The 72,089-nt window shown below is 31.5% G+C and overlaps 3 protein-coding genes and 1 pseudogene across 3 annotated transcripts; 3 read left to right on the top strand and 1 right to left on the bottom strand.

Moving 5' to 3' along the window:
- Positions 1-18,457: 18,457 nt before the first annotated feature.
- Positions 18,458-27,573, top strand: LOC130963219 (DEAD-box ATP-dependent RNA helicase 10-like; annotated as a pseudogene).
- Positions 19,721-23,389, top strand: LOC130961304 (uncharacterized). The gene is made up of 2 exons (XM_057887087.1): positions 19,721-19,940; positions 21,553-23,389. The coding sequence occupies exon 2, from the start codon at positions 21,803-21,805 to the stop codon at positions 23,162-23,164; it is 1,362 nt and encodes a 453-aa protein (XP_057743070.1). The 5' UTR covers positions 19,721-19,940; positions 21,553-21,802; the 3' UTR covers positions 23,165-23,389.
- A 47-nt stretch (positions 27,574-27,620) lies between the features above and the next one.
- Positions 27,621-29,482, top strand: LOC130963220 (uncharacterized). The gene is made up of 2 exons (XM_057889355.1): positions 27,621-27,632; positions 29,135-29,482. The coding sequence occupies exons 1-2, from the start codon at positions 27,621-27,623 to the stop codon at positions 29,480-29,482; spliced, it is 360 nt and encodes a 119-aa protein (XP_057745338.1).
- Positions 29,483-52,254: 22,772 nt separating this feature from the next.
- LOC130961742 (protein NRT1/ PTR FAMILY 5.6-like) lies at positions 52,255-59,509 on the bottom strand. Its single transcript, XM_057887738.1, has 4 exons — positions 59,279-59,509; positions 55,506-55,723; positions 54,078-54,631; positions 52,255-53,293 (listed from the first exon to the last, which is right to left on the bottom strand). Exons 1-4 carry the CDS (start codon positions 59,487-59,489, stop codon positions 52,417-52,419), a joined length of 1,860 nt encoding a protein of 619 aa, XP_057743721.1. The 5' UTR covers positions 59,490-59,509; the 3' UTR covers positions 52,255-52,416.
- Positions 59,510-72,089: the final 12,580 nt, after the last annotated feature.

A 72,089-nucleotide genomic window follows, 5' to 3' on the forward strand; every position in this document is an offset into this window, starting at 1 on the left:
TCTTTATCATGTATTGTGTCAGCAATTTGTAAGAACTGTGCCAGAAACTCAGTAGGTTCTTCCTCTGGAAGACCGGAATACTGGCAATTTTGCTGCACTATGATAATGAGTTGAGGGTTTAGCTCAAAGCTGCTTGCTTTGATGGGAGGTACACAGATGCTACTCCCATATGCAGCTGTACTGGGGTTGGCATAGGACCCCAGAGTCCTTCTGGACTGATTAATTCCACTTAAGTCCATAATAGACAAAAGGGAAATGAGAATAATTGCAAAGAGATGAATTTTGTTTATTTTTTTATTATTTTTTTTTTTTGAAATAACCGAAAAATTAAAATAAAATAAAATAAAACAAAAGGAAAATAAATAAAATTCGAAAATTAAGAATAGAATAAGATCAAAGCAATTGGGAACTGAATCAATTAGTAAAGAAAAAGATTTTGAAAACAGCAATTAAGAAGATATGATTGAAAAATTTTTTGAAAAAGATTTGATTCTTAAAAAGAGGAAAGAGAAAAACACAAAAAGACACCAAACTTAAAATTTTAGAAAATCAAACACTAATTTTTTCGAAAATTTTAAAGGAAAACACAAAGAGGACACCAAACTTAGAACTTTTATGAATCAAAAAGGGCTAAGAACATGCAAGAACGAAAATTTTAAAAGAAAAACAAACGCATGCAATTGACACCAAACTTAGAATATGAACTAGACTCAACTAAAAAGACTCTAAACCAACAAAAATAAAAAAAAATCCTAATCTAAGCAACAAAATAAACCGTCAGTTGTCCAAACTCGAACAATCCCCGGCAACGGCGCCAAAAACTTGGTGCACGAAATTGCAATAACACTTTTGCAATCCCGCACAACTAACCAGCAAGTGCACTGGGTCGTCCAAGTAATACCTTGCGTGAGCAAGGGTCGATCCCACGGAGATTGTCGGCTTGAAGCAAGCTATGGTTATTTTGTAAATCTTAGTCAGGATATCAGAAATTATCAGGATTGATTGTAAAAAGCAAAAGAACATGTAATGGTTACTTGTACTGCAGTAATGGAGAATGGGTTGAGGTTTGGAGATGCTCCATCTTCCGAATCTCTGCTTTCCTACTGTCCTCTTCATCAAACACGCATGTCTCCTTCCATGGCAAGCTCGTGTAGGGTCTCACTGTTGTCAGCAGCTACCTCCCATCCGCGCAGTGAAAGCTAATGCAAAGCACTCTGTCACAGTGCCGCCAATCACCGGTTTGGTTCCCTCCCCTACTGGAATAGAATCACTCTTTTGCGTCTGTCACTAACGCCCAGTAGGTTACAGGTTTGAAGCACATCACAGTCATTCAATCATTGAATCCTACTCAGAATACCACAGACAAGGTTTAGACCTTCCGGATTCTCTTGAATGCTGCCATCAGGTCCTGCCTATACCACGAAGATTCCGATTAAAGAACCCAAGAGATAACTACTCAATCTAAGATAGAACAGAGGTGCTTGTCAGGCACGTGTTCATGGTTGAGAATGATGATGATTGTCACGGATCATCACATTCATCCGGATTAAGAACAAGTGTTATCTTAGAACGGAAGCAAGCATGATTGAATAAGAAACAGTAGTAATTGCATTAATCCATCAGACACAGCAGAGCTCCTCACCCCCAACCATGGGGTTTAGAGGCTCATACTGTGGAAAGAACGTGTATGAAATGTTATGAGGTCATAAGGTTCTGATTACAATGTCAAAAGGTCCTATAAGTAGTAAACTAGTATCCTAAGGTTTACAGAAATGAGTAAATGACAGAAAAATCCACTTCCGGGCCCACTTGGTGTGTGCTTGGGCTGAGCATTGAAGCTTTTATGTGTAGAGACGTTTTCTGGAGTTAAACGCCAGTTCTCATGCCAGTTTGGGCGTTTAACTCCAACTTTTAATCCAGTTCCGGCGTTTAACGCTGGAATTTCTGAGGCCGGATTGCTACGCGGGTTTGGGCCATCAAATCTTGGACAAAGTATGGACTATTATATATTGCTGGAAAGCCCAGGATGTCTACTTTCCAACGCCGTTGAGAGCGCGCCAATTGGGCTTCTGTAGCTCCAGAAAATCCACTTCGAGTGCAGGGAGGTCAGAATCCAACAGCATCTGCAGTCCTTTTCAGTCTCTGGATCAGATTTTTGCTCAGGACCCTCAATTTCAGTCAGAAAATACCTGAAATCACAGAAAAACACACAAACTCATAGTAAAGTCCAGAAAAGTGAATTTTAATTAAAAACTAATAAAAATATACTAAAAACTAACTAAAAGATACTAAAAACATACTAAAAACAATGCCAAAAAGCATACAAATTATCCGCTCATCACACGTGTTGCATTAATGAGGTCATGTGCTGTCATCGACGCGTGCGCGTACGGTACGCGTGCGCGTCCCTGGCTTGTTTCGCAATGTGCGCGCGAGCGCCTTGTGCGCATGCGCGTGCATGGCCTAGATCAATTCTTTGGCTTTTTGTGCTTCTCTCCACTTGCATGCTTTCTTCCTTGCTCCCTTGATCCATGCCTAACCTATTTCATCCTGAGATTACTAGCAAACACATCAAGGCATCTTATGGAATCAAAGAGGAACTAGAATTCATCAAAATAAGGCTTAAAAAGCTTGTTTTTACAATTAAGCACAAATACGGGAGAGATTACAAAACCATGCCAATTCATAGGTTAAATGCGAGAAAAGGTTATCAAAATACTCTAAATTCAATACAAGATGAACCCTAAAAATGGGGTTTATCAACCTCCCCACACTTAAACCTTAGCATGTCCTCATGCTAAAATAAGAAGGAACTAAGGGGTATGACATTTATTGAATGCAACTAAACTATATGAATCCTATCTAAATGCAATTATCTAAGCAAATGGAAATGCTTAGTTCAAACAAGTCAATTCCCAAGAGAGCATGTGTAAGCACAAGAGCTAGGCAATAGGAATTAAGTCCAAACCACAATTGTATTGAATTATCAAAAAGAGTTCAAGCTTGCAAGAATATAGATAATATGGGTGAACACATGTGATTGAACTTTCGAACCCTCACCGGATGTGTATCCGCTCTATTCACTCAAGTGTTTAAGGGTTAATCCACTCAATTCTCTTCTAATCATACTTTCCAAAATTTGATTTTCTTCTAACAATCAACACTTATTTAATGCATGCATACATTCATCATGAGGTCTTTCATTTAGGTTGTAATGAGGTTAGGGTCAAGGTAAGATCATTTATGGTTAAGTGGCTAGGATTTGAATCTTTGATTAGCATAGACTCTCCCACCTAACTATATAATGACCTATACAAGTTCAAACTATTCTAACTACCCATTCTTCACTTTTGTTCTTACATATTCATGCATTCTATTTTTTTAGTTCATAACACTTATGCATTGATTCCTTTTTATTGAACTTCACCTTGGGGAATTTTGTTCCCTTTTTAATATTTTTCTTCCTCTTTCTTTCTTTTTCTATTATTATATTTTTTTCTTTTTCTATTCTTTGTTTTTCTCATTTTTCACTTTTATTTCTTTTTTCCTTTTCATTTTTTTTTCTTTCAAACTATATATAAGAACATCAATGCATAAGGTCTATACATTTAATCAATACATGAGTATGTACCCAATTCCTAAACATGAAAGTGTACTACCCTTTTTATCCCATCCAATGTTCCCAAGCCTCACCAACTTTGAATAATAAACACTCTCACTAGCCTAGGCTAATCAAAGATCCAAACAAGAACTTTTCATTGGTTTTCCGCCTTGGGCTTGTAATGTGCTAAAATGAGAATAAGTTGGTTAATCGTAGGCTCAAATTGGCTAACAAAGGAATATAAAAGGGTTGGCTATTTGGATAAGTGAGCTAATAAAATGATGGCCTCAATCATATAAATGCATAAATACAAGAAATAAATGGACATATAGAATCAAGCAAATCAAGGATCATAATCATAGAAAGAGAACAATTTCACACAAGAATGGAAGATAAGTGGTTATAAAATGTAACCACATCAATGGGCTCAAGTCTCACAAGCTTGTGCTCTTAGTTCAATACATGCTTCACAAAGTATGAAATTCAAGCAAGTTTCACCAAAAATTTTCTTTCAATCAATTGGGTTAATGCCTTATATTTAAACTTCTTGAAAAATCTCAATGTTTGACTAAGCATTGTTGTGATTGAAAAATCCAAAAATTTCCTTAGTTTACCCTTTCCTTTTGCTTAAAACCAATTTCTTATGCAAAAAGGGTGACTAAGTTTTTGCAATTCAAAGTATGATTTCTAAAGAAAGATATGCAAAAATGTATAAAGAAAAATCCAACTAAAAGTATGAAATCTAAAGATATCCACAAGCATCAAAAGCATCAAAATATCTAAAATCCAAAATAAGCAGTAAAGGTGTCCAAAATAAACTCAAAATGCATCAAAATATATACAATAGGTATGCAAAATAAGATAACTAGGAGAGTAGCCAAAAAGTTCACCGGTCCCCAAATAATGCTACCGGTGCCCTCCCCACACTTAAGATCAAGCATCGTCCTCGATGCTAAACCGGAAGATCAGTGGGTGGTACAACGGTAGGCTCTGGCTCTGGCTGTGGCTGTGGGACCGGCTCCGCATGAGTCTGAGCTATCTCTGTGGTGTCTGGGGCATCTGGAGGAGCAGCCTGCTAAGTCGGTGCCTCCGCATCCTCCTCCTGATGATCCTGCTCATCGGAGGCTGGAGAATCGGGAAGCGGAGGTAACTCAGCACCCAAAGAAATAAGCGTCTGGTCCATCCAATCCAATCGGCGTCTGACATGGAGTCTCTCTCGCTCTAAAAACCGGAATAGATGCTGGACCAGTAAGTAGGTGGGCTCAGGTGCTGCAGGTGGAACTGTCGATGAGGAGGGGGCTGCTGTAGTAGAGGAAGATGGTGCTGCTGTAGGGGCTGACTGTCCGGCTATCCCCACTACCGCTCTAGCCCTGGAACGGCGTCTAGCTGACGGCCTCTCGTGTACCCAACCACCCCAAAGAATAGTAATCTCTCTGTCATCTGCATCAGGCGATGGTGGTAACACATCGTCATCTGACCAAGGGACCTCGGCTAGGGCAACCATACTCGTGACCAAAGTAGGAAATGGAAGTAGGCCACGAATATGCACCCGCCACATGCACTACCGGATAAACCGAGGAAAATAGACATCCTTCCCCTCCATGACACACCCAATCAGCAGAAGCATCTCCATGGGGATCTCAGAGAAGTGAGTGGTAGGCAAGACGTAGTGGGCAAAGATCATCTGCCAAGTCCTGGCCTCTCTAGTCAAGTGAGCAAATAGCATCCCCTTAGGCTTGGTATTGTTTGCATCCATAACCCATGTAGCCTCCGGTAGACCAATCACGCTCCTCAGTGCCTCGTAATCAAAAGTCATGCTGTGTATGGCCAACTCGGCCTGCTGATGGGCACAAGTGCCATTAGGAATATGTCGGCACTGCAAAGCCTCTTCTATGGCCGTCTCAGTGATCATGATCTCTCTACCCCTCAACTGAACCGAATCCAAAGTCGGACGGAAGAAGTTGCAGTAAAATTCTTTCACCCAAGATATGTTGATATCCCCCAAATCTCGGTCAACAAAGTCTATGCCCAACTCAAGGATCCGACTGGTAATGGACCGTCGGACATCATTGGGGAGAACAAGCTTCTTCTCGGTATTCAGTTTTGTTGTCCGGTACTTGGAAAGTCGAAGCTCACAGTAGAGATTGGGGAACTTAGTCGGGTCAGTAGAAGGTAACAGCTGATTTTCCTTTTCTTCGTCATTTAGAGGATTCTTAGCATAATTCTTGTAGATGGGGGGAATAGAGGGTGTAGAGTGCTTTCTTTTCTTGGAAGAGGTGGCTATAGCCTTTCCTTTATCCGACATCCTGAAAAAGAAATATAATGGAATATGAGCAATAAAGCATGTAGCACAAAGCAAAGAAAGCATATGCAAGATGTAGAATGGATGACAAGCAAACATGATGTGAATGGGACTTGAAATATGGCCAACAAATAAGAACAGAGAACACAGCCATATTCCAAGAATTCAATGTTCACTAATGACCACAATTCATAAAGAATAAGCATGTTCATCATCAATACTCAAAGAATGGTTAAAAGAGTTAAAATGCAGGTTGGGAAGGAAATGGAAGTAGTGAGTTAGAGAAAAAGAAAAGAAATGGGGTTAAAAAAAAAATTGGGAGCATGATGAGAAATGAACATTTCAAGCATACAAATCATGGTCACAACATATCATGCAAATCCCGGAAGCAAAAATAACGGAAGGTAGCCCAAATTCGTAATAGAGAGCGAAATGAAATTATTTATTTTTGTTTTCCGAAAATTGGGCAGCATTTCGGCTTAAAATTGGATGTTCCTGGATTGCAAAATGGCACAAACAATCATGATTACAATATTATTTATTCAAAGCAACACAAGATAGCATCCAGGCAACACAGAATATACACAGAGCAACTCAAACATGGCACTTATCAAACAAATGAGCAAGCAGAAAATAAACACAAACGGAGCACTTATTAGGCCTAGAATCCTCTATCCAGCCCTAGCTACCTAACAGCAGATATTTCTATCTAATCCTAACATGCAAAACTCAAATTCAAACTAAGTAACAGAAAATGTCAAAAACTAACAAAATTGAACGGTGAAGAACAAACAGAGTATGAACAGGAACCTGGGAGCGGGAGAAAAACTGTGGAGGAAAGAAGAATTGGGATTGGTGGGCAGCAGAGGCGCGCCGCCGTGGACGGTGGCCAAGAGGATGGCCGCGGTGGTTGAGGTTCGACCGAGGAGGAGAGAGTGAGTGGATGGAAGAGAGAGAGAATGAAGTGAATGGATGAGAGAGATAGGGTTAATGGTGAACGATGGCGGGGTTAATGGGGAAGGTCGGCGGCCGCGGGGTGGCAGCGACGGTGGTTGCTGCGGCGGTGGGGTAAACTGGATGAGTGAGAGGGAGAGAGAGAGAGAGAGAGAGAGAGAGAGAGAGGTCGGGTGGTGATGAGAGAGGAAGAGAGGATGGCCGTCCGGTGGTGGCTGCCGGCGCTGCTGCAGCGGCGGTTATGGGAGAGAAGAGGAAGAATGGAAGTTGGGGAAGAAGAAAGGGGCGCGGCTGCGCGACACTCTTCGCGTGTTAGGGTTATCCCCTTTTTTGGATCGACGCGGGCGCGCACCTTGCGCGTCCACGTACATTGAGAAAATAGGGGTCCACGCGTGAGCGTGCAGTGCGCTCTAGCGTGGGTTGGCAGACTATGCAACGGCGCGTGCGCGTACAGTGCGTGCACGCGTACATGGGGTTGGGCCTGAGGTTTAGAGTGGGCTTGACGCACGCCCAACTCTCGGGGCAAAGGCCTAGAGTGGCGGCAGCACGTAAGGGCGTGCGCGTCCGCGTACATTGATGATTTGTGATAAGGCGCGCTAGCGCGATGCGTGCGCTCGCGTCTGTTCTTCCTTGGGCATATGGGCGCGCACGCGGCAAGTGCGCGTCCGCGCGAATCGAGTTGGGCCAGGGACTTAAAGTTGGCCCAGAGCCGGCTCAACTCTCTGGGGCTTGGCTCAAAAATTTACGGCAGCAAATCGACACGGACGCGGCAGGTGCGCGTCCGCATGGACTTCCATGATCTCATGATCGGCACGCACGCACGTAGTGCGTGTCAGCGCGGGTCATGTTGGGCTCAGGGCATAATGTTGGACCAAGAGAGGCCCAACTCTCGGGTACGTGGGTGATGATGTATCAGCTCAGGGACGCGTGCGCGTACATGGTGCGCGCGCGTCCACCCCTTTTTTTTTATGAGAGAAATGTGCTGAAGTGCTCCCCATACTACTCACAACTCTTTATACATCTACTTACTAAACACAAGAATGCAATTCACAAAAATGCAATATGATGTTATTCATCTACTACTAAACACAACATACATGTGACTAGGCTAACAATTGAGTTGTACAAACAAATTTATGTGAAACATCTACCTACAGTGGTAACTCAAGTCACTTATTAAGCAAATTTAAAAGAGAGTGGAAAGAGTTTACCATGGTGGGGTGTCTCCCACCTAGCACTTTTAGTTTAAGTCCTTAAGTTGGACATTTTGAGATGCTTGTTGTCATGGTGGCTTATGCTTGTGCTCATCCTTGAATTTCCAAGGATCCATGCTTCTCAATTGGTTGACAGAATTTCCAACCATCTTCATCAAGCTTGGGCAAAGTTCTACCCAAGATATGAGTTCCCTTAGTTGGTCTTCACAAAGCGAGCCGGGATCCCATATCTTATCTTCACACCCGTCCGTTAGTTGAGTTTCATGGTTTTGTCGGATGGGCGGTTGACATAAGGGTGATTGACACATAGAATTCTCTTTATTCCGCCAATGCTTCCTTCTAAGCCCATATATGGTAATTTTCGTACCATCCTCATTCATACACCGTAGAGTCTTGGCCTTTATGATTTTTATACCGAAATTTCAACCACTACACAACTCTTTCCTATTCTTAATTCCACAAAGAGCTCTAAGTTGACCATCATTTTCAATTAAACCATATTCAAGTGAGACAGTAAAGCTTAGGAATGAGAGTTTTACCCACTTGAAAGTTGATTTTGGGAGGGGGACCTCCCCACACTTAGACAATGCAAGGTCTACTTCTTTAGGCTCTTCTTTGGTTGTTTCCACCTCTTTACAAACTTCTTTGATTTCAACCTTATCCCCTTTTTCGCTTGGCTTGGTGTTGTCTTCAAGAACTTCATCTTGGCCAATGGGAGGTGATTCAATTTGGGATAGGAATTCATGGATATATGAATCCATCTCTCGATCAACCTCTTCATATTCTTCAATTTCAATATACACCATGCCATTTCCGTCTTCCTTGGGAGGTTGTGCACACTCTTTTATAATTTTAACTTCATGTCTAAGGGGAGAGGATTCCATTGTAGAGAGAAACTCATCCATGATTGAATCCATCTCTTGATAAGCTTCTTCCAAATCTCCAACGATGGTATGCCTTAGAGGTTGCGCACCCTCCTTAACATCAATATCAAGCTTCTTGGAAGAGTGCTCCATGATGCTACATTCCCATGGATTTTCAACATCTCCCAAATCTTCAACCACTTCTCCCTTTTCTTCAATGATCATTGGCTCCTCCAATTGTTCCAACGTAAAACTTGGCTTCTCCTTCTCTACCGTGTTGCCCGATTTCTCCTTCATACTTTGCTCTTCTGTTGACTTTTCAAATGTCGTCATGGAGGTACCTTGAGTATTCAAACATTGGTGGACTAAAGTGTGCACCACCTTGGTCAAATTGGTCACAAACTCAAGTGTATCCCGCTTCATGGCTTCTTGTCCTTGGAGTAACAAAGTGAGAGGATCGTCTATCGGAACTTGGGGTGAGTAGGAGGGTTCATTATTTTGGGAGGATGGTTTATGGTAGAAAGGTGGTTCTTCTTGGTGAAATTGTGGAGGTGGTGTGCATCGAGGTAGTTTTTGGTAGTAGTAATCTTGGAATTTGGGTTCCATGTATGGCTCATATGGTTCAAAAGTTGGATGGTGTGGTGAATATGGATTGGGTTCATATGGGAGCGTTTGGTGAAAATAGGCTTGTGAGTATGGTTGAGAGTTATGTTGAGGATATGGTTCATAGGCATATGGTGGTGGTTCTTGAAGGTCACAAGGTGATTCACCATAGCCATTGGATTGGTATGCATCATAGAATGGCTCTTCTTCATAGTGCATTGGTGGAGGTTGTTGCCATGAAGATTGATCATATGCATATGGTTCCTCCCACCTTTGATTGTCCCATCCTTGATGCACATCTTCATTATAGTCCTCATTACCTACAACATAATTGTAATCACACTCATAGCCAAAGTGAGAATTCATGATAGCAAGAGAGGGCAAAAACAAAAAATAGTAACAAATAAAGAGAACAAACTAAAAACTAACAAAGAAGCAAAAAGCAAACATATTCACAATATTCACATATATACAATAACCAATAACACAACACCATTGCAATCCCCGGCAATGGCGCCATTTTGATGATTGGATTTTTGACGGTTTAGAATTTCACTAATAAAATCTCGTTGTAAAGTATAGTTTCTAAACCAAACAATAATCCTTTCATACAAAAAGTTATTTGTCACTAGTACAAACCCCTAAAATTTATAAACCGAAGTATTCAAACCTCGGGTCGTTCTCCCTAGGAATTACAATAAAGTGTCTTGTTATTGATTATGAGTTATTTTGGGGTTTTGGATAAGAGGCATGAAAGTAAATGACAATGAAAATAAACTAACAACTAACAAAGCTCTTGGCAAGATGTGAGAACTAGAAATCCTATCCTAGTTACCTTTCTCAATTGTGATGAGAATTGTTCATTGCTACCACTTAGTTAACCTCTAACTATGGAGGGAAGTCAAGTGGATGAATCAATTTGATTCCTCAAGCCCTAATCATCTCCTAAAGGAATGACTAGCTTTAAAGATATTCAAATTAATTAGCAACTTCTAATTATCAATCAACAAAGGAATTAGATAACTCAAGAGTCACTAATTACTCTCCCTAGGCCAAGAGGAACAAAACCTACACTATATCTAGAAGAGACATTTCATCAAACACATAGAGTGCAATACAAGTAAACATTATTAAATGCAAGAATTAAAGGAATCTACAACTACAAAAACAAGAGATCAACAATAGAAAAGCAATGAAGAACAATTATTATGAATTACCTCTTATTGAATTGAAAGAAAATGGAAGTAGCAATAGTAGATCTACAACAAAGTATAAGAGCAATATAAAGAAAATTACAACAAAGGAGTAGAAGAATGATGACTGTAACAACAATGAATTGGGAAGTAGAAGTAGAAGGAAACTAAGATAAAAACCTAGATCTAAGAACTAAACCTAATCCTAATTCTAGAGAGAAGTGAGAGCTTCTCTCTCTAAAACTCTAAACTAATCCTAAGTATATTCTATATTAGACTTAGATGATTGATTCCTTCATTGATTAATGCCTTCCCCTTAATCCTTCATCCTTTTATTCCTTTCCCTTAGCAATTGGCGCCAAAAATGGGTTCAGAAACCCTCTCAAATCGCCAGGCACGTGTTGCATTAATGAGGTCATGTGCTGTCATCGACGCGTGCGCGCACGGTACGCGTGCGCGTCCCTGGCTTGTTTCGCAATGTGCGCGCGAGCGCCTTGTGCACATGCGCGTGCATGGCCTAGATCAATTCTTTGGCTTTTTGTGCTTCTCTCCACTTGCATGCTTTCTTCCTTGCTCCCTTGATCCATGCCTAACCTATTTCATCCTGAGATTACTAGCAAACACATCAAGGCATCTTATGGAATCAAAGAGGAACTAGAATTCATCAAAATAAGGCTTAAAAAGCATGTTTTTACAATTAAGTACAAATACGGGAGAGATTACAAAACCATGCCAATTCATAGGTTAAATGCGAGAAAAGGTTATCAAAATACTCTAAATTCAATACAAGATGAACCCTAAAAATGGGGTTTATCATGGAGATTATTGCATACAAACCACATAGACATTTTAGGTGTTGCCCTTTAGGGATTTTAACTTTGCTTAGGCTGCTGATGTCACCGTCTTCGATAACGCTACAACTATGGCCACCGCCGAGTCTCCCACCATGGCGATTCGAAGACGACGAGCTTCCTTTGCTTGGTGTCATTGCAGCTGCTGATAAACTAGGGTTCCAAAAGCTTCAACGAAGAAGACGTTTCTGTTCAAGTACAGAGGGGTTGAGGTAGAGGAGAAGAAGCGTGACCTTGTGTTTCCCACTTAAACGCAACGTTTGGTACCAATCCTTAAACGGTGCCGTTTTCATAACATGGCTGGGGACTAATTTGTCCTTCTATGACACCTGTTCTTATTGCTGGACACGCTGGATAGTAACTGTGCCACTTCAGCTTTTTCCGGTGGCATAAAATGGAGAAATGGGTCTGGGGATTGTTTTGGCCGCCGGAGATAAACCATGGGGACTGATTTGGGTATTAATTTTCTTCAGGGACTAAAACGTCCGATTTTAAAATCCTCGAGGACTGATTTGGGTAATTACTCTTAAAATTATATGAAATTTTAAAACTCCAAACATCAAAAGAATATTGTAACATCCACCTAGTTACCCAAGATCATGCTGTACAGAGAAATGTTTAGTCATCTTTGGAACATCCATCTCAGTTTTTATAATTTTGGATATTTCGCGCTATAAACAATTCAATTTCTTACTTAATTCCTTTGTCTAAGTCCCGGATAAATGTAAATTGGGGAATGCTAGATAAATAATGACCATATTAAATAATATGAATAATTACCAATCAAATAAAAGTATATTATATCTTAATTTAATGCTATTAATTAAATTTAAAATTAATTTATTCTTTTAAGTTATTAATTCACATTATTCACATATTATTTAAAAATATTGATTATCTATATTTTTTCATGTAAATTTTATTTCAGACTTTTTTTATTGTAGAGAAAATTTGATTAGAGTAATTCAAACAACCTAATGAAAAAATGAGGCATATTTTATACAAATATGATGTGCTCTGAAATAAATTAAAAAATAAAGTAATTACATAAAATTCTTAAACGTTATTTCTTTGGAACTTAACAATGCGATATTAGATGAAAATCAATTTTTTCATTAATTTTCTGGATGGTGTGATTTTTTCATATTAGATAGATGATATGATTCCCAAAACAATTATAAAATGTATGTCACTAATACCAAAGAAAACATGTATTGTATATGTACTGCTTTATCTATTTATTTTTCTTTTGTTTTATTAATGCAATTTATTCTTTTCCTCCTTTTTCTACTTATCTGGTGCAACATCTTTTTTAATAAATAACACATGACAAACCCAAAATTGTGTGCCCTCTTCTAATTTTTTTTGGGGCAATTCTATGGTGCTTTTTTGTTTGGTGGCTAACTTTTTCCTAAATTACTTTTTATAGTAACTTTAAAATATTTAAAACTTTTTAATTTTTATACTTTTAAATTTAAAATTAATTATTTTACCAATTTTAGTAATTAGACAACACTTTTTAAGCACCATAGCAAACACCTTTCTTTTGACTTTCCTTCTGCCCTTTCATCATTTTCAATAGTTCGTCATCATTAATTTCAACTTACAGATTTTTTCTTTCTTGCTAATATACAAATTTTAACTTCATTGTCCTGAATTTTACTTTGATTAGTGTAATTAAATGTGTTTGATTATAATTGCAATAAAATTTTATTATAAATGTTAAACAATTTGGTTATATAGTTTATTTACTATAAATGAGAACCTCGTCTATATTTTTCAAGGTTGCGAGAACCGGACCGGTCAATAAACCGGTGAAGTCACTAGTTCAATGATTTATTGGTTTGACCGGGATTTAACTGGGATTCAACCGGTTTAATTAAATATTAAAAAAATTATTAAAAAATTATATATAATTTTAAACATATATATTCATCTTATAATTTTTTACCAATAGAACTGAAATATTTTGGGTTTCATACTTTGTAAAACCAAAATAAAGAAACTCTTCATCACAAATCATAATTAACAACCACTCAAACTTAATCAAAAAAATATCAAATTATTCCAAAATCATTCTAATAAACAACTCAGAATAATTATAATAAAAAAAACAAAAACAGCAACTCACAATAGTTACAATCAACCAAAAAAAAATGCAACAACAACAAAAATTCTGTCCAGAAATCAGACTCCAAATTCAACAGAAGGGCAATTTAGAATCTGAGGATCATTATAATCAACTCCAATTTCATAAACGTTGGTAACTCAGAATAAAATAACAAATTCACAAAATTAGTAACACAAATATCTGAGGATCAACAACAAATTCTTTCCAGTAAATTTAACAAAATAAGTATAAGTTTCATAAACATTGGTAACTCAGAATAAAATAACAAATTCACAAAATCAGTAACACAATATATGAGGATCAACAACAAATTCTTTCCAGAAAATTTAACAAAATAAGCACAAATTAACAAAATCAGTAACTCAAAATGACAAATCCTAAATCAGCAACTCAATTAGTAACAGTAAAACCAGCAAACAGATGAGACGAGGAGGAGGAGGCGACACCGGCGAGCACAGTATTATCAAAATCCAAGCCACAGTGCTTACCAGCGGCGAGGAGAAAAAGGAGTGACACCGGCGAAGAGAAAGAGAGCGCGCTCGAACAGAGGAGACGACGGCCATAGAGCTTCCACACGACAGCAAGGAAGCTTCCTACAACGGTGACACAGCTTTCTAGGACGGCGACGGAGCTTCCTACAACGGCGACATAGCTCCTGCGATGGCGACGGAGCTTCCAAATGCGACACCTCTACCTAGAGGATACGAGTTTGTCGATGACAATGAAGCGTGGTTGCAGGGCTCTGGGAACTGCGGGGCGCAGTGGCTGCGGTGGCTGGAGGGCTGTGGGACGGCGAAGAGGGGTTGCTCCATCGTGGGTGGCTATGCGAAAGTGGGTCTGCCCACGGTGGCTATGGTGTTTCTTGTGACTTGTGAGAGTGTGAGAGTTGAGAGTTGAGACTAAGATTAGGGTTCGTGGCTTCGTGAGTTTAGCTTCTCTTTTTCCTTTTTTTTATACCTTCAAAACGACGCCGTTTTGAAGTTTATCCAAACAAAAAACCGCTAAAAAATTGGACGGTTCTTTCGGTTCGTCGATTAACCGCCGGTTCGATCGATTTTCTTATCGGTTTTTTGCCAAACAGTTTTTAACCTTACCCAGACTGGCTAGGTGACCGATTCCCGATTTTTCCGATTGAATCGGCTGATCTGGTTTAATTTTCAGAACCATGATATTTCTTTTATGGGACCACTTCCATATTTATCACTATTCTAGAAATGCACGTAAGTAAAATATATTTTGTGTTCATGAGAAATGAAATTTGTATGAAAATCTTGAACTCCGTTGATAATCATACAATGTGAGTGGGAGACAAAATTTGCATGACAATTTTAGGGTATATAAACATTTTATCCCCAAATGGAAGAACCAATCTATGTCAATATAAGTTGGGTTGGTTAAATCCAATTGAGATTTATTTCTAAAATTAGGGGTGTGCATGAGTCGGATGAAATTGGGTTTGATGTGACTTAGATCCGACCCAAAATATATATCGGGTCTATTTAATAGACCCAAATCCGACCCTAGACCCGATGAAATCTATACACTTTTGGGCCACGATTATACTGGATAAAAATCGGGTGAAAATGGGGCCGTTAATATTACATTACATTGATACCTTCTTATAAGCTAGCATGTAAAAATATCCAAATTTCCAAGATTCCAACCATTATTTGTCATGGTAAAATTCATTTAGAAAAATATAAAAGGAACCAACTCTTTTCTAAAATTAAAGCATAACCATAATCAATACTAATATTGTCTAATAACACCCAATATTTAAATCAATACAAATAACACAATATTATGCATTATATAGTCTAAAATCTTATGCATTTTAAAGATAAAACATTAACTTATAGTCTTATAATAACTAATAACACAAAATATTAAGGTTTACAATACTTAAATTCCACATAAGAATAGCCATCATCCATTATTAATAACACAAAATATTAATTGTATATAATGACCAAGCCACTAGGGGTGTAAGTTACCGAACCGGACCGAAAATTATCGCAGAACCGAACCGAATTTTACAACAACCGATTGAAAAACCGAAAAAAACCAATTTTTTTGTTTTTTCAAACTAAACTGATCGGTTCTGTTCGGTTTTTGATTGCCTTTGCTAAAACCGAACCGAATCGGACCGAACCGAAGAATGAGGGTTCAGTAGAGTTTGATTTTACTAAGTTGCCCCCGTTAACCTAGGTATAAAAAGGAAACTCAGAAAAATAACCTAGCTTTCTTCTTCCTTCGGTTCTTCTCCTTTCTTCTTCAGCCGCGAACCCTACCTAGCCTGTACCCACTTACCCAGTCTGCTAGTCACCCACACCTCTGCCAGTCACCCACACCTTTCTTCTTCACCTCTCTCCCCCATTCTTCGAAGGTTAAACGGTTCCACCTCCGAGCTCCATACTTGAGAGAAGGAGAGGCTGAGGGAGACAGAGAACTCGCCAATCGTCGCTCGAAGCCTCGAGGTCGTTCATCATCGCCGTCGAAGGGTCTCCGTCGCAGGGTCGCCGAGCAACAAAGCCAAAGTCGAGCACTCGAGCAGCACTCCAACATCCAACCAGTCTAGCCACCGAGCAAGACTCCAGAGGCCGAGCCGCCGAACAACCAGTCCCTCTCCTGCAAAAACCCAAAACGAAACAGAACTATGTCTTCGTCAGAGGTTAGATTTTGTGTTTGGTTATTTGTATTGTTATGTGAGTTTCTGATTGTATGTGTAGTGATTTAGAAGACTTATTTAAAAATATACAGAGTTAATGAACAGAAAAAATGAAGTTCTGGAGTTGTTAGATCTGAGAAAATGTTGCTGTGTTGAAAATATACAAATGTTTAGTGATTTGTTTTTTAGTTAATGTTGCTGTGTTGTTTTTGTTAACTACTAGTGAGTCTCTTTGATTGCTCTTTCTTGTTCTTGTGATACTGATCATTGGCTTATTTGTATTGTTATGTGAGTTTCTGATTGTATGTTTAGTGATTTAGAAGAGTTATTTAAAAATATACAGAGTTAATGAACAGAAAAAATGAAGTTATGGAGTTGTTAGATCTGAGAAAATGTTGCTGTGTTGAATGTGTCTTATTTTTGGGGTGAATCAGCAACCTCTTATTCTTGGTGATAACCATAAGTTGCAGGTGATTCCTTCATTTATCATTTGTTTGATTAAGCTGCTAACCATGTGGTGGACTGTCTTTTCATGTTGCCTTTTACATGATAAAGTAAATATTGAGTTTTAGTATATTACTGAAATGTTACTTAAAGATGCTGAAAAGAGACCATGATATCTTTGCGAATATTGGTCAACTATTTTATGACTTTGCCAGTACTATTAAGTGATATGACAGTGATGCATGATGAATAACTAAAATAGTTCGATTGTGTTAACAGCAGTGCTTAAAACTTGTTTTAGGTTTGTACTTGTAGGCATATGATGTGCATAAGCCTTTCTAATTTCTATTATCTAACAATACTTTGTTGGAATGGTTATCAATTATCACACATAAAATGTTGGCAGTTTAGATATCACTTAAAAGAGAATGAATTTATTTTAAAAATCTTATGACATTTATTTATCACTTTTTATTTGTGATGGATATCTCTGCATCTCTGTTCTGTCTTCCCAGATGATGTATAATCAAAACCCAATAATTTCAATGGATGAATTTCCTAGCAAAAGGGTATAAGACATTAAAATGTACTAATTACTCCCATCTAATCAAGCACCAAAATTAGATGAAAACTTCTTGAGTGAAACGATTAACCAAGTCCTAGAGGCTAGATTTTTAATGGATATATAATGTAAAGATAACTTTTAGAAATAAAAGGGATGTTAGTATTCATATTTGGCAATATGTGTGGATTTTTGTGTAGAAAATCATTTTGCAATTCGCTTTTGAATCTAGGTTAAGAAATGCAAAAATGAGAAAATCTTATGACATTTATTTATCACTTTTTATTTGCGATGGATATCTCTGCATCTCTGTTCTGTCTTACCAAAGGTCTATTTTTTGTTCACTTTTCTGCTTCATCTAGCAGTACTTTTCTGCTTCTTTAACTCTGCACTTTTGTCAAGTGGATTCATTGGTGGAAGATATTGGTTTATTTTATAATCTATATTATCTTTATAATCTATATTGATTTTCTTCTTTTATTTTTGTAGAAATTGCACCAACCGGAGAAGATGAGGATGAGTCTGGTGTAGATTCTGATTAAACATGGTGGCTGTTTGGCTTTTATTTGTTTAAAAGTGAATGTTTCGGTTAAACTGTGTTTATTGTTGTTGTTTGTGTTTATTGTTTTTGTTTTGCTAGACATTTTTAATTGTCTTTTGTTTTATATTTAATTAAGTTGAATTTGTATTGGATTTGGATGTGATAAACTCTTGTTATTCTAGTTTATTGAAGGTTTTAAATTTCATTTTATGGCATTTTAAATTCAGATAAGCAGGTATAAAAAACCAAAAAAACCGACCGAACCAAACCGCTGTTGGTTCGGTTCGGTTGCTCAAGTAGCAGCCAACCGAACGGTTGGCCTCTTGGAAGAACTGATCAGGTTGGTTCGGTTGGTTTTCGGTCCAAAATCGAACCGAACCGAGCCGATTACACCCCTACAAGCCACCATGCTTATTTCGGGTAATCCGAGCTATACTCCGAACCCGACCTAAAATAATGATCAAGTCTATTTTTGAGACTTTTACTCCGAACCTTAGATATAGTAAAATCACACCAAAATAGTTCCTAAAATGTTTGGGGCGGATCGGGTATTCGGATCGAGGTGGCCATGCACACCCCTATCTAAAATGAAAGAAGTTAGTTGATTCGGTCAGATCATTATGTTAAGATTTTTAAATAACTAGGTCCAAAAATACTCCCAACCCAAAATATATCTTTATACCCAAGAAAAAGAAAAACTAACTAAGATTCTAATCTTTGTTGTTTTTCTCGCTAAAATATATAAATTAGAAAAGGAAAGAATTGAGATTTTAAATTAGATATTTTAATCTCAACAATTTTTTATTTAATAAAAGTCTTTCGTAATTATTCATGTCAAACATATTAGAGAAGTATTTATTAATTAAAAAATTATAAATTTATTTTTTATTAAAAATATTATTTATACATTAAAATTAATCACTAAAATTAATTATTAATGTATTTGTATATAAATATATGTGTAATTTAATTTATTTTTAATATATTTATATTTTAATATATATTTTATACTCATAACTGATTTTGGTAACTGACTTTGGTGTTAGCATAGTCAATTTTTTATATATACATTTTCTTTTGTCGAATAAAATAATACTTTATAAAAATAATTGCTTTAAAGCAAGCTAACCAAAATTTAAAACATGAATAATTAAATACGTAAACTAATTAATAATAATGAAAAATTAGATAATTAAAAAAAATATTTATATTTTTTTATATTTATATTTTTTATCTTTTGATATTTCTTTAAGAGAATTCAATCTCAAATGTAATATTCCGAATTTTTAAATAATTAAATTTATTATATTTGTTGAAAATTTTATTTTAAAAAAATTATTTTACTAAAAATAATTAAATAAAATTTTATAAAACTTTAAATTTAAAAATAATTAAGAGTTATATATAATTTTTATGATAATAAAAGTTTAACTTAATTAGAATTTTATTATAATCTTTATTATAATTAAATATTTTATAATTTAAAATAAAAATTTCAGTAATAAAAAAATAACAAAACATTATATCATTTAATTTGAATAACTAATATTAAATTTAAAGTTATATTCCAGTAATTTGAAAAGTTATATTCCAGTAAAAAAAAAGTGAAAAACACGTTTTGCTTGGCCCCAAATGGAACCCTAAGACTCTTTCACCCAGACACCCACACTGCACACACGCACTCTCGAGCCTCCCCTCCCTCCATTCTCACCTCTCGCTCTTACGGTCTCACCACGTCCAGTCTCCCCCGCGAGCTTTCGGCGCAACCTCCGTCCAGCCACCGCCGCTGTCGCAAGGTCCGTGGAAGTCACTCACCTGCACCGACCCGTGGTGCCAGCTTTCCGTTCGCACAACAAGCTTTCCCTTCAGCCGTCAAAATCGCAGCCACCGCCAGCGCCAGTTGCAGTCGCGAGTGTCTTCCTGCCGGCGCCAGCTCTCTTCGACCCTTCCACCTCGGCCACTATTCCTGTCGCCGCCAGCTCTGCATTCTTCTCTGTCTTCCACTAACCCTAGGTATAAACCTAATTTGTTGTAATAATAATTGTACCTTGCTGTTATTACGTGAAGTATGATTAATTGTTGGTTCTACATTATTTCATTCAGCAACACCATTCGTATACGGGTCAACACCCGTTTGAAGCATTATTAAATGTTTTTTTGAGATTCTGCTGGAGTATTTATTTTTTGTTGGATTCTGTTAGTGCTACTCAGACTGAAATTTAAATCATTAATTAGCTCTGTTCCTGTGGTGTATTATACTGTTTTCTTATTTTGGATTGAATCATTGAATAATTAGTTGATTTATTTCAGTTAATCTTTGTTAAAATTACGCTGATTTAGTTCATTGCTTAACCTTGTTAACCTTGCTTTAGTTCTCAAGTTGCTTGCTGCTTCAATTTAAAGGGATTGTGAATTTTGGTTTAAGCTATTATTGAAGTTTCCTTCGTTTGGGTGTTCTTCAGTTTCCCAGTGAAACTTAGCCTTTGATTCTTTAAGCATACACGTTCAAGTTATTGTTCTCAACAATGCTGATTCTTAGATATTTCTTTCTTTGTTGCTTTGTTTTAAATATTCCTATAGGTGTTGTGTTGTTGCTGTGTTTTAAATGTTCCTTTGATTCTTTGTTGTGTTGTTGCTGTGTTGTCTTTCTTTTTACTTGAATGTTTGTATTGATTAGCTGTCTGAGGACCTGCACACCGACTTGCATTCTTGCAATAAAGCTTTCCATGTTAAAACTTTTTGGCATACAAAATGAATGTGGTTTGATAATTTCTAATTGATATAACTTAGTGTAGGATGAGCTAGAGATTACTCTGAAGGTGTTGGGAAGGAAAGGAGGTTATTAAGTAATTGGAGAGTTGACAGTGCTAGCCTTTTTTTTGCTATTAATCATTGTGCTGAAATTGTTAAAATTGGTTTGAAAACTCTGTTAATTTATCTTGTTAAAATTATGTTTGAAAATTTTGTTAATCTTAGTTAAATATAGTTGATTTTTGTTAATCTTGGTGTGTTTATTTATATTTTATTTATTATTTTATTATAAAACGGTTATTTCGGTTGAATCACGGTTGAACTGGTTGGACCAATAAACCAGTGAACCAATCACTAGAATGGTTCGATGACCGGTTCGGTTTTCAGAACCTTGCATATATTTCTACTTCTTCAAAAAGCTGCAAATTAACTCTTTGAAAAGTTAAAAGCTTTTTCTAAAATTGTGCCAAACACGCAGATTGTGATTTTTCATAATCCAAAAGTAAAAACTGCATCCCAAACGGGCTCATGGTAACTTATGAAATATTCACGTGGTTTATATGTTTTATGTTTTCTTTATATATTTTGCCAATAATTTTTTAAATAATTGTATGGTCTCTTTAAGATGTTTATTTTTGTACAATCCATTTAATAAGATATTGTAAGAATTTATATATTGTATCAGATTTGCGTTATATGAATTTATTGTAATAAATTATATTACCCTATATTATATCAATTTAAATTTAAAGTAGAATATGAATAAAAGATAATAATAAATAAAATAATAAATTTATCAAAGTAGCTAAAATGTACTCAGTGAGGACTGTAAATTTATACCCACTAACGACTCTACTCCTTAAATTCTTGACAGCATATACTCAGTGAGAACTCACTGCCGCTGTCTTTTCTTTCCACCTCCCTCTGCTTCTCCCCAACCCACACCGAATCCGTTTTCAAGTCCACTCTCGGTGCTGGTGTTTCGTTTTCGGCGTCGTTGAGCGGGTTGTACGTGAGTACCCTCAAGTGAGGAAGGTAGAAGGTGGCCGAGTGAGTTTCAGAAAGGCTAAGGGAAAAAAAAAGGGTTTACATAAGATTAGAGAGGGAAGAAGGTTGATTGGTCGATGGAGGTGGAGCAAGCTAAGCCAAAGCCAACGCCGAAGCGGTTTGTGAAGAACCAAATCCCCGATTCCATCCTCAACGACGCGGCCCTCAACGCCGCCATCTCCGTTCTCCCTCACAACTACAACTTTGAGGTCCACAAATGCGTTTGGCGCGTTCTTTCCACCGGCGCCAAACGCGTTGCCCTTCAGTTTCCCGAGGGCCTCCTCATGTACTCCCTCCCTCTCTCCGACATCCTCACTGCCTTCGCTGCCGTCGACCGCTGCTACGTTCTCGGTGACGTCACCTACGGCGCTTGTTGTGTCGACGACTTCTCCGCCGCTGCGCTCTCTGCCGACCTCCTCATCCACTACGGCCACAGCTGCCTTGTCCCCATCGATTCCACCACCATCCCCTGTCTCTACGTCTTCGTCGACATCAAAATCGACGTTTCCCATTTGGTTGATACCTTTAAATTGAACCTCGAATCTCGCGCCCAGAACCTCGTATTAGCTGGTACTATTCAGTTTGCATCTGCAATTAGGGCTGCGAAGCCGGAATTGGAGAAATCAGGGTTTAGGGTTTTGGTACCGCAGTCCAAGCCTCTTTCGGCCGGTGAGGTTCTTGGCTGCACTGCTCCCAAGGTTTCATTAATGGATTCGTTTAGTGAGAATCCTGAGAATAGCGTTTTGGTATTTGTAGCTGATGGAAGGTTTCATCTTGAGGCGATCATGATAGCTAATCCTGGGATTAAGGCTTTTAGGTATGACCCTTACATTGGGAAGTTGTTTCTGGAAGAGTATGATCACGTGGGAATGAAGGAATCTAGGAAAGGTGCGATTTTGAGAGCGAGGGAGGAAGCTCGGAATTGGGGTGTTATTTTGGGGACTTTGGGTAGGCAAGGGAACCCTAAGATTCTGGAGAGATTGGAAAAGAATATGAAGGAAAAAGGGTTCCTTTACACTGTTTTCTTGATGTCTGAGATTAGCCCTGCAAGGATTGCATTGTTTGAGGACTCCGTGGATGCTTGGATTCAGATTGCTTGTCCTCGGTTATCGATTGATTGGGGTGATGCTTTTGGGAAACCAGTGCTCAATCCCTTCGAGGCAGAGATTGCGTTGGGGGTGATACCTGGCTGGTGGGAGAAGAAGAAAAATGTGTTGGTGGCAAAGGTGCAAGAAGGTTGTGAAGATGGTGGTGTAAGTTGCCAGAAGAGTGGTGATTCTTCCTGTGAGTGTAGCTGTGGAGAAGATGAAAATGGAAATGGAAAGAGCGATTTTGGTGGTGAATATCCAATGGACTATTATTCTCAAGATGGTGGGGAGTGGAATTCCTCTTATGTGAAGAAGTCTTCTCGTCCTGTAAGGAGAATTTCTGTATCTTAGGTTGCTACTAGTGCCATTTCTCAGCAGTCTTAAACTTTCTATAGGTTATAGATTTCGATATTTTGTAAGTTGCTGGATATTGGCTTTTGTCTCTAAACAACATTGGATGTTTAGGGAGAAAACATAGTATGATGTGATACAATACAATACAATACATCATCTCATATGTGCGATTTGTTGTTTTACTAGTGTTAAATGGTGCGATGCACAGTTTTGTATTAAATTTGACACGTTGAATCGAAAATAATATTTTATAATAATAAATATTCAGATATACTAATTGATTCTAATTATATTCTAACAATCAAAGTAGTTAAAATGAACTAGGCACATTCTGAATTTGCAAGATTGAGTTTGTGCTTATGATTTAGTGTTTCTTTGGTTGTTGAGTTATGTTTAGCCTTCTTATTTTTTGTCGATTATGTGTTTCTTTTCCTCCTTTATGTTAAATTCATACCTTTGCAGGTAGGAACACTAGGACGCGTTTTAGATTACCTCAAAAACACCAAAGGATTTTCTCTTAATAGATTAAAATATTTGGTATGATTTGTACATAATGCCGATGTTACATTATTCTATGCTGAAGTTTTCTTTTCTTTTTATTTAATCCAATCATTTGATACACGTGCTGTGTGAACTATGTATTGATTGTACGTAATGAGTTCTGAATATTTTTCACCACTTTTACTCTGCCCACCCAGTTTGCCCCTCGCATATATGAGCTCAAGAGTTCACCTTTTATTTCATTAAAATCTTTATTTACTCAGTGTTGAGTTGTGAAATACATAACATAATTCATGTAACTGACTCAATGCAATTTCTGCAAGTTGATTTTCTTTTGAGATTTATGTTTCTGCATTGGGTTAGGTGCTTTATATATTGTTGCAAAGTTATATCTTAAAGAATGTCAGATCCTGATTCAAAGTGACGAGAAAACATTTTATGGATTCTTTGGCCTATTTTTGGACTTTAAAGTTTACAAAAAGAAATATTTAATAAAACTTTCCTGTTGTCTACCATAGCATTTTTTCATCTCTCATTTCTTTATCGTACATATATTTGAACTTGCTATATTCTACACATTCGGGTCCTAGATGAGGCAGACAGGCTGTTGAATGAGGACTTTGAGGAATCACTTAATGAGATTATACAATTGATTCCTCGTGAGCGGAGAACATTTCTGTTTTCTGCTACAATGACTAAGAAGGTATATATGAATATTTATGGACAACTGTGCCCTTTACTTTATCATCGTGTGTACAATATCATTATATGCACAGGGACAAATCCATAACAGTTGAAGAGGGGGAGGGGGTGGGGCTGATACTATAAGTGAACAATGTAAAATAAATATCAATTCTAGTGGAATTATATAATTAAATAAGTATTAAAGTATGTAAAATATATGAGGAGATCAAGGGCTCAATAAACTTACTATGACCATATTTATGTTGGCATGCAATTAGTTTGTGTGGAAATATGTGATAGAAGGAGTAGGAAAAATTATTTTTATAGATTGGAATAGATCAGATATATGTTTTCCGTTTCAGATTTATGGCATTTTGAATTTAGGACTATGTTGTTCGTCTAAGATTTATGGCATTTGAATTTAGGACTTAAAAGGTTTCTGGTTTTCCTCTCTATATGAATAAATTTTAATTTTAGGCCAAGTCTATATTTTCCTATAGTTAGAAAAAGGTTTCTAGAAGCTGCTTATATACAACATATATATATATATATCAATGCTAATACAGCAAGTTGCACCCTCAATGCTGCAGGTCCAAAAGCTCCAAAGAGTTTGTTTAAGGAATCCTGTGAAGGTACCCTGTATATTTGCAAATATGTTTAGATTTTAGTTGTTCCAAATTTACTCAATTTTTTTTTTGTTTAATTTAGATTGAAGCAGCCTCTAAGTATTCTACTGTTGACACACTGAAGCAGCAATATCGTTTCTTACCTGCCAAACACAAGGTTTGTGTTATCCATCATTGATTCTTCAGAAAATGTTTGATTTTTGAAGGGGATTTCGGTAAGTGTAATAGAACATCATTCGTGTCATGTATTTTTGGCACAATGGACTAGATCTTATATGTTTGAATAATCATGACATTTACTTTAGGAAAACATCTACTTCTTGCAGCATGTTAGATTGACTGCATGGAGTTATGTGGGAAAACTCTTCATTGAACTCTTCTATCAAATTGACTTTTTGGACTGAGATCAATATAACTCTTGTCAAAAGGCATGCCTAGGTGCTATAGGCGACGGGAGAAATGGTTCAGGAAAAACATTGAAAAAAGTACTAGATTTTTTTTGAAAAATACAAAAAATGTTAATCGGGCAGCTCGCTTAACCTGCTATTTTTTTCCCGCCTGAAATTTAAATGGACCTGATTTTAAAGGTAAAAGCCTGCTCGTTTAAGCAGGGAAACAGGCTGGCCCAACGGGTTTAGCCCATATTGACGGCCCTAGTTTTGGCTCTTTTTAGATGCTGAGAAGGCAAGGTGCTAAGGCATGTGCCTTGCTCTGAGGCTGCTTTCTGTTTCGTTTATATATATATTAGATGAGAGGAACTGTCCCCTAGTGTCAGCCAAAAATACACTAAATTATCTGACTTAGCCCAATAAAATATTAGATACATACCCCTGCTACCCTAAAAGATATTAGGTTTTGCATAGAAGACAGAAGACCACTGCTTGACCTGCACAACAACAGAAGTTGAAATGCCAGAGGGGCGCCACTTGACCACCCTGTTGCTTCTCTTCACCACCTTTTTTGGTTGAATTTTTGGCATTCCACAAGTAGTTTTAGTTTAGGAACTTATTATTATACTTTATTGAGGATTTGTGTCTAATTATCATTGTGAAGTACTTTGTTTATTTTGCACAATAGATATATATTCAATTGTTTTCTAATGCCTTTGTTTAGTGAATCATACATTTTTTGGTGCCTTTTGCATTTGACTGATTTTTATGCATTTTAGGTTTCATGAATCAGCCTATATCTTCTATGCCTGCAATCTATGTCCTCGTTAATTTATTGTGTTTTCTTATAGGATTTCTACCTTGTGTACGTTCTCACTGAAATGGCTGGAAGTACATCAATTGTGTTCACTCGTACATGTGATTCAACTCGTCTTCTTGCTTTGATTCTTAGTAATCTTGGTCTAAAAGCCATCCCAATTAATGGTCATATGACCCAGGTAATTGTATTGAACATTCTTGTATTATAATAGTTAATTGTTAATTAGTAATTTCTTGCAAAATATTCTTTCTTCCACCTTATGGGAGAGAGGATGTGGGGTGGAAGAAGAATCTCTCTCTCTCTCTCTCTCTCTCTCTCTCTCTCTCTCTCTCTCTCTCTATAGTGCATGGACACATACATATTTGTTATTTGTGGTTTGCCAGTTGTCTGTAATTCTTTTTTACAATAATCTTGACAGTAAAAAAGGCTTGGAGCCTTGAATTTATTCAAGTCTGGGGCACGCAATATTCTCATTTGTACTGATGTAGCTAGTAGAGGATTGGATATTCCAACAGTAGATGTTGTGATTAACTATGACATCCCCACAAACTCCAAAGTAAGATGTGCTATAATTAATCTAACTTTTGAATTAAGCCTCATGTTATTTGTTCTACAAATTCTAGGTTGACGAATCATCTAAATTTCTGCTCTAGACTAAACCTAAATTGCTGGATTCCTTATCTTGTGGTCTGCAGGATTATATACATCGTGTAGGAAGGACTGCTCGTGCAGGGCGTTCTGGGGTTGCAATTTCCCTTGTGAACCAATATGAGCTGGAGTGGTACATTCAAATAGAGAAGCTTATAGGTGAGAGTAGTAGTATATTCTTTAACATGTATTGTTAAGGCTGGGAACATTTTCTAAAGTCGTCAATGCAACTAATATTTCAGGCAAGAAGCTACCAGAATATCCTGCACAAGAAGAGGAAGTTCTACTTTTGGAAGAGCGGGTTAGCGAGGCCTAACGATTATCAGTAATGGTAATTTTGCATGCAAAACTTTGTTTAGTTTTTATTTTGGGATATTCTCTCCGTCTCATATTTTCCGAGGGAACAAATTTGAGTTTACCCGAGTTCTAAGGGTTTCGGTAAACTGAGTTTGGTTACCTTGAATACCATTGATAGAAATCTGCATGTATAATGTGTATGTAAAGGTACATGAGCTTTGGATATAGTTTCTGACTTCTATGATGATGGGTATTGAAATCAGTTAATATATGTTTATATGATTGATTTAATGCATTTTTTCTCAAAACTTTATGTAGAAAATGAAGGAGGAAGCCATGGGGAAGAAGAAACGGAGAGGTGAATCAGACTATGACGAAGAAGATATTGACAAATACTTAGGTCTCAAGGATAAGAAATCATCCAAAAAGTTTAGAAGATGAGACCTTACCACTGCAGTTTCGTTTTCAAGTAAACATCATATATGTATATGGCAATTTTGGTATTTTATTTAACATTACTTAGTCTATTGATGCTTTGGAGTTCCTGATGGAAGCTCTGACTTTTGTCTTCATTATTGCATATTTATAGAATTATGGTTGTTGGGACTTAGTAATATGGCTGAAGAGAAGCCTTGAAAAATTAATTACCTTGTATATTTTGCTAATTTTGCATCTAAGACAAAATATCTGACCAAAGGTGATTCTGCATCACAGATAAATGACAGAAAAAACTTGTGATAAATCACAGATTAAAGAAACATAATTTACCCACATTAATTCACACATTAAAAACCTTGTGATAAATGACAGAAATAAAATTAAATCTTTTTAAGTAGTTGTGTTTATTTGTTATCAACTGTCCAAAAGTTCGTTGCCTTCGCAAATCTTCTATTAGCTATAACAACATTAATACTCTTTCTACATCCACAAAATTTTAGTTTTTAAAAAATGTGTATATTGTTAGATTAAGCTATTTAGAAATCAGTTAAAAAGCATTCTAAAAATAGTTGTTTTTGATATATATATATTTTTAATTCTTAACAAGAAAAATATTGAATTCTAAAAAAAAAATTACTTTCTTAACAAATGCATGATACATCAAAATAATTAAGATAACATTGTCCAATGTTTATTAATATTATTAGATTTATTTAGGCTGTCACAAATTAAAACACTGAGAAACAGAATTCATATTCCATGCAACACGCAAAAGCAAATCCAATAAGCAGCACCTAAATATGCATTTTTCCCGTAACTAACTCTGATGATCATTTTCTATGATCCAAAATTTTCCCTTTGATTTCAACCGAGTTTCTTCTTCTTACGTCCAATTCAACAAAGTCTAACAATAACAACAATAATTCATGCAGTTCAAAACGTGACGCTAAATTCAAATTTCTTTCCTCACATTTTTTTCCCTTGAATTTAACATGTAACAAGAAAACCAAAGATATGTCTCTATTATAGTAATAATCATCATCAACTTCGGTTGATTTTGAAACCATTATTGTAGTGACTGTGTGAATTTAGAAGATTCCGATTTTTTCCTTTTTTTTTCTTTTCCCATTTTTTCTTTTTCTTTTTCTTTACCCGAGTCTTAAAGACCAAGACTTATCTTCGAATTTTGGCTGGCGGAAAGCTTAATAGTTAATTCAATTGTGTGTAAAATGGAAAGTTTGAGATTGAATAGTGATTGGATGTGGAAGAATTTTGATATTCTTTTTTGCTCTTCCAAAAATATTATTTGTACAATGATTGAAGTTGTTTGCATTAAACATTTTTAGTTAATAATAACTCATACAAATAGTCTGTAACTTACATATTAGAAGTTAAAAACTTTAAGCAAAATTGTAGCGACTAAAAGAACAAGAAGAGAAAATAAGGCAAAAAATAAAATGAGTGAAACCAATACTATAATTGCTTTGGGGGAAAAAAGTTGTTAGGCAACTTTTAACTATTCAAATTACATTGTTCATTTAATTATTTATTTTTGTGAATTTAGGTATTGAGTGATCCTCAAAAGAGGGTGATTTATGATCAGCAAGGAGAGGAAGGTTTGAAACATATGCCACCACCTGGGAATGAACCAACAAATGGATTTAACCCAAGAAATGCAGAGGATATCTTTGAAGAGTTCTATGGAGACAACCCTTTTGGATTTGGATCATCTGGACCTCATGGAAGGTCCAGGTTCCAAACTGAGGGAGGCGGATCATTCAGCGGATTCCATGCGCCGCTGAAGAAGCCGCCTCCTGTCGAGAGCAAGTTGGCATGTAGTTTGGAAGAGTTATACATGGGTTCCACAAGAAAAATGAAGATCTCAAGGATTGTTATGGATGCTAATGGGTGAGTATGTAGTATCTTGATCTCTATTTCTTCAAGAAAATTGATTTGCTATTTACTCTTCAAAATAACCAGTTAATTCAAACCAATCTGAATTGGTCGAGTAGTTCACTTGTCCACTTAAACAAATGTCGAGAGTTCAAATCCTGTATTGTATGTCGAGTAGTTCACTTGTCCACTTAAACAAATGTCGAGAGTTCAAATCCTGTATTGTATATGCAACAACTCATTGGTCAAATGTAAACCCTTAAAGGAGTATAAACTTCTATTGTGGTCTTATTATTGCCATCTCATAAATCAAAATTGCTTTTGTAGGAGGCCAAACCCACTGAGATATTAACAATTGACATAAAGCCAGGTTGAAAAAAAGGAACAAAGATCACATTCCCAGACAAAGGTAACCAGCATATAAACCAGCTTCCAGCAGACCAAGGGCAAGGCTCAGGAGAGCATTGGGTGGTTGAAATTGGAATGATTTGAGAAGTTGTATTCTCTTCACACTCCTTTTGTTTCAAATTTTGTGTCCAGATACACTTTGTATTCATATACATCGATTTTTCAAAGGAAATGTGATTGGTGAATGTACATAGATCTTTTACCCTTTTGAAAAATGGTTTAAGTTAAACCACTCATTTCCTATGGTCCTATATTGTTTCTAGTCTATGATGTTCAATGGAAATGAATCAAATGATGTTGAGATGTTATTGTCAATGTTTAAAAATACTTAGTGGCTTTGTGTTTTGTGTGCGTTTTTCCTATGGTTTAAGTTTTCCTTTGCTGCATATAAAAAAATTGGTGGAAAAAGAAAAAGTAAAAAACATACCATTCATATTATTTTTATAATACTATAATAGTTAGGGGTGTTCAAATCCAAACCGATCCAAATTAAACCGTTCATACAATCCAATTTAAATCGAAAACCGATTAAAACCGCACTAATTCGGATTTGATTGGATTCTATTTTTTGCAAACCGCTGGATTAGATCGGATTTTGGATCTACTTTTCATAACCGATCAAATTCAATCTAAACTGCACAATGTGCTATAATATTATTATTTTATTATTATATTTACAATTATACTTATAACATATTCAATTTGTTATACATTTTTCTTTTATTCATGTATTATTATTATTATTTAATAACTATTTTATGTTCAAAATGTTATTTATTTATTTATTTTAACTAACCTATAATTTTATTTCTATTGTTATGTTATCGTTGGTCTTTTAAGATATTGTTAAGACTTGTTATGTCATTGTTGATTATTTAAAATTTGATGTTGAGACTTGTTATATGTATTTAATTTTTTTATTTAAAAAATCGCAAATCTAAAACTGCTTGTAATCGGATCGGATTTTCAAGAAAAGTTTATCCAATCCAAATCGCACCGCACATAAATTAAGTATTCAAATCGGATGACTTTTTTCTTAAAACCGAACCAAATCGCACCACAAACACCCCCGAATAATAATAACCAAAACTGAATTTATTGAGTGATAAACACGTTTTTGATAGTCTCAAATTCAGGTTTTAAAATAGACAAAATGATTTTTACTAAAAAAAACCGTCACAAATTTTTATTAAGTGTATTTCACACTACGATCAACATGTTCTTGTCATACACATACGCCATATTGAGAATAATTTACATTTTCTTCTCATATGTTTGGTTTAAGAGAAAATCCATAAAAGTTGTATTTAATATTGGAGAAATAATATTGTCACTCTTAGTTTTTGTAATGTCACTTCACGCGTGATTTTTTTTATATTGTTTATCAAAATAGAAGCGGTAATGTCTATTTTTAATATTTAATAAAAATTTAAAAAAGTATGAAATAATGTAATAATGGTTTTATGAACAAAGAAACCATTTATGGCCAGAAGTAAATAGCTATGATACATGGACACTGACACAGATTTGTGACACGACACGATATGAAATACGTAAATATATTAATTTTAAAATTTTATAAGACATGGTGACATGCATATATATAAAATATAAAATATATTTTTGGATGAATTGTAATGAAATTTTAATATTTTATTGATATTAAAATATAAATTAATTTATTAATTATTTTTAATATCTTTTTTAATTATATAAAGTATTTAAAATATTTTTATTGTAATAAATAATAATATATAGAATATATACCTATTTTGGTCCTCAAAGAATTTCAGACTGGACACTTTAGTCCCCAACTAAAATTAATTACTCGATTGGTCCCTAACAATTAATTCCGTCAGTCATTTAGGTCCTTTACTCCGTTAACTCTAACGGAGGACAAAATAGTCCTTGACAACTCTAACAGGGGACAAACCGGTCCCTGATCTCCTCTGTTAGACTGTCTTCTCCTAATTTTCATCATATCTCGCATAACACTAGCAGTCTAACACTGTAACTTCAAACTACACCATGCACACTCTATAAATTTAATGTTCACAAGAAAAAAAATTCTTAACTTGTTCTCAACCAATTTATACTCGAAAAACTAATGCCTATATCTCTCAACTAGTTATCGTCTTTGACGGATCCCATGAATCTAGACAGCAAGTCTGATTTATTAAGACCCGTTGTCGTCGTTGTCATCTCCCTCCTCCTCTGCCCTATCATCTCCATGACCACATTGTCCACCACTTCGATCGCTTCCTTCAGCTTCTTCTCCAAACCAATGTTCAGTAATCGCTTCAATTTCCATATGAGCGGCAACGGCGACATTGCTCGTTGTACTGATAGCTTGGATGCGAGGTCAAAGCTGTCTGCCAACTTGGACTCTGAAAAAGAAGGAATGAAGCACTCGGTATCTATTTTAAATGAGAATTTGCATATGATGTCGAAGGAGAATCTTCTCATGATGTCCTAATATCCAACAATTTATATTGCTTGCCGGAGAGTGGAGAAAGGCGTGCCCTTGGAGTAGTTGTGGAACTTGGTTTTGAGGATTTCGTGGATGTGTCGGGGTTAGAGGTGATGTTATTGAAGACGTGGAAGTTGATGCTTTTGGTGGGTGAAGTGCAGAGGAGGTGGATGTACCAGTCACAAGGATTTAGGATGTGTGTGGTCCATGACATGTTGAGGTAGGTGCGACACGTGTGATAATTATACCATGGCTTAATCTTGGAGCTAAAGAGAAGGAAGGAAAAGATGGAAAAGAAGACTGTGAAGGTGAAGAATGAGAGTATGAATGTTAGGGTTATGCGAGATATGATAAAAATTGAGGAAGAACAGTATCGTTTTCGAATAAAGGGGTCAGGGATTATTTTGTCCCTTGTTAGAATTGTCAGGGACCATTTTGTTCCCTATTAGAGTTGTTAGGAACTATTTTGTCTTCCGTTAGAGTTAACGGAGTAAATGACCTAAGTGACTGACGGAATTAATTGTTAGGGATCAATTGAGTAATTAATTTTAGTTGGGGACTAAAGTGTCCAGTCTGAAATTCTTTGAGGACCAAAATAAATATATACTCTAATATATACTATTTCTAAATTCATTTTCAAGAATAAGGTTGGATACACTAACCTGTGATGGTATTTAAGTGAATCCAAGTGTATTTGGAGAAATTTTTTATTTCTTATTAAAAGACATAGCAGATACGAGTATCGGATGAATGTCGATGAGTGTCGTATTTAAAATGTGTCCGACACGTAAACATGACAACTTAACAAAATGTCCATGCTTCACAGAGTTGTACATGTACTTTTGATACATAAAGATTTTATAATTATCTTTATGTAAAAATATTTCTATTTTATTATTAGATGATAAATTATAAAATTTGTTTATGATACGATATAAAAATATTATCTTTATTTAAAGTATGCCATAATTAATTAGAATGGGAAAGGCGGATCCAGCTTTCATCCAAGAATTCAGTAAAGCAGAAGGGATCCCAGTGATCAAGAGAAAAAGACACTACTCCTGTCCTGCCTTTGAAATGCTTGTGAAAGAAATTGTCCGTACATGCAAAGAGTGGGGGAATCTTTTAGATAATCACTATTAAAAAATAACTCAGTTTATCTCTTATCATAATCCCAATTAAAGAGATTAAGAGAGATAACTTTTCATGATTAGTGAGAGATAAAAGTCTTAGCACACAACATTGATTAGTTTCACATACATACCCTTTTTGTTGTATTGAGATGTATGCCAAGAATATGCTAAGGACATGGTAAAAGTAGCATTGGAGTTGATAAGACCAAGAAGACAGATGAGATTTTGATAAGAACAATGCGAGAGTAAGAGGGAAAAGAATGACAAACCGTAATCAGTGAAAGTGACATCTTTCAAGAAATTTTCTCTCGTGTAAAGAGATTTTGCATAGTAAAAAGTTTTATAGATGATATCAAATTGTTTGGTTGATGTTTTTGTTTTGTTTTGCTTACGTACAAGGATTATTAAAAAGAGAATTACTAAAAATAATTTAGAAGGAATCGACACGAAGAAGTCGGCCCCAAAATAAAAAAGTTACAAAAAGTAATTCTTGAAAGAAATCTGACAAAGGTCCAAAAAAGAGGATTACTAAAAATAACTTAGAAGGGACCGACACGAAGAGGTCGGTCCCAAAATAAAAAAGTTATAAAAATTAATCTCTGAAAGAGACCTGACAAATGTCCAAAAAAGAGGATTACTAAAAATAACTTAGAAGAGACCGACGCGAAGAGGTCGGCTCCCAAAATCAAAAAGTTATAAAAAGTGCTCTGAAAGAGAAAGAGGATTACTAAAAATAACTTAGAAAGGACCGACGCAAAGAGATCGGAGGTCGGCCCCCAAAATAAAAAAGTTATAAAAAGTAATTTCTGAAAGAGACCTGACAAAGGCCCAAAAAAGATAATTACTAAAAATAACTTAGAAGGGACCGACATGACTAAGTCAACTCCCTACAAACAAGTTATAAAAAATAATCCCTAAAAGAGACCTGATAAAGGTCCAAGAAAGAGGATTACTAGAAATAACTCATAAAGGACCGACATGATGAAGTCGGTCCCCCACAAAAAGAGGATTTCTTATTGACTAATCATTAATTCTACAAATATTTAAATCATACCCAATATTCATTCAACTAGCACCTTAGGGTATTAGGTGTCCGGAATCAAAGTATAATAAATACATTATTAATTATTATGACAGTCGCAGGTCAAAGGAAAATCTATTACTATATTCTTCTTGAGAATGTCCTATTAACAAATATATGGTAATTATAACCATTTAGGAATTATCAAAGTCAGTCAGTTCAATGGTTATATCTCTATATGTACCATCTATATATATAATTTAATAAATGAGATCTATTAATCTTCATCCAATGAAGATTATATATATATATATATATATATATATATATATATATATATATATATATATATATATATATATATATATGTTGATTTTTTTCGGATTATTAATGTCCTTTTTAATAATCCTATGACCAAGAACAATTTAGATTAAATTATAAAAGATTTATCTCTCAATATTATGATCACTGTCACAATGATAAATCTTTAAATTTAATCAAGAACATTATTATATTAACATTTTAGTATAATAATAATAACAAATTATTTGACATATAATTAATTGAATTGTGGTCATACTACTTATTCCCAACCATCCTCACAACAGACCCCAAATGACACTTGTTACCAAGCTCTTATCATGTGCAAATCCATCAACAACTAATACTAATCCTAAGGGCTAGTTTATTTTCACTTTTCAAACAACTGCATTGTAGTTGTGGTGAAACACAGGAATTGGAGTATGTTTGCGGTAGTGTATAAGAATTTATTTAACCCATCTCATTCTTTTATCGAATTGATCGTGCAAACACTGAGCAGGATATATATTCTATCCAGCAGATTATTATGGAATAGAAAATATGAAAAATTAGAGTAATTCTTCCTATAAATTTAGTGGTTCTCTTTATTGTTTGTTGGATTGATACCTTCACATACACAAAAGTAGACTAAAATAAGTACTTTTCTACAAATGTTGTAACACTAATAGTAATCAACAAGGGGGGATCCAATGTTTGACATCTGTCGGAATCTAGTTGGCAATATATAGCATCTATGGATAAAACCTTGTCAGAGCACAACGCCATCATTGAGGTGGAGGTCGATAACATGAACATCTGGACAAAACCTTGCAGCCAATGTTATTAGGGAGACTCCGAGAGTTACTTGGGAATTTGAATTAGTTTGATTCAAGTCTCCAAGCATAATGAAACTTAATTTCGGATAAATCTTGAATTTTGTTAGACTGTATCATCCTAATAATTCTCCAACACTGAAACGATCAAGATAGATCACGTTACATGAATTGTTAGTAATTAACATCAACGAAGAAGCACAAAGTAAGCCACGATAGTCATTATCAAATTGATATATCAACTAAAGTCACCAGGTGCGAGGTGCCCTTAAAACATTGGTTAAATTGCTATGTATTATATTTCATTGCTTAATGGTAATTATTAGCGTTTAATCATATTTTCCATCAACATTCTTTCTTCCTGATATAATTAAGTATATAAGTATATAGCCCATTAATTAGTCCTACGTATGTTCATACTCCCCCCCCCCCCCCCAAATATTGGCGCCAAAAAGTTATTACAATTATTATATGTTTTTATAAATAAAGCAGATACAAGCAAGCTAAGGAAATAATAATTAAGGTGACTGCAACTAATCCAAGAAAAAATCTGAATGTATATATTAACAAGTGTAATAGCCTGTGTTATGTATGTGATAAAATTGAAATTATAATTTTAAATTTTTTTGTTAAGATTAATTTAAATATAATAATTTAATTAATAAAAATGTAACATATTATGTATTATTGATTTTTTTATTTAATATTAAATGTATTAACTCTAAATTTATACCCACTTTTATCAAATAATAACTCCACTCCTTGAATTCTTGTTAGTATAATATATATAGTCTATAAATACGCCAGCAGCGCAGTGTTTGCAACTCATATATAATGTATTGAGTAATTAACAAATATGTTGGTGTATTCGTTTATGTTTTACGACATAAAATTATTGTCTTATTTAAGTATATAAATTTAATTTTAATACTACAGTCTTTTAATAAATTTATACATTTAAGTAATTTTTTAAGAGATTGAATTAAAATTTAATTATTTTTAATAATTTGACATTATAAAATTAAATAGATATATAAATTATATTGGTACATAAAAATGAAACATTTGAGAATAAGATATTTTCTATATAATTTTTGGTATACAAAGAATGATTTAGTGCTAATCCATGTAGTTATTAATGACAATGTCGTAGATCACAATGGATTAACCATTTTTATTTACATTATTTTTTGTGTATTATTTTTTTATATTACTGTTGAGTTTTTCTTTATTCAAAAAAAACTTTTGAAGTACCTAAATTTTCTTCTATTTTAAAATTTTGGGTTTCAATAGATTGAAGCCTAGTGAAATCCCTTCACACCATCAGAAAAGGAACCAATAACACATGCAAATGTTTGTTAACGAAAAAACAACATGCAAGGTTTTAACTAAAAAACGTAAAACTTATCTAGAGTAAAAAAAATAAATTGAGTGAATGTATGTTTTAAGGGTGTTTATGGTCATGGCCTAGTCTGATCCAAAAATTCGGTTCAAATTTAGTAGGTTTGGGCTAAATTTAGCCCAATTTCAGTTGGATCTGATCGAATTTGAAATAAAAAATTTTAACTAATTAAACCTTTCAACTGGGTTAGAATCAGGTTTGGATTATCCCATCTGATTTGGTTGAACAAAAAATTGATTTATATACAACATAGATATTTAATGGATATATTTGATTTTTCAAATGTGACGAACTTATATTAAAAAGTATACTTTTTTATTTTTATTTTGCTATATTGTCAACAAACTTTAACGTTTTAGTTTCATCTAAATATAGTTTTCACTCAGTTTAAATCCGATTTTATTGTGATATGAAAGTAATAAGTTTTATTAAGTTTAACTATTTAAAGTCAGATAAAAAATTCTAAAATAGACCTAGTTAATATTTAAAATTTATTCTGAACTAAAATAAATCTAATTTTACCTAACTCATAAACACTTCTAATATATCATATTAATTAATAATTTAATATAAATATAAATAAATATATTAGTAACTAACTTGATAGTCATTTTTTTTTGGAGTGATTTTCTTTTTAAAAAGTATCATATCCAACTCAAACTACATATAATTATGCAAGTAGAAGCATCTTACAAGTTCGCAACTCACATATAACAGAAAAACAGATTAAATAACTAACAAATATCCTTGGTATCCTAGTTTATCTTTTACAGCTGAAAACTATTTTTTTATTTAAGCATATGAATTTAATTTTAATACATCATCTCTTTAATAAATTCATACATTTAAAAATATTTTTAAGTAATTGAATTAATTAAAGTTTAATTACTTTTAATAATGTAATAATACACCATTAAATAATTATGTAAAAACTTTTTATACTGGTGCATAAAAATTAGATTTTTAAGTTATTTTAAAATTTTATATACAATTTTAATTCCACCGAAGAAATTAACTCTTAAAAACTCCTATTTACTATTTAGTATTACTAAATATATTATCTGTTTTGACTGTTATTAATAAAACGGAAAGAGTATACAAAGATAATAAAATTATGAAAGAATAATAATGAAAGAAAAGAAAAGATAAAGAAATTTTATTGATTGTCATGGGCTGAGGTAGAAGAGTGATTTAATACGCCCCCGCAAGCTGGAGGATGAAAGATGTCAAGAATACTAAGCTTATTCAGATTAAGATGGAAGGGTTGAAGGGTTGAGGAGATAAAGGCTTGGTGAAGATGTCGGCTAGTTGCCCATAAGAGGGAATTGGGAGAAGTTTCATCACTCCAGCTTGAGCTTTTTGTCGAACCAAGTGACAATCAACCTCTAAATATTTGGTTCGTTCATGAAAAACCGGGTTAGCAGCAATATGAAGAGCACTCTGATTATCACAATATAAAACTGGTGGGCGGATAGGGGAGATGCGTAAAAATTGTAACACATTTAGTATCCATTAAAGTTCACAAATTGTGTTGGCAAGTGCACGATATTCTACTTCCGTGGATGAGCGGGCAACGGTGGTTTGTTTCTTGGTCTTCCAAGAGACTAAAGAATTGCCTAAGAAGAAACAATAACCTGTTAAAGATCGTCGAGTGTCAGGACATCCAGCCAATCAGAGTCACTGAAGCCAAGAAGCTGAATTTCTGATTCCCTTGGAAAGAAAAGTCCTTTGCCGGGACTAGTTTTCAGATATCGTACACATGCTTGGCAGCTTGAAGATGAGATTCAGTAGGAGATGCCATGAATTGACTTAATTGTTGAGTTGCATACATGATGTCCGGTCGAGTAGTGGTGAGATAGATAAGACGGCCAACCAAACGGCGATATACAAAAGGGTCGGATAGCAGGGGACTTTTGTCTTGATATAGTCTTGTGGTATTATTCATTGGAACAGAAGCATGTTTAGCACCTAATAAACCAGAATCCTCTAAAAGATCAAGACAGTATTTTCTTTGAGATAAGCAAATTCCCTTCTCTGATTGAGCAACTTCAATACCCAAAAAATATTTTAATGGGCCCAAGTCTTTAATTCGGAAGTGTTGGTGCAAAATAGACTTAATGGTAGCAAGTTCAGAAATGGAATTACCAGTGAGAACAATGCCGTCAACATAGACTAGAAGGATAGAAATTTGATCACCAATGAATTTAACAAATAGGCTATAATCAGATGAGGTCTGCTGATATCCATGAGATAGCAAAAGATGAGAAAGTTTGTCATACCACATACGACTAGATTGTCGTAAACCATACAGTGACTTTAGTAGCTTACAACATTGATTCGGTTGAGGAGATGTAAATCCAGGTGGCAAAGTCATATAAATATCCTCAGAAAGATCTCCATGTAAGAAAGCATTATTGACATCCAACTGATGTATGGGCCAACGCTTCATAGAGGCCAATGCCAAAACTAATCTGATGGTGGCAAGCTTGACAACAGAGGAGAAAGTTTCTAAAAAATCAACACCTTCAGTTTGAGTGAACCCTTTAGCCACAAGGCGTGCTTTATATCGATCAACTAAACCATCAGGCTTGCATTTGATGCGATAGACCCATTTACAGCCAACCGGCTTAACCCCTGTAGGGCAATCAACAAGACGCCAAGTTTTGTTCAGCTCAAGAGCATCCAACTCATCTTTCATAGCACTACGCCAATTAGAGTGTTGATTGGCGTCCTTAAAAGACTTTGGCTCAACGTCAGAATGTAGAGATAAAAGAAACCTTTTATGTGAAGATGAAAGAGAAGAAAAAGACATGACTGAAGATAAAGGATACTTACACTTTGAGGGAGATTGATTTATAGAGATGAGAGAGGAATTACACAAGTAATCAGAGAGATATGCTGGAGGTCAGTGAGGCCGGTTCGAATGACGAGGATGGGGTTGCTCAGGTGGTGAAGAAGGTGACGGGGGATGAGAAGGTGATGGTGGACTGGTGTCTAGTGGGGAAGGAGAGATGGGTGTCTGTGTTGAAAGTGATTCGGTGGTCATGGGTTCAATTTGGCTAGGTAACGATAGTGAGGAAGAGGGAGAGGTTGTTGGAGAAAATAAAGAACTAGGTGGAGTTGGGTCAATGGGTATAGGTGAGGGTTCAACTGGAAGACTAACTGAATCTTGTTTTTGAGAAGGTGTGTTTGGCAATATTGGGCTGAGTGTATGGAATTGGGCATTTTTCGTGACTAAGGGCAAGATCATTTCATAAAAAATCACGTTTCTAGAAATCTCAATTCTTTTATCTTCTAAAACATAAACAATATATCCTTTAAAACCACTTTGAAAGCCAATAAATACAGCCTTTTTGGCTCTTGGTTCAAATTTTGATCTATTTGCCATTAGGGTAGAAACAAAACATAAGCATTCAAAATCTTTAAGGTCATGATAATTTGGTGGATGATTGAATATAATCTCAAATGGTGTTTTAAAATTAATTGCAGATGATGGAACTCTGTTAAGTAGATAAACAGCATGTCTAATAGCATAAGACCAAAAAGATGATGGTAAATTAGATTGAAACATAAGAGCACGAGCTATATTCAAAATATGTTGATGCTTGCGTTCTACCCTTCCATTTTGTTGAGGAGTTTCAACACAACTATGTTGATGAATAATGCCCTTTGAAGCATAAAAATCAGGTAAAATAAATTCTGGTCCATTATCGGAACGAATAGTTTTGACTTTGGAGTTGAATTGTGTTTCAATTAAAGTAATAAAATTTTTTATTTGATTTTGCACTTCTCCTTTTGATTTTAATAAAGTAACCCATGTAAAGCGGCTAAAATCATCAACAATAGTAAAAAATATTTATGATTATGAATAGAACTTTGTCGAAACGGACCCCAAATATCAAAATGTAATAAATCAAAACTTGTATTGGCTTTGTTAAAACTTTGAGAAAATGAAAGTTTCTTTTGCTTAGAAAGATGACAAATGTCACAAGCCTCATCATGATGCATAGAGATAAAAGGAAATTGTTTATGTAAATGATTAAGTCTTTGCCCAGAAGGGTGTCCTAAGCGAAAATGCCATATATTGGAAGGTGTAATGGGTGGAGATTGGATGGAATTTATGGAGTGTGTAGTGAATGAATTTTTACCGAAATTGGGTTCAAAGACATATAATCCCTCTCTCATTCTGGCCAAATCAATCGTCCCTAAATTGTTGCTCTGTAAAGTGCAAGAAGAAGATGAAAAAGTGAGTTCACATGTGAGTGCTGAAGTAATTTTTGAAACAGAGATAATATTAAAGTTGAAATGAGGTAAATAAAGAACATCATGAAGAACCAAGGATGGTGAAAATTGAACGATGCCTGTATAAGAAACAGTAGCTTGAGAACCATTTGGTAAATGAACAATAATAGGAGAAATTTGTGTGTAAGAAATAAACCAAGACAAATTTGATGCAATGTGATCTGTGGCACCAGAATCAATGATCCAAGTATTCAAGAATGAATCTCGATTTGAAGAATTGTTAACAGTAGAAAAAGTATTGAAAGAACAAAGATAATGAGTAGTTGGACTTGGCAAAAGCTCAAGTTGGTTTGAAGGACGAGCTTCTTCATTGAAAGGAAGTGCCATGAAAGAAAAGTGTTGGGTTGACGAAAGGTCCAAAAGAGGCTCCAGATGAAGTTGTTGTTGTGCCCTTTCTCCTTGATCCATGGATGTCAGCAGAGCTCAAGAGGAGCTCTGATACCATAATAAAATGGAAAGAGTATACAAAGATAATAAAATTGTGAAAGAATAATAATAAAAGAAAAGAAAAGATGAAAAAATTTTATTGATTGTCATGGGTTGAGGTAGAAGAGTGATTTAATAGTTATTAAGAAAAAATATATCCATACTTTCATACATGATTTTATCTTGCATTTTCACCAACAACAAACACATTACTCCACAACATTAAAATTCCAAAATTCAAACGGTCTTCTAATTTAGTGTTGTTAATGTTCGAAAGCAAGTAAAGATCACACAATTAAAAAATTGTTAAAAGCAAGAATAAATTTTGAAATTTTTAATAAATAAATTAATCAAATGATAACTTCCAATAGCAGCATACCAAATCAAGAATATTTAATCAAGTCTCAAGATTAGTCACCAAAAATGATCAAGTTTCAAGATCTACGATTAATGAAATTATTCTGGTCTCCGGTTCAGAGTTGGCTTAGAGACAGTAAAGAAAAAACACCCAAATAAATAATAACTGCAGAATTCAGAAAATTCTAATTAAAAAAAATCCATATTTATTAGTCACTAATACTGTAATACATCACATCAATTAACTTGAGCAAAGAGATTCAGCTTCGTATATATGCATAAGCACTAATAGCAAGATTACAATTTTAAGCCAAAAGTAATAAATTCTTCAACATCAGATTCTGGCAATGCGTTTAACATGGCCTTAAGATCTTCAACATTTTCTTAAGTACTTTCTAGATGTGTAACCTTGCCAACTTTTAAGTCATGTCACTAACATTTAAAGCCTGCATTTGTTTACAGAGATAGAGATAGGACACTGAAACAAGGGACACTAAAACACAAAATCGTGTTTGGCAGAAGAGAGAGGAGACATGGATAGAGACAATATGTCCAGAGACACCGAATTAATGTATTTTGTGTTCATCCTAACAGGAAGGACACGGAGATACCAAAAAGGGACACAACTTATTTTTTATTTTTTCTTTCATTATTCTTGTTAATTTTTTTATAATTATATTTTTTTATTGTTATATTTTTTATCTCAAATTTTTTGAATGAAAAAAATAAGAATAAATTTAATTTTCATAAATTATTCTAGTTTATCACCAAACAGAATATAAGAACACAAAATTTTGTGTCTCCTGTCCATCAGTGTCTTATCCTGTCCTGTTCTCAGTGTCTTGTCATATCCTATTCTTAAAAACAAACGCAGCCAAAATGCCTTGAATGGCAATAGCACTTGCCCTTCTTCTTAAGGGTGACAAACGAGTTAGTCCGTCTCGCCTCGTTTCGTCTAGTGAAGTAGTTCCAAATTTTTTTCCCGTTTTAACTAACGGCAGGTTTGCGGGCTAAGTCCGTCAATTTTTCTTTTATATATATATATATATATATATATATATATATATATATATATTAATTTTTTATTTTTTATTAATAAATTATTAAATATTTAATAATATGTAAATTTTATAATTATTTTAATAAATTTATAATTTCTAAAGACATAAAAAATTATAGTTTCTAAATTCACAAATATTAAAATTTTTATACTTCTAAATATATAATAAACATAATCATCAAACAAGTTTTTTGAAACAAAATAATAAAACCAACATTATAAAAAATAAAACAAACATTGTTCAAAATATAATTAAACATCTTTAAGTCTCTAATAAATTAAATATAGTACATAATTAAAATTATAACTTCTTTAATTACAAAAACAATGATGGACCCACCAAAAAAGTCCAATCCGTCTCGCCAAAACTCGCCAATATTTACAGATTAGACAATATAGATTAGGCGAGTTTTTTAATTAAAAGGTTTCGAATTTTCAGTTCGATCCATTTTTTTTATAAATTATGTAGGTTGATCCAATAGATTTTGGCCTATTTACCAGTTCTACTTCTTCGTGTCGATCAACTTCTCATAAAAATACGGTTATTTTTGTAAAATAACTAATAAAATTAGAGGCTCCATAACATTTTATTACGAACTTAAAACAAATGAAACTTGCTATTGGAATGAACATAAAGTTGTAAATAGGAAAATAAAACAGAAAATTGGGATACAATGACAAACGACAATAAGCTGCGGTGATTTGTGTAACTAAAAGTAATAGGATTAGAAGCTCATGTTCCAGGGGCGGAGCTAGATAAAATATTGGAGGGGGGCAAAAAATATTTACACAATAAAATAAGACTAAAATAAAATTTTAAGGGGCGGCTAAACTGAAATTTACATATAATTTATATGTAAAAAATTAAAATTAGGGGGGCCAATTGCCCCCTTTACTTGTACCTAGCCCCGCCCCTGTCATGTTCTATAAATTCTTTCACAAACTAACTTGAGAATATAATATGAGAGAGTAATATTAGAAAGATAATAACACAAAATTAATTTATTTAATTTAATATTTATAATTTTATATATATAATATGCATAATTATATATTTATTACGTTTAAAATTATCTATGTATTTTAACAATAATTAAAAAATATAAAATATAAAAATGAATACAGTAAAGAAACAAAAAACAAAAAAAAAATGTTGTGACTAGGATAGGATAAGTATGGATGTCTATTTTGGGCAACCCATTTTCTATGTTAAAAGAATCAAGTTCTTAGGATGAAGCAAAATAAATGTGGTTTGAAAAACAAACCTATGTATGCCTATAAAAGCATGATCTGAGACAAGAAAATACATACAATAAAAATAAAAGAGCAATTCTCTCTCTTTATATTAAACTTTTCCCCTTCCTCTTTTATACGCTACTAATATATAATAGCAATAAATATATAAGTTTCTTCTATTATTATATTACGATAATTATTTTGGTGAATATCAAAACTAAAGTTCTATATTTATATTTCCCTATTTTATATTTACATCTTCCTTATTTATTTAGTTGTTTTACAACACGTTATTAGCACGAGACTCTGATCAAATTTTAGGAAGACTCTAGGTAACAAATTTTTATTATGTCGAAACTCTTTCATCCTGAATATAATGCTCTTGATATATTTGGAAATAATTATTTATCATGGATATAGATGTTGAAATCCATCTTGATTCAATGGATCTTAAAGATACCATTAAGGCTGAAAATAATGCATCTCAGAAGAATAAAGCCAAGGCCATGATTTTCCTTCGTCGTCGTCTTGACGAAAGATTGAAAAATGAATATTCCACATTAAAAGATCCTGCAGATTTGTGGAAAGACCTTGAAGAAAGGTACAATCATCAAAAGACGGTGATACTTTCTCAAGCCTGATATGTTAGAGAAAATTTACTTGACCTTCCATGTCTCGAATGTGCTCCTACAGCAGCAGTATCGAGAAAAAGAATTTAAAAATGTCTGAGTTAATTTCTTGCTTTCTTGTTGCTGAACGCAACAATGAGTTATTTTTGAGAAATCATAAAGCGCGCCCAGCTGGCGCCGCCCCATTTCCTGAAGCAAATGCGACAAATTATAACCCCAGAAGAGGTAAATGGCAAGGCTATGGTAGCAAGAAAAATTATGGAAGGAAAATGAATTATGTTCACAAGAAAGGATCTCACCAGAAGTGGGATAAAGAAAGGAACAATGGGCAAAATAAATCAATTGAGGATAAATACTTCCGTTGTGGTGGAAAGGGCTATTGGTCACGTACTTGTCGTACCCCAAGGCACCTAGTTGATCTTTATCAAGCATACTTGAAAAAGAATGACAAAGGAAAGGAAACAAATTTTGTTTCAAATAATGAAAATTCCACCACTCATTATGATGTATCTAATTTCTTTAAAGATTCTGAAGGAAATATTGGCTATTTGATCAATGATGGAATAATTTAATATATGTATGTGTTTGTTAAGTATTCATGTGAATAATTTTACTATGCATGTACTTCAACTCATTTTATTATTATTATCATTTGTTTTTGAAGAAAAATGGCAAGGACATATTCTAAAGATATTTGCCTTGCGGATAGTGCAAGTTCGCACACTATTCTTAAAAGTGATATATATTTTATCCATCTTGTGCCAAAAGAAGAGTATGTTAATACTATTATTGGCTCTGGTAATGTGATAGAAGGCTCCGGAAGAGCTATAATTTTGTTTTTCGGAGGAACAAAATTTATAATAAATAATGCACTATTATCTACCAAGTCTCTGAGGAACTTGTTGAGTTTCAAAGATATTCGCCGAAATAGATATCATATTGAAACAATGAATGAGGGAAATCATGAGTACTTATATATCACAACTCATGATTCAAATAAGAAAGTTATATTAGAAAAGTTGCCCTCACTTTCATCTGGGTTATATTATACAAAGATTAGTGCAATTAAATCACATGCCATTGTAAATCAGAAGTTTACTAGCCCAAATAAATTCATAACTTGGCATGATAGATTGGGTCATCCGGGAACAACTATGATGAGGAGAATTATTGAAAACTCTCATGGACATTCACTAAAGAACCAGAAGATTCTTAAAACTAGTGAATTTTGTTGTGCTGCATGTTCTCAAGAAAAGTTAATTTTAAAGTCATCACTAGTAAAGATTGGATTTGAGTCCCCTGAATTTCTAGAAAGGATTCAAGGTGATATATGTGGACCTATTCATCCACCATGTGGATCTTTTAGATATTTTATGGTCCTGATAGACGCATCTTCGAGATGGTCACATGTGTGCTTATTATCTTCTCGCAACCTGGTGTTTGCGAGATTACTGGCTCAAATTATTCGATTAAAAGCACAATTTCTAGAAAATCCAATCAAAGCAATTCGTCTTGATAATGCTGGTGAATTTACTTTCCAAGCTTCTGATGCTTATTGTATGGCTAATGGAATAAGTGTTGAACATCTAGTAGCTTATGTTCACACACAAAATGGGTTAGCAGAATCACTTATTAAACGCCTCCAATTGATTGCTAGACCCTTGCTTATGAGAACAAATCTCCCAACCTCGGTTTGGGGGCATGCTATTTTACATGCCGCAGCACTTATTCGTTTGAGGCCAATGAGTTACCATCAGTTCTCTCCTATGCAATTAGCTTTTGGCCAGCAGCCAAATGTCTCCCATTTAAGAATATTTGGGTGTGTGATATATGTTCTCATTGTACTAGCTAATCGCACCAAAATGGGACCCCAAAGAAAATTGGGGATATATGTTGGATATGATTCTCTCTCAATAGTGAGGTATCTTGAGATACAAACGGGAGATGTATTTAAAGCCTGGTTTGCAGATTGCCATTTTGATGAATCAAAATTTCCACCATTAGGGGGAGAGAATAAGCTTTCTAAAAAGGAACTTAATTGGAATGCATCATTGTTGATGCATTTAGATCCTCGATCAGGGCAATGTGAACTAGAAGTTCAAAAGATTATACATTTGCAAAGAATAGCAAATGAATTGCCTGATGCATTTTCTGATACAAAGAAGATAACCAAATCTTATATACCAGTAGAAAATACCCCAATTCGAATTGATGTCCCAGTAGGACAAGTAACCATTGAAGCAAATTCACGCCAGAAGCGTGGCAGGGCGAAAAATGCCCCAATTCGAATTGATGTCCCAGTAGGACAAATAGCCACTGAAGAAAATACACGCCAGAAGCGTGGCAGGTCTGTCGGTTCCAAAGATAAAAATCCTCGAAAGAGAAAAGAGGTAAATACTATTCCTGTTGAAAAAGACATAGTAAAGACACCTGCAGTTGTCCAAAATTCTGATATAATTTTAACGTCAGAAGACATTCAGGTACCTGAAAATTATGAAAATAATGAGATCTCGATAAATTATGTCTTTACAGAAGAGAAATAGGACCGAAATAAGACAATTGTCAATGAAATATTTGCATATAATGTGGCATTAAATATCATGCATGAAAGTAAGGATCTTGAGCCAAGATCAGTCGAAGAATGTCAACAAAGGAATGATGGGCCAAAATGTAAAGAAGCCATGAAGGCTGAATTAGACTCACTTGCAAAACGTGAAGTCTTTGGACCTGTAGTCCGTACACCAGAAGATGTAAAATTTGTTGGATACCGGTGGGTATTTGTGAGAAAACGAAATGAGAAAAATGAAATTGTGCGCTACAAAACCCGACTTGTGGCACAAGATTTTTCACAAAGGCCCGGTATAGATTATGAAGAAACATATTCCCCTGTAGTGGGTGCGATAACATTGCGTTATTTGGTCAATTTATCTGCATATCATAAACTGTATATGCATTTAATGGATGTGGTAACAGCCTATTTGTATGACTCATTAGATCGGGATATCTATATGAAAGTCCCTGAAAGACTAAAGATATCTAAACCATCTAGTGAATATTCACAAGGGTTATACTTAGTTAAATTGCAAAGATCTTTATATGGTCTAAAGCAATCTGGACGAATGTGGTATAATCGTCTTACTGAGTATCTAGCCAAAAATGGATTCAAGAATGATGATATCTATCCATGTGTTTTCATAAAGAAAACCGCATCTGGATTCATTATAATTGCTGTGTATGTTGATGATTTAAATATCATTGGGACTCCTGAAGAGATTTCAACAATTATAAAAACTCTGAAAGAAAAGTTTGAGATGAAAGATCTTGGAAGGACTAAATTTTGTCTCGACCTGCAGATCGAGCATACAAAAAATGGGATCTTTATTCATCAAACAACATACACAGAAAAGATCTTGAAAAGATTTTATATGGATAAGTCACATCCATTAAGTACCCAATGATCGTAAGATCTTTGGATGTGGAAAAGGATCAATTCCGTCCTAAAGAAGAGAATAAAGATATCCTTGGTCCTGAAGTACCATATCTTAGTGCCATTGGAGCGCTAATGTATCTTGCTAATAATACGCGACCTGACATATCATTCGCGGTGAATTTACTAGCAAGGTATAGTTCCTCTCCAACCAGAAGACATTGGAGTGGAATCAAGCAAATCTTTCGATATCTTCATGGAACGGTTGATATGGGATTGTTTTATTCCTGTTGATCCAAGTCACAGTTAGTTGGCTATGCTGATGCTGGATGCTTGTCTGATCCGCACAAAGGGAGATCTCAAACAGGATACCTGTTCACATATAGTGGAACAGCTATATCATGGAGGTCCATGAAACAGACCATTGCGGCAACATCCTCTAATCATGCCGAAATACTTGCGATACATGAAGCTAGTCGCGAGTGTTTTTGGATGAGGAGTCTGATTCAATATATTCTGTCATCATGTGGACTGATTGATCATAAGATAGCTCCAACCGTCCTGTTTGAAGATAATACAGCATGCATTGCTCAACTTAAGGGTGGATACATCAAAGGTGATAGAACAAAACATATTTCTCCCAAATTCTTCTTCACTCATGATCTTCAAAATCAAGGGACAATTGATATCCAACAGATCCACTCAAGTGACAATTTGGCAGATTTATTCACAAAGTCACTCCCAAAATCCTCTTTTGAAAAATTGGTACATCAAATTGGGATGCACCAATTTTGAGACATTAAATGATGTCGGTAAGAGGGGGAGACTGCACTCTTTTTCCCTTGGTCAGGTTTTTTTCCCATTGGGTTTTTCTTGACAAGGTTTTTAATGAGACAGTCCCCATCACTAAAGGATATTGTACTCTTTTTCCTTCACTAAGATTTTTTCCCACTGGATTTTTCTTTAGTAAAGTTTTAATGAGGCAATAATGCTAAATGGACATCCAAAGGAGAGTGTTGTGACTAGGATAGGATAAGTATGGATGTCCATTTTGGGCAACCCATTTTCTATGTTGAAAGGATCAAGTTCTTAGGATGAAGCAAAATAAATGTGGTTTGAAAAACAAACCTATGTATGCCTATAAAACATGATCTGAGACAAGAAAATACACACAATAAAAATAAAAGAGCAATTCTCTCTCTTTATATTAAACTTTTTCCCTTCCTCTTTTATACGCTACTAATATATAATAGCAATAAATATATAAGTTTCTTCTATTATTATATTATGATAATTATTTTGGTGAATATCAAAACTAAAGTTCTATATTTATATTTTCCTATTTTATATTTACATCTTTCTTATTTATTTAGTTGTTTTACAACAAAAAAAACCAAGTTATAACTCTAACTTTTAAATTATGGCTCACAAATATTTTTTTATGTCAAAAATATCTAGGGATAACAAATGGGTGTAGTATGTTGGACTTGCCCACTTAACTCCTAAAAATAAAAATGGGTCAAACTAAACTTTTTTTTTATAGCAAAAAACAAATTGTCGCCTAATCCACCCCGCTTGCTCCGCAGACTTTGATGGGCAAACTTGGTGAGTATCTGTTTCTTTTGGTTTTATTTTTAGCAATTTATCCAATCCAACCCAATAATATCCATTTAAAAGAAAAAATGTCGTAATTTCAAAACTAATAAAAAAATATTTTTAGTAGTCATTTTATTTTTAGTAACACTAAAAATAATTATTATTAGATTCACTGATAATTAAACATTAGCTGTTTTATATTTTATTGTTAAAAAATTTTAGTGATAATTATATAATTATTATTAAAATTTTTTTTTAATAATCATAAAAAATATATAAAGTAACGACAAATATATATATATATATATATATATATATATATATATTGTCATAAAAACATAATTTAAATAAGACATGTAACGACTATTATATTTTTATCACTAGAAATAATTTTTATAGTAGTACTAACATACTAACACACTCTCCCACAAAGAAGAACGACACCCTCCTCCATAATTGATAGTTCCGCTCCTCGTCTCCTCCAGCTCGATTACAACTCACCAGAGAGGGAGAGAGAGAATGCAGAGAGAGAGAATAAGATATATAGAAGAGATGCGATCCGTGGGAGGAAGCGATGAAATGAGTCATGAGATGAAGCCGCTGCTGTTGTCGCCTGTTTCTTATATCACTACAGTCATGGTGCCAGTTGTCTATTGATGCTGTTTTATGGTGGTGTTAAAGTTATTAATCATGATATGGGTACTACAAAATTAGTTATCAAATTAGTTATTAAAATATAAAATATATATTACAAATAAATTAAATTATATATATATATAAATATATAATAATTAATTTTAGTATATAAATAATATTTTTATAAAATTATAGATTTAAAATTTAAAAAATTTTTGGAGTGGGCCAAGCCCGCTAGCTCGCTGCTAGGAGAAGTGGTAATGAATTTTATGAAGATTGAAATAGGTGGAGCAAAACTGGCTAGCTCTCCTACAAGCGAATTTTTGACGGGGCGGAATGTTTGCCATCCTATAAATATGTACACCTTGCAAAGTAGCATTCCTATGTCAATGTGGCATCTCATCAAAATTGAGTTACTAGCTCGAATTCGAATAATTTTATTGGGTTAAACTATTTAACCGGATTAGGATTAAAGTTCGAGTCATCCGATCCAATTCAGTTAAAAATCAAAATTTGAAAATATGAATTTATGCTTTGATAGTTTGATTTTTATTGGTATGTATTCATTTATTTTAATTATGATATTTAATACATTGTTTAGTGATAATATAAATCTTTAATGGGTATGTTTAATTTTTTAAATGTGATGAATTAATGTTAAAAAGTTTCATATTTTTTTTTTTATTTTTCTATTTTTTTCTCTATTGTCATATAAATTTAGCATAATATATATAGTTTAATATTTTGATTTTAAATTTCATCTAGACCTAATTTTCATCCTGTCTAAATTCAATTTTATTATGTTGTGTTATATTAAGACCAGAAGAAAATCATTGAAGGTTTATAACAAAAACAAACCGGATTAAGTTAGGTAACCAATGACTTTGATGAATAACATGAACAATCACTAATCAAATAAAAATACACTATATTTTTAAATTATTTACCTAAACTTTAATATTAGAATAACCATCCGTATATCTAGTAAATTGAACATCCAATATATCTATTATTCACGTTATTTAATATTTTTATTGTCTAACTGTACTTTTCCAAACTTAAAACACAAAAAAGGGATAGACAGTACCCAAAATATGCATTATTTCTACTGAGGCAGAGGATATGGTTTATCCTTTAGATAAGTTCCCATTCCCACCCCTGGTTGGTGTAAGAGTGTGAGTAGTGGATAGATAAAACAGAAAAAAAAAAAAAAGAAAAAAGAAAAACTAAACAAGAGGAATTTGGTTAAGTTATCAAAATAATAATGCTATTTGGATTATTTTTCTAGAACATTTATAATATGACTTTTACTCATCTTCTATCTTGAAACTTTTTTTGCTCATAGATAAAATACTAACTCTTCTAGAAAGTAATGATTTTTTTTCAAGTAAAGTTGTAAACTATTTCAATGAGTAACCAAGTAACCAACTAAAGATTATTTAATATATATGAACAACTTTTTGCCATTGCAGACGTATTACTTGTCTTAATTTATCATTTACTGTATATTCTTCCCTTGGTATTAAAATTATTCTTTCAAAAATAACAAAGTAAATGATCAAACAACATTATTGATATATATCAACAAAGCAACTAACATTCACTATATAGTAGAAATCAAACATCACATATAATAATTTCATCATCAGCATAGCATGCGATCCTAGACATTTTTATACTATAAATATAGAACCAATAATATTGAAACAAACTCAAATTAAACCATTGTCCCTACACCATCACCATTATCACTCTTCTCTTCACCACAATCAGCCACCACAACCTTTTGCACATTCTTATAGGAATACCGGCAAGCGAAGAACACAAACAAGAACAAGTTCAACGTGGTTATCACCGCCAATAGCCCATAAAATTTGTCTAACCTACTCGTGTTCAAATCCTTACCGATCCAACTTTTACCGGTCTTACCGGTAACATGATCAACCATTGTTATGAGCCAGCTACTAAGAAAGTTTGCAGCACCAATAACACTTAAATAAAGTGCAATCCCTAAGCTTCTCATTGAATCCGGAACTTGGTCATAGAAATATTCTTGCAACCCTACAAGGGTAAAACCGTCGCCAATTCCAATAATTAGAAACTGTGGCGCCAACCAAAACGCACTCATTGTTAGTGAACCCTTTAAAGGGTTCATCTCAACATAGTGAAGTCTCTTGTTCTCTACAACCGCCGCAATTACCATTGTAACGATAGAGAAAACCATTCCGAAACCAATCCTCTGAAGGATGTTGATTCCTCTCTCGTTCCCCGTTAGCCTTCTTAGCAGAGGTACGAGGATCTTGTCGTAAAAGGCGACGGATATTATCATTCCGATGGCGGCGAGGGTGAACATTGAAGCTGGAGGGATTTGGAAGCCTTTGGCGACGGTTCTGTCCATGATAACACCCTGTTTGATGAAAAACGTGGATGTTTGTGCGGCACATATTCCGAATGGTAATGTGAAAACCCAAATGGGGATCATGTTGATAATTAGCTTCATCTCTTCCACTTTTGTCACACTTGCAAGCTTCCATGGACTTTGTTTCTCTGCTATGTTTCCACCATTTTCAATGATTGCTGCCTTGTCAAGAAATCTGAAACAAATTCAACCACAAATTATTATATCATCATCAACTTATATACACATAACTCTGCTTAATACTAATAAGTTGCATAAGGATGATATATAAATTTTTTAACACACAGATTATATAAAATTTAAAACTTATAAAAAATTAGAAAAATTATAATTTTACTCCATTTTTAATAATATTACTCCACACATTATTATTTTTTTTAATTTATCCATACATAAATTTGTAAAAAAAGATGTAATATTATCAAAATAGGAGTTACAGTATCTATTTCCAAAAATTAAAGTATCAAAATAACATAACATTTAAAAGAATTGGCATTAGTTCATTTCATTTAAACTAAAATTGAATATTTTAACTATAAGATTTGACTTCTTATAAAGACTTTTTATTCTAGATTTTTCTATTATAATATTTTATTAAGAAGTATTTACAAGTAACTAACGAGATACACATCTAGTACAAATATGACAATATTTTTTCGGAGAGTGCTAGGTAAACAATGATTATCTTGAACGATATGAACAATCACCAATCAAATAAAAATACAATATACCTTAATTTAATGCTACTAATTAAATTTAAAATTAATTTATTCTTTTAACTCTATTAATTCACATTGTTCACATATTGTTCAAAAATGTTGTTGGTTATATGTACTTTTCCTATTTCTAATATAAAAAAAGAGTGTTGGTTAGCATTGATTTAAATGTAAAAAAAAAATGATGACCTAAGATTTGTTGTTATAAATTGCAATTGAGTAACCATATACTATACTACTTACTTGAGCTTCTTGGTGTGGCCTAAGAACCTTCCATTGTTGTTGTTGTTATTAGACTTGGAAACCTCATACAATTCATTAGGATTAGAAGGATAAGGAAGCTTCCTTTTGGAAATGGCGGCAACCAAAACTTGCAACATTGGAGTCAAAGGGCTACCCATTGGTGCCCTATAACGATAAGATTTCCTTCCCAACAAGAATATGATCAATGAGAAAGCCATGACCAATGTGAGAATAACATCAGCAACTCCCCAATTAACATGATCTTGTACATAAACAATTAGGGTTACTCCAAGAATGAGTCCACTGCAAAGACCACAGTTCCACCAGTTGAAGAAGGACATTTTCTGCCTCCTTTCGACAACATGATCGTCGTCGAATTGGTCGGCTCCGAAGCTTTCCAAGGAAGGTTTGTGGCCTCCGGTTCCAACGGATATTAAGTAGATGGCTAGGAAGAAAACCACTTCATGGATCCTCCTTGGTTCAGCGCATGTGCTTGTATCATCACATGGCTTTAAGCCTGGTAAGAACCATGACAGAGAAAGCAGAATCAAACCCTGCATTTTTCATAGTAAACAAGTTAGATTTACTTATTCCTGTTTCATAAGTATACTCACATTTCAAAATCAATTCCACTACGTTACCAACAATATTTTTACTAATTTCTGTCAACTTTTGTTTATAAACTGTTTAATAAAAAATGTATCTAATAAAAATATTTTTTTATAATTGTATTTAATAAAAACATCTTTATATATATTTTTTTTAAATATGTCTGTTTATATATATATTTAAAATATAATAATTAATTATTATTAACAATAAATTTAAAAATAGTATATTAGTATCTATATTTTTTTTTTAAATTTTTGATTCGGATATAAAAATACTTTAATAGGGTGTGTTTAGGATTTTAAATTTCACGTGTCTATAAAGTGAAATAATTTTAAATTTTATTTTATATTTGATATGATTGATTAAATGAGACCAATCTCGTTTCAGAAAAACGATTTTATTTTGATAGAAAATCAATTAAATTTTATCACCTTATATAAAATTTAAAATGAATTAAAATAATCACATAATGTGATGTGTTTATAAAGTGAGTTAGTTTTAAATTTTATTTTATATTGAATATGATTGATTAAATGAAACCGATTTCATTTAAAAAAATCGCCGTCACTTTAGTAGAGAATCAATTAATTTTTGCCATCTTATATAAAATTTAAAATAAATTAAAATCAATCACATTTAATTTTAAATTATTATTTATAACCTATAATTTTATAAACACTGATATAATATTTTGAGAGACTCAAAATAAATATTGAAGATTATCTAATTAATTTTGAGAAAATCAATTGTACAGAAATGAAATCAAACACATAATTTGAATTGAATGATATATAAATGATTGAGATGATTAGGTACCAGAAGATAAACAATGCAAGAAGCAATGACAGTGGTGTAGCGACCCAAGAAAGCATCAGCAAGAAATCCTCCAAAGAGTGGCATCAAAGTGGTGACACCTGTCCAATAGTTCACATTCCTAACCGCTGTCTTAAGATCTTGATGAATAATCTTTGTCAGGTAAAGGACCAAGCTAGTTGCTATTCCAAAGTAACTCAGCCTCTCACTAAATTCAATTGCTGCAAATTATCAAACATCAAATCAATCATGTCAATAAATTTCTTACTAGATAATGTTACTTTTTACCTCTTTGTTGTTAATTTACGGTTAATTAGGAAAATACGTTTGTTAATTATACATGTAATAATATATTTTTGGATAAAGTAGTAAATTAATTTTTTACGGTTTAGCGTAATTTTGTTTTTATTTTTAAAGTTTAAAGTATTCTATTTGAATTTAAAAAAGTTTTATTTAATTTTAATTTAGTTCCATTATAAAGTCAAAGATAAATAATTAACAAAATGTCCTACATGACAGAATAAGGTCGATAATTTGGAGAATAAGTATAAACTCTAGAGACATAAAATCAGCTGTGGACAATACATGTATTTAACGTTTTTCTTAGTTTTATAGAAAATATTTCATTTTAATTATAAAAAAATGATAAATAAATGTATTGATGCATCTACGGTTGATTTTATGCCTGAAATTTGTATTTATTCTCTAAATTATTGACCTTGTTTTAATACTACTGTCATATAAGACATTTCGTTAATTATTTATCTTTGACCTCTGGTGAACTAAATTAAAGCTAAATAAAATTTTTTTAGATTTAAATAAAATACTTTAAACCTTAAAAACTAAAACAGAATTACATCCAAATACAAGGAAACAATTTAATACTTTACCTTATATTTTTTTATTAACTTAAATCAGAATTTTCTCAAAAAAGAAAACAGAAAAAGAAAAATATAACCCATCATTTCCTTTAATTTCTTTCTTTCTTTCAATTTGAAGGAATTGCATGTGACACCAATATATATTATGCTACATACACGCGACAACACATACAATTTTATTTTTTAAGGTATTTATAAATCTCCTGTCCAAATGAAATTTAAGCATATTCAAATAATAAAAAATAGAATCATAGCATAAATAGTACAAAATGGGAATCTTAAAAGACAAACAATCATTGTAATGGCAAAATTATTATATTCATAGTAATAGTCTCTACTATCAATACCCATAAGTTGTGTGGCTGATATCATTTATCATCCTTAATGCTTACTAGAATATGTCTTAGTTTTATATAGTGGGAACCCACCACTTTCGGTGGCTGTATTGCTCTTGACCAATCCAATTCATTATTAGAATATATCTGATCATAATATATAACAAATTATTTCCTGGCTCATTATTTTTTTGACATCGAATTGATTTATATATCTTTATTGTTAGATAAAAATATTAAAATTTTAATAATCTAAATTTTATAAACCATGTAATAATAAAAATTGTAAGTCAGTTTATTTATTTTATTTTAAAAAAATTCAAATAACAAACAACAAATGTAAAATATGAATATTGTTAGGTAATTAATATTTTAGTTAATATTAATTATTTTTTTAATTATACATAATACTAAAAACTAACAGAATTTATTATTTTTGACCAACAGTTAACTAATAATATTTACAATGTTGACTAAAATAAATTATTAAATTATTAAACTAAATATTAAGTTAATGACTAAAAAATACTGACTAATAATAAAATTGTTAGTCTTTAAACATTTTTCAAAAATTATTTTATATATATTAAATTATAAATTTTAAATTCTAAAATTAATTGGTGTTGGTTAACTAAAAATTAGTTTTCTCAGTGCTAAGTATATGAATTGAAGATAGCAATGAGATCCCTTGAAATTGTCCACAATCTAAATTTTGTGGAGAGAAGTTGACTTTCTTGATGGGATATAGAGAGGTCTCTATTATTGAAATTGCTCTATTCTCATTTGTATGAATCAAATGCAAAGGTATTCGAATTCCAACTTCTAAACCTAGTTCAGATGGGATTTGAGATTTAAGTTAAAGTATATAGGTTGAAGTTGTTAAGATATAGGGGGGATTAAAGAGGAATCTCAGACAAGACAAAAAGTATTGGTGGAAGCATGAACATATGTAGTGGGAATATTCACATAAGAATATGAATATATTATTACGTTTTATGAAAAGCTTATGAAATAAAAACACCACTCAATAGTTAACTTAAAGCATACTAATTAATAATATCTGGAAGATTAATTGGCTTAATATATATTATATATTCCAATTTTTAAGCTAGTTTATATACATACATATGAAGCAGTAGTTAAGTACTAAGTACTTATTCCATTTTCATTCATGTGTAAGAAATTAACATACACTAAAATAAAGTAAGAATCAAGTGAGAATATCATTTTACTCGTCGTTTATATTCTTTTGTGAAAACTAAACTATTTATCGACCGAACTATTAAACTACAATTATCTATTATGAATACAATTTGTATTAAGTTTTGTATAAATTGAACATATCTTATAGTCTAATAATTCATATTCATGTAGATTTTAAACTCTTATTATACTACTATTAACTTTAATTTAACGGTTAATTTTCTTAAAAAAGACTTCTATAAAAAAATTCTTGATATAATATTTTTTAAATTTATATCATCAGTGCAATTATACATATGAGAAAAGAATAAAAAGCTAAATTAATCAACAAGATTATATAGGGTTTCGCTAAGATATATACTAGTTAAAGGTTTTTATAAATAATTTTTATTGCCATAAAATTAAAGTAAGAGAGTGAATAAAAACACCATTGTGATGAGTATAGAAATTAGGACCACGACAATTGAATACTTGAAAGAGAATTATATTACAGAATCAAAGAGAAATCAAGAGAAAAATATCATATCACAAGAAAGAGAATTAAACAGATTTCACATAATACTCTACTACTCTGGTATATATCCTATCCTATTTATACTAGTTTCTACAACAATAGCCACAAAGCCCAATACAATACACTACACTAGTTTAGACCAATTAGGCTACTTGTAATAGAGTTTCTAAAACTTCTAATGCAATTAATATATCGGTTATGTTAGGAAGAAAAAAAAAATCTGTCAGAATTTACTTAATTTAATATTTATTAATTATTATAATAATTATAAATATTAAATAAAATAAATTCTGACTATTTTTAGTTAATTTATTTTAATTACTAAATATTTCTTTAATATATATAAAGAAATTTTTAATTTTAGTCTTTTAAATTCTTATAAAGAGAATGAAAAATTGATGATTAGATAAACCCTAAAAACAAATAAACAAATTAAGTAGCATATGATGACTATTTCAAAATTTGGGAGTGTTAAGAAAATTGATTAGTGATTAGGAAGTCTGAGAACCAAAACGATATATAATTAATAAGGATCAATATTCAAATATTCTCCAAATAATAAGAATAAAAATGGTACGAATTTAATTTGGTGCATTAATAGTTAAAACGTTTTATATTTTTATTTAATTACATCTTTTTTTTAATGATTATTTACATAGTTAATATAAAAAAAATATTTTTTGTTAATGTGACAGTTATATATATAATTAAATGTATGTATAAAACTGTTTTATACTGATAGTATATTAAAATTAAATTAAAAAAAATAATGTTAACTTTATATATAAGATACATATATATGTTGAAGAAAATTAAGTTGCATGACAAGTTTATATATCTTACCAATAATGAAGAAAGAAGCTTTCCAAGAACCAGTTGAATCTCGGAGAGGAACCCTTCCCTTATAATCAAGTGAAGAATCATGAACCAATTTCATGTCATGATCAATCTCTCCTCTTTTTGCATCAATTGCGTTCTTCTCCATATGACTTGAATAGCTAAGATGGCAAGTAGAAGAAGAAGAGTTATTAATGGAGGAATTATGTTGTTGCATTTGACAACCTTTACCATTTTGGAACCTCCTTATATAGAGGAGCTAGTAGGAGAGGAATGAATGAAAGGATTTTTGCTTTTCTTTTGACTCACTATCACTCATGAGTTGGTATTGGAATAATGAAAAATGTCCCTCTCACATACAAACACATGCAATAATTGTGAGATTTTCTTTTCCTTTGTTCTAAGGACCAAACCAAAAAAAGAATAAGTAGTTGGGATTGCCTATATCTCGTAACATTAATGCTAGAAAGACAATATCTAAAGTTATTTTATATATATAACATTTATAATTATATATTTATTATTATAATGATAATTAATAAATATTAAATAAGAACATTTTAGATTATTTGAGATAATTTTTAATTATCTGCTAAATATATTATTAATGTCATAATTGTTGACTTTATATATTGTTTCAAATTTTAGTAAATTTGTGGAGTGAAGTATTAACTAAAAGTAGCAATGAAAGATCATGCCCTACTGAAAAAAAAATTAAATTTTTGGAACAAAAAATACAATCCTAAAGTACAATTACTTGTAAAAAAAGATAACATCATTCATACAAAATTACCTATTTTTCAGTAAATTTATAAAAAAAAATCAAACTTTTTGTGAGTATATATCTTAAAGAAAATTAACAAAAAATTTTAGATATATCAAATAAATTTTATTACTGGCGAATGATGTACCACACATATATAATTTTAATATTTTGGTCAAATTATTTTTAACAAATGATGATATAGATGAAATAATGTGATGCAAAGATGCTCAAAACTAAGCACTAGGGAAACGTCATTGTTGAAACGGAATAGCATTCATTCGTGCCCATTTTCTTATAAATGGGACCACAGCACTGTTAGTTCTATACAAGGCACCAATGAGTTTTCGTGTTAGCCATCCAAAACAAACTATGCCTTTAATTTGCTTCATCATGCATATTGAATTTTCTTTTTCATAACAAATTATTGATGGATTTCTATCCTAAAATACATATTATTTTATTTATTTATTGTGAATATATTCATATTAGATTTCATGAAAGTCTAAGAATTAGTCACACATACATATACAAGTTGAGTTGCATAGGCAAAAAAAAAAAAAAAAAAAAAAATTACACGGATCCGATACACTTTTACTCGTTTTATTTGTGAATTATTGTCCCCCTTTAATTTCTTGTCGACTGAAGAACATAAAGTTATGAGATGACTCGATTTGCAAAGTGACTCGTTTTTTTTTTTTTTCTGTGTAATACTTTTTGAAGACTAATAAAGTTATTATTATTTTTAAGATAGATTCGTTTTTGCGATAAGACAACCTTGTATTATACCGTATATATAGTTTAGGTGATGATGCCTTAAGAACTTCACATAAAAACCAAAAGTACACATAAAAGAGTTTGGATAAAAGAACACACAAAAAATTATAAATATTAAAGTATACTTAAAAAATTATTTTAATTTTGATGGACAAAAATATCGTATTATTAATAATTTTGTAAGACTTAGGAGTATCTTTATTTTTCGGAATCAATCTTTTGAGTGTACTTGTATATTTATAAATTTTGATATGCATTTTTATTCATGCCAATTTTTTTATGTGTATTTTTGTTTATTTATTCAATAAAAAGAAGAAGATATTAATAGTGTTAAAGAGGGAGTCAGGGAAATGTCTTAGCTAATCATACGGCATGAGGATTTCAAAAAAAAAAAAAAAAAAAAAACAGAATTAAGAGATTAATTCTAAAAATACATCAACTTTCAACAACTGTTACACAAAAGTAGCACTCAAAACTTAAAATAAATTTTAATAGATTATTTCTAAAACTATCCACAATTCTGCGAATCCGGCAAAATTAAATCTTCAAAAAGTAGAAAAAGCTAAATATTATCCATCACTTACTTGCAATTATATACGAAACTATACATATGTTTGTGATTTATGTTATCAAACTTTCTGATGTTCTCAATTATCATGAGCACATTATTTTGAAAGCCTCAAATTAACTGCTTTTTATTTTTAATTTAAGAAATTATTAATAAATTCTGACTTATTATATCTTCTATAATTAAATAAAAAAAATTAAAAGAATATAATTTTTTTTATATGTTATAAAGAACAACAATATCAGAAAGTACACATAGTCGGTATTAAACAAAGAAACTCAATAAATACACCAGAAGAACAGAGCATTAATAAAAAAAATATTTTGTCTTTTTCTTTTAATGATTTATATTTTTAATAAATTTAATAATTATATATAAAAATACAATTATTTGAAAAGTTATCTTCCATTGTCAAAGTGTAAATGATATCAACACTTACCTTTTATAGAAATCTCATAAATGTGTTTAGCCTTAATTGGCTAATGGTATTTGTCTACCTTTCTCTCTGAATTTTGTTGCTAATATGTTATTTGCTATACTTTTCATCCCTGAAGTAGTGGACATAGCCTTTTTATTTTTCTTTTAGTCAAAATTAATATTATTCGAAGATATGATAATTTAGGGGGAACAAACTTGTCAAAACAAGATGAAGATAGGAACATGAGGTTTGGTTTCGTTTTTTTTTTAAAAGAAAAAATAGTTTATTGAATAAGTTGGCTTTTAAAAGATATCTATTTTTTTAAGTTTTAGTTATTTAAATTTGATAAATCTTATTAAAAAAACTTTTAATAAACACAAACATAATAATCATATCTAGTAAAATAATTTTCAAAAGATTATAATAAAAATAAATTCTAACCACCGCTATGATCTTTCTTCGTAACAAATTTTAACCACGTTATATAGGTATAAAATATAAAAAATATCTAAATTGAGTTAAATAAATAACAATGAATAAGAAAAATGAATAAATAGAAATTGACCTTATTAAATGATTGTGAAAAAAACCAAACGCATTTACGGATAAGTTTGATGGCGACATTAGCGATGACTATGAATTCACTCTTTTTCTGATTTCAAAAGTTATTGCAGATAGATAAGGAGACAGCGCATTTACGTAGAAGATTGATGGCGGCAATAATGAGAACATGAATGACAGCAGCAGCGAATTTACTCTCTCTTTTATATCTGACGCTACAGTGAGCTTATGGTGACAATAGCAAAGAGATGAATGTAGTGGCGGCGAGTAGAGTAGATCTAGATTTTAGATTTCACTCTTTTTCCTTTACTCAATTTTTTGTTGGACAAGTTTTTGTTTGGAGTAAAATTTGTTTGGGTTTAATAAAAGTAGGTTAGAATCTGACTATTTGTTTGAGCAATTGGGCTTAGAAATTTATACTAGTATCAATTAATGGGAGTTTTATATCATTATCATCATTATATTATTCTACAATGGATAATATTTGGCGCAAAAAATACATACTGACGTGACGTGTTTTAGTGCTAGTATGCACATTTATCTCTTTTCAACTTATTTTAAGAATTTTTTTATAATTATATAAAAATTAATATTTAAATACATAATTAGACTAATTGTTAATCATTAATATTTTCAATTATTCTAATTATATTAATGGTCAATTATTTTAATTTAATTTTTAATCAAATATAAATAGTTATAAATGTGACATTAACATTAATAGCTTTGTTAATTTCTCTATTATGCATGTGCGTATTCTATTAGTATCAAATTGATATTAATATCAATAATTAATTTTTATAGTTAATTTCGTGCTACTAAAAAGTATATATAGCGTTTCTTTTTGTTTGTTTAACGTTACAACATGATTGTTCTTTGTCATAATCGTTTACAAGGTACCACATCTATTAAATACCACATCGAGTTATATTTATTGATTCGGGTTCTAATTACATAGATGTAAGAGTTTAATGAAAAGGCAATGAACTCTATTTTACTGAAGAATTGTTGGATCTACTCATATATTACGACAAATCTAATGGAAGTGGGTAAAATTAGTTTTCTTAGGAGGAACTTGATTTTTTAATGAGCAATGACTTTCAATCATCCCCTCTATGCTTTCTACGTCTACCCAAAATTTTTTAAAATAGAGCCTATAATGAGATTGAGTGTTCTCAATTTAGATTCAGTTTTCAAAGAATTTTGTTAGGTTTGCAGATGTAATTTCAAATATTGGTAATGTATTTAAATTTTCTACTTTTTAAATTTTCGTGTGATTTTTTTTTCTAAAACTACCAGCTTTCTAATGCGTCAATGCAATGTCAGAATAAAGGTCAATTTAGTTTCTCGCTATTATTATTCTATGCTGTAGTACATAGATAATAAATGATAAATTTTATTTAACAAGAGGATGGTCTAAATTTATATAAATTATAAATATTCAGCTAATGATATTATTTTAATTGGTTATTGTTACGAGAATGATATGTGTGTGTGTTTTAGTTGATTAAGTTTTTAAAAAATTTAAATTGTTACCTCAATTTATATATTATATATAACGGTTATTTTTAGTTATGTTATTTTTATTTTTTTTAATATAAAGTTTCGTTTTTTTGTTTTTTAATATTATATTTTGGTTTTTTTTTAAAATATATTATTAATAAATAATATTTTTATATTATTGCTCAAACAAAAACTAAAGTATGTATAATACTACTAGTTGTACTACAAAATTTTTACTAACATTGTATAAAATAATTAATAATCCGATTAAAATTTATCATAAACTGTAAAGTTAAAAAATTTAGTTATCCATTGTGATATATTTAGTTGAGTTAAAGTTTCGTTAACGTTAATTAACAAGTGTAATAGTCCATACCATGCATGTGATAAGATTGAAATTATGATTTTAAATTCTTTTGTTAAGATTAATTTGAATTATAATAATTTAATTAATAAAAATATAATATATTATGTATTGTTTGTTTTTTCTTAACCTAGTATTAAATATATTAACTCTAAAATAGTTATTAATTAGTTTTAGTAATTTATTTTTTTCAATAAATTAAATATATATACTCAATGTGATCATAAATAATCTAGTAATACTTAGATCCACCAACAAATTTTTATATGTTGTTTTACTGTCAAGTAAGAATATATCAAAATCAGCTCAAAATAAATAATAAATTATTAGAGAACTCTAATGTACAAAATTCTCTAATAAACAATAAATAATTTAAACACACTAAAAAATAACTCAACACTTTTCTTTGATACCTGCAAAATATATACCTGAAATAATATTATATCAATGTTAGTATACAGTTTTACAATCATCGACCGTATTTACTATACATGACTCCTTCTTAAAAGTTATTCTACATACGTGTGCAGTCGAAAGATAAATTACTATAATTATGCATTATTCATTAAATGCTACTTGTAATATAATTGTAATATTGTAATATAATTATAATAAAGATAGTTTTCTAAAATAAATTTAGAAGAGAGAATAGTGCTTTCATTTTGGAGGGAAAATGAATTCACAAGAAATTGACACTTCACTTTTATTAGTTGATAATGTATTAAATATTGATTTTATATAATTATAATAAAGATATTTTTCTAAATTAGTATAATCATGCATTATTCGTTAAATGTTAATTGTAATATAATTATAATAAAGATATTTTTCTAAAATAAATTTAGAAGAGAAAATAATGATTTCATTTTAGAGGAAAAATAAATTTATGAGAAATTGACACCTCACTTTTATTAGTTAGAGAAAAAAATCCAGTTTTTAGTATATTTCTCGTTATTATATATTTTTCTCTAATCATATATCCATTATTTTCTTTTTTTTCGTTTCAGCATTTTGAACCTGGGTTTAACTTATCATCGTTCTCACTTCTCAGTTATTCTGTTAGATGTAGTTGATAACTATTGAAATTCTTTGATTAACACAGGAGAAAAATATATTATTATATAATAGAATTAATATGAGTATATTTTGTTATTAAATACACAAAGTTAATGTAAAATAAAATTACACATAAAAAGCAAAAAAAATAAAATTAAAATAGCAAAAACAATAAAAAGATTATTTTTACAATTTTATTTTGTCATTTTTATGTATAGAATATTAGAAAATAATAAACTTTTGACTAAATTAATTTTGTATTTGTTATATTCAATTTAAATAAGTAATAAATTATATTATTTTAATTTATTCCTTAAATTTATATATCATAAAAATCAAATCAATATACATAATTTTAAGGGCAAAAAACACAATTAAGCCAGGGGAGAAAATAAATTACATGAATCAGCCAAACTCAAAATTGATTCACAAATCAGCCAAAGCATATTATTATATAATTCGAACCAGCTTGGTTCGAATTAGAATAACATGTAATTCGAATCAAAGGAGCTCGAATTATGATGGAAGACGTGATGGATGTAATTCGAACTTATATGGTTCGAACTATAATTGAGCATAATTCGAATTAGGTGAGTTCGAATTACTCAAGAAGACGACGTAGTTCCATGTAATTCGAAGTAAGTTAGTTCGAATTACATGATGAACAGCTCGAACAACAACAACAACAACAACAACAATAATAATAATAATAATGTTTAAACATACTTTATTATATTAGGTTAGATAAAAATTAAAATATTTAAATAAATAATTAGAAGTCAAGTCTTAGAATAATTTTTTGGAAATTATTTATCATGTTATAAATTCATAATTATGTAAGTATGTGAAGGATTTATTTTTTAAATTACGTTTTTAAATTAAATGGCTTTCAATATTATTAGATTGCCTTATTTTTAAATTGGTCAATTCATTTTATATTTATATATTGTAATTATTTATTTTGTAACGAGTACAACTAAAATTTTAATAACAATTATTAAATTAAACATTGTTACTATGAGTACTATAAAAATTTGTAATGTACTCGTTACTAACCTATCACATAATACAAATTTTTAATTGAATGTAAATTTCATAGCATAAATCTAATCTATGTAATTATTTTAATAAACCAACCATTATATCTACATGGAGCCAATGCTAAATCGAATTCAATTAGTTCGATAATACTAGTCTATGAAAAAAATTGCATTTTATAAAGTTTAAAAATTTTTAATATGTGATAGGTTAGTAACGAGTACATTACAAACTTTTATAGTACTCATAGTAACAATGTTTAATTTAATAATTGTTATTAAAATTTTAGTTGTACTCATTACAAAATAAATAATTACAATATATAAATATAAAATGAATTGACCAATTTAAAAATAAGACAATCTAATAATATTGAAAGCCATTTAATTTGAAAACGTAATTTAAAAAATAAATCCTTCACATACTTACATAATTATGAATTTATAATATGATAAATAATTCCCAAAAAATTATTCTAAGACTTGACTTCTAGACACCGAATTATTTATTTAAATAGTTTAATTTTTATCTAACCTAATATAATAAAGTATGTTTAAACCTTATTATTATTATTATTAGAATTGGTTTAATTCAAATTATTATTATTATTATTATTATTATTATTATTATTATTATTATTATTATTATTATTATTATTATTCGAACTGTTCATCATATAATTCGAACTAACTTACTTCGAATTACATGGAACGTCGTCTTCTTGAGTAATTCGAACACACCTAGTTTGAATTATACTCAATTGTAGTTCGAACCATATAGGTTCGAATTACATCCATCACGTCTTCCATCATAATTCGAGCTCCATTGGTTCGAATTACATGTTTTCCTAATTTGAACCAAGCTGGTTCGAATTATATAATAATTTGCTTTTGCTTATTCGTGAATCAATTTTGAGTTTGGCTTATTCATGTAATTTCTTTCCTTCTTTGGCTTAATTGTGTTTTTTGTCCTAATTTTAAATTGTGTGATACTTAAATATCTAATCAAATCAATTAGTTGATATAATTAATGTATTATAATGAATTGTATTTAATGAGTTAAACAAAATAAATTAAGAAACACCCTCAGAAACATGCTACATTGACTCTATCATTAAATGTAAAAAATTAATTTTCATATAATAGAATCGATAATATAATAGACGGCGAGAAAGAGAAAGATAAACATTTTAAATCTTAGGTTGTTTCATTTGGATATTGTAATGTGGATTTCACATTATTTTATTTATTCTACTCTAGAGACCTTTTTGCAACTTTTATTTCAGTATCAATAGAATTTCACTACTTTTTAATAATAAATTAAAATCTAAAATAAAATTGAAAAAAGTAAAGAATATAAAATTATTGATTGAAATTTTATTTTATTTTTTGTTATTATAATAGGTATTTTTATTTAACATACCAACACTGTACAAAATTAATCGTAAAAAAAAAGTATAAAATATAAATAAATATATTGAATTAAGAGATAAAATTATATTTGTTATCTCATTTTTACTTTTAGCAACACAATAGAAGATCATGTACTCAACATAATTTAAGATGTAAATTATAATTAATTATATTTTTTATTTTAAAATATTTAAAATTAATCTTAATATAAATAAAAATAATTTAATATATTAAATACTTTAATAGAATAATATAAGATAACCATTTTTTGATTAATTTTGTTGTTTTTTCTGACTACCTTTAAAATTACGACTTTTTTTAATTTGACCGTGAAATAAAATTAGAGTTGTTGGTCTACACCATTTAAAGAAAATACTATGCAATTACATTTGTATATATAACATGTTCCTAAATTTTTATATACAAAACTTAAGATTTTATATTTCTTTGTTTATGCCATAAATAACTATTATTTACAATGATTCATATTGATTTAAAATCTTTAAAATTTTTGTACGTATTAATTTTATATTTAATATTAAAACATAAAAATTTACTATGTTATTTTACTATTAATGTATGTAGTATTATATTATAAAATTTAAAAATTAAAATGATTATTATATAGCTTAGATGGATTGAACTAAATATAAAAATATAAAATAGAATTGTATTATTAAATTTTAGTAATTTTAATTAGTTTATAATATAAAATAAGATAGAAGTGACTATTTATAATTGAATAAGTTTGGTTGATTAAACTAAAAAAAATAAAAAAGCACTCTAAATAAAAAGCCAAATTAACTTTAATATTAAATTCATTAATACGATTTTAATTTTATATAATAGTTAGATAATAGATTAGTAAAGCAAATGGAAGGATGACTTTAATTAGTATTTGATAAAATATTGATTTAAAATAATTAAAAAAAGTAAAAGTATGATATTATTAAAAATAATACATTTTTATGTTTAAAATACATTTAAATAAAATATAAAATTTAGAATAACATAGTTTCATGAATATTAATCAGTAATCAATTATGAACTAACATAAAATTATAATACAATTTATTGACAAAAAATAATCAACAATTAATATTAATAAATATAAAAATCATCCAAACACTTTGATTAAAAGTATGAGTGGTTAATTATTATTTATTATTAATAATATTTTGTTCATAACTAAAACTAAAAATATAATTATTCAGATTTAGATTTTAGAAGATTTAGATTTTAGAAGAATAAACGTATAAGTAATAAATAATCTATTTTATCATGCATATTATAAATTAATGAATTAAAGTAATTGATATAATGAATTATAATTAATTAATTGGTATAAATTATATGATATTTAAAAAGAAAATAAAATGAATAAGAAGAAAATAAAAAGAAATAGAAGAGGTAAAAGACTACAATAAAATAAATTGAGTGTGAGAGTTTTTTCTTTTACAAATTTTATATCACATCCGTTTCAATAATAATAAATAAAAATATATCAACTTGATATCTAAGATAAAATGATGAGATAAAATCATAACATAGTTCTAAAACAAAAGCTTAAATTAAACCATAATATCATTACACAACATAAATTGAAAGTAATTTCACACTATAATATACCACACAAATAGGTAAATGACTTAAGCTTAATTACGGAATTTTTTTTATTTATGCTTACATGATAATACCATGGTCTATAAATGCTTCATGGATAACATATCATATATTGCTCTGAATGATGAGCACGGGAGTTGAAGAGTGTGTTAGTTTGTGTCCACGATAGTACGACGCCTCACAGAAAGAAAAAGAATTGTTGTAAAAGCTACCTAATGAAAGAGTAATTGGTAAATGAATGATATTTTCTTTTAGCATATATGGTCTTTTGTAGTGGTAAAATAAAAATAGAAGGAATAAAATTTTATATTTTTATATTCGGAATAGAATTTGATATTTATCATAATAAAATTAAATAACTAATCAGTTATAATTCATGTATTTAAATAAATAAAATAAATTAAATAAAAATATTTTTAAAAATTAATCAAATCTATTAGTTGATACAAATAATTAGTATAATTGATTTTATTTGATTTATTGAATTAAAAAAAATAAATTAGGAAATAATTGATTGAATTAATTAGTTGATATAATTAATTTATTATAATTGATTGGATTTAATAAATTAAAAAAATAAAAAGGAAAATATATGAGACAATATTTTTTAACTAAATTAATTTGTATTTATTGTATTTAATCATTATAAGTAAGAAATCATCTATGCTATTATGTACCTTATAAATTAATGAATTAAATAATTGATATAAAAAATTACAATTATTTGATTGATATGAATTATAATAAATCGTGTTATATTTAAATATCTAATCAAATCAATTAGTTGATATAACTAATTTACTGTAATAAATTGTATTCAATGAATTATAAAAAATAAATTAAAAAATACGCTCAAAAGTAGTAACAGATCCAAAAATTTTAAATAATTGGGGATAAACATATAGCATATAAAAATAATAAAAAATATTTATAAATATATCAAAATATATAAAAAATAAATAATATAAAAATATTAAATGTTAAATAATTTTTATGTAATCATTATCAATATTAATATATTGATAAATAATAATATGGTTATTAATTTATCTTTCTGTAAATTAAATATAATAATAATAATAAATAAAATTAATCAAAATATAAATAGGTTATCTTCTAATTAATAATAAAAGTGAAATATATCTTTTTATGAATTATATATAATAAATGATATTTTTGAAAAAAATCTATACTAAATTTTTCATATTCTCATTATATATTTTATAGGTTATTTAAATATTATTTAATTATTTAATAAAAGAAAGAAAAAATTAATTTCAAATAATAATAATAATAATAATAATAATAATAATAATAACAATAATAATAATAATAATAATAATAATAATAGAATTAGTTACTTAGATAGATAAAAGTACAAAATGTTATATGATATGATACTACGTCATTGAATATTTGTGTAAAACTACTTTACACTAATAGTGTATTAAAATTATAAATTGTACCTTAAAAGGATCAACTTCGTTGAAAAATGAAGAATACATTCTTATTCTTTGAAGTAGTAAAAGAAAAATAATAAATATAAAATTATGAGTTGACTCTCAAATTTAGATTCATGTACTACAGAAAAGCACTATATATAGACTTTAATAAAACAAAAATAAATATGTAAATTATTTATTATTAAGGTAATTTTTTATTATATACAGTAATTACACATCATATAGTAATTTTGTTAAAATTATATAATTTTTCATAATATGATTAGAATCATTATCTTCTATCATAATCAGAGAAATCTCGGACAATGAATAAGAATATTATACCTGATATACACAGAGTTGAAATAGAAATATATGTCTTGAAATTTAGAAATATAAATTCTATTATATCTTCCTATACAAATCTAAACAACTCTACACTAATAACCAAGGTTCTGAAAATCGGTTCGGACCGGCCGGTCGAACCGGTCAAACCGTGAACCATTGTTAAAAACGGATCGGTTAAATGTTAAAACCGCTGATTTTAAAAACCGTTATTGAACCGTCGAACCGGCCGGAAATCGGTCGGTTGAACCTAACGGTGACCCGGCTGGTTTTTTGAATTCGGATCAAAACGCGGCTGGTCCTCCTCACTTCCATCTAGCCACCGCCTGCTATCGCTGCCGTCGGAACTTTCAACTTCAAACAGCCACCACCTTCTCCCTCACTTCCCCTCCATCGCGCAGCAACCATCGCAACCTTCCGACCCCTCCATCGCACTGCTCCCTTGCAAACGTGGAAGCTTCCATCGCGCAGCCACGGTTCCGCCGGCGGCAACTCTGTTCCACCGTAGCCACTGTCCCTTTCGAAAGCCTGTTCCAAGTTGCTCCTTGTCTCGGTCTCTCCCTCTTGCATGCTCTGTTCAAGGCTTCTAGCTTCTAGGTAATTTTTTTAAACTATAATTGAATAATTTTTTATAATAATTGTTAGTTAAGTTCTGTTCAAACCCATTCGAAGGTTACTGTGAACTGTGATTTTTTTTATTTTTCTGTGAACTGAACTGTGAACTTTGTTGAATAATTATTATTAATTAAGCTATGAACTTTGTTGTTCTTACTTGTTGCTGGGTTAAAAAAAATACTTCAAAAAATTGAGGGAAAAAAGCTTTTTCTGCACCAAACCCTCCCCTAAATTTGATTTTTTATGCTCTGTTCAGAAATTATTGAATGATTATTGAATATTTTGTGTTTTTGTTGAATGATTATTTGATTCTTGATTAGCACCGGATGCTC

This window comes from Arachis stenosperma, chromosome 2 (assembly GCF_014773155.1).
Source record: "Arachis stenosperma cultivar V10309 chromosome 2, arast.V10309.gnm1.PFL2, whole genome shotgun sequence".
NCBI classification, from domain to species: Eukaryota; Viridiplantae; Streptophyta; class Magnoliopsida; order Fabales; family Fabaceae; genus Arachis; species Arachis stenosperma.

Excerpts from the sequence above, each read along its gene's own strand:
- LOC130961304 (XM_057887087.1), top strand. The coding sequence starts at position 21,803 with ATGGAGGTGGAGCAAGCTAAGCCAAAGCCAACGCCGAAGCGGTTTGTG.
- LOC130961742 (XM_057887738.1), bottom strand. The coding sequence starts at position 59,489 with ATGCAACAACATAATTCCTCCATTAATAACTCTTCTTCTTCTACTTGC. Across the intron at positions 55,724-59,278 it reads AGCTTCTTTCTTCATTATTG|CAATTGAATTTAGTGAGAGG; the intron begins GTAAGATATATA and ends GATAATTTGCAG. Across the intron at positions 54,632-55,505 it reads CTTGCATTGTTTATCTTCTG|GGTTTGATTCTGCTTTCTCT; the intron begins GTACCTAATCAT and ends TGAAAAATGCAG.